Below are 72,089 nucleotides of genomic sequence, written 5' to 3' on the forward strand. Positions count from 1 at the left end.
GAATGTGCAAACCGAAGTTTTTTCTAGGATACAGGCAGCAAAATTTCAGGTAAAAGTAAGTCACTCAAGGACATGCACTGAGGAGCGAAGGCAAGTAGGAGATGGGAAGTGAGAAGCCGAAACGGTGCTGGGTACAGGGAAGACAGACGAGCAGACCAGCAATCTCCTCCAGCAACATAACGAGCATTTTTAAAGAGTCAAAACTCCTGTTTGATGTCTTCACAAATCCTCATTCCTGAGAGTCTATTTGGACTTATGCTTGAAAGGGAAGGGACATATACTCTTCTTCCATAATTCACTTCTTCATTCAAACATAAAATTCACTCCTTCCACCTCCTGGGTGGAAGACAGAGGCCTTTGTTTTAAATTAAAGTCAATCTCAGATGACTGACCACAGTGTCCAGAGGCCACATGATGGCAAAGTAGGGAAGAATGAAGAACTTCAAGGGTCTTCATAACAGTTCTGAGATTGCTCCTCCTGCTGTCAAGGGCTGGCTGAGCTCCGCCTGCACTTTACCCTTCGCTGATCCTTCCAGAGGTAAACCTCTGTCCCCTTTGTAGAGTTTCGGTTTAAATGGAGAATCTTTCTCTTTACCTTTTGATCCTTTAGGCTGGCCTGCTTGCTTCTTCTTGGATTTGCCATCCCCCTTCACACCCAGTAGTGGATGGACTTCATCATTTGGTACTCCTTGCAGTTCAATATTGGTTGTTTTGGGTTTCTTCTTAGGTGGCTGGGACCCGTCTGCTGAAGACTGCCTCTTCTTCTCTGAGCTAGCCCCTTCGTCCATCAGGGAGGTTTGGACTGCATCCGGTGGGGGGCCATAAGGATTTTCTTCTGGGTCTTCTACCTCAGGGGCAATGGGTAAATATAATAGAGCCTTTGAATCTTCCAGTTCTTCATCACTTCATCACTTCATGACATCTACTTCCTCGTCCTCTGCGGCATCAGCCCCTGTCTGTTCAGGCTCACTCTTATCTTCATCTTCAATATCAAACTCTGATTCCCTTTCTTCATATTCTACATTTTCATCCAATTCTTTGAAGTCTGGCGCAAATGCACTCCAGTTTTCTACTTGATTTTGTGCCCAGATAGATACCACTCCACTAGAAATGGACGCTATGATGGGTCGAACAGGATGCCAAGCTACATCCAGGAGGAGCTCTCCTCTGGTCCCATGGAGAATCTTTACCAGGTTGCCAATGCTCTTCTCCCAGATGTACAGGGCATGCTGCCGGGCTGACCCTGCCACTATGTACTCCCCATCCCCAGAGAAACAGCATTTCTTCCACGGGGTCCTATTCACCAAGTCCTGCAATTTCTGCATGGGTTCAGGCTCTCCATCTCTTCTACAGGTTAAGATTTCTCTACCGTCATAAACTCTGATTATTCGATCCGCTGTGTTAATTAAAAAGCAACTCCCCTTCCGGGCAAACTCTATTGACTTAATGGCTGTGGTATTGCTTGTTCCAGTTGTTACTCTGAAGGAAGCAACAAGATCCTGAGAATCGGTTTTTAGGACCAAAATCTTGCCTTTTGCATTTCCTGTATAGATATATTCTCCTCGCCTATCAAAAGATGCAACCACGTTCAAATCGGAGTCATCGTCTACGGGCAGAACGACATGTTTGGAATCTGAAAGGGTCAACATGACAGGAGCAGATTTCATGGGACACACGAGAACCTTGTTCTGATCTCGCGGATGATACTGGACTTTTAAGATGGGTGAAGGGAATCGAAACCTCTGGTCGCAGTCGCCTGACAGGACATCCCACTGTGACACTATGTTATCAGTGGACGCGCTCACGAGCTTATGACCATCTCGACTCCAGCATAAAGAACAGACAGGATGAATGTGTGCACTAATTATTTTAGCAATGCCTCTCGTCAAGAAATCCCAGATGACGATTCGACCGTCATTGCAGCCGACTGCAAGCAGCGTGCCCCACCTGTTAAAGGTGCAAGTCAGGGCCATGCTGATACAATCCAAAGTTCCATCAGCTTCCTCTGGATAATTCTGCCCAAAGGACTCCAGCAACTCGAGGTTCATGCCTGAGGACTCCGGCCGCCCGGCCTCGGCTCAGCGACGACACCCGCGCCCGCACCCGCCCGCGAAGCCCGCGTCCGAGTTGGGGGCGCCGCACAGCGCCGGCGCAGGCCCCGGAGACCTGAATTCTCATAACTTTTGATTGTCTTAAAAGCCTTTGGTTTCACTATTAATTTTGAAAAAGGTCCTTCCAGTTAGAGTAATCTTGGTTGTAGATTTTTCCTTTTCAGTACTTTAAATACATCCTGCCAATCCCTCCTTGTCTGCTGAGTTGATGTTGAAAGATCAGCTGTTAAACAAATGGGGTTTCCTTTGTATGCTACTTGTTGCTTTTCCCTTACTGCTTTTAATATTCTTTCTTTGTGTTTATTCTTTGTTAGTTTGATTAGTCTGGAGACAGAAATCGCAACCCACTCCAGTATTCTTGCCTAGAGAATCCTGTGGACAGAGGAGCCTGGTGGGCTGCTGTGCATAGGGTTGCACAGAGTCAGACACGACTGAAGCGACATAGCATGCATGCATTGGAGAAGGAAATGGCAACCCACTCCAGTTTTCTTGCCTGGAGAATCCCAGGGATGGAGAAGCCTGGTGGGCTGCTGTCTATGGAGTTGCACAGAGTCAGACACAGCTGAATAGACTTAGCAGCAACAGCAGCAGTTTGATTAGTATGTGTCTTGGTGTGTTTCTCCTTGGGTTTATCCTGTATGGGAATCTTTGTGTCTCTTGGACTTGGTTGACTCTTTTCTTTTCCATGTTGTGGAAATTTCAAAAATTTTCTCAAACTCTTTGTTTTTCTCTTCTTCTTCTGGGACCCCTACAATTCAAATATTGGCACCAAGTGTACAGGGACACGGAATGCCTCAGCTGCTGGAATTATGGCACTATCAGAGTCTTTTTCCAAACCTCTGGTAGCTGGCAATCAGAAAGCCTCTTTGGCCAGTCTTTCTCCGTAGTTCCACCCGTTCAGGCCTTAGAGGGCTCCCTTGTCTGGGATCCTTCTCTCTTGTTTGGTGCATCAGTCACATAAAGGGACCCCTCCCCACCCCCCACCGGCTGGAGTCCTACTCTGTAAATTGGCACATCAGGCAGTTAAATGGACTGAGTGGGGTCCTACTCTGTAGTTTGGTGCATCAGGTGCCTGATAGGCCAGACTCTCTATTGTTCAGCTGTCAATGCTGGCATGTGGGGAGAGAGAGGCTATGGTGATGGCTTCACCCACTATGCATGACTCAGCAGTATCACCTTGCTTCCATGGCTGCCTGGCTTCCTTTCATAGGCATTTCCCATCACAATCTCCTTCTTCATGTTCCCTTGGTCCATCTCTCTTCAGTCAATGGCAGCCCTCTCTCCAGGATTGTGCCAAAATCCCCTCCAGCTCCCAGTTGCTGCACCTTCTAGGGTAACTGTGTCCCTGTCCAAGGTACATTTGGCTGTGGCAAGGACTGTCTGATTCTCATTCCATTTAGGCTGCCACAGATCAGTTGTATCATTCTCATCCTTTAATGTTTCTCTTCTGACCCAGATAATTGTCCCTATGTGCAGATCAGACCCCTGCTTCAGTTCCCCAACCCACCGAAGGCTGGTCCAGTCCTACTAACAAACATTCCCGTTTATCCCCCTATTTCCTTCATCCTACTGAGTTTTGCATGGTTTTATATATTATTTTCCTGTGGTCAGGTACTCCAGTCTGCTCTCAGCTGGTTTTCTGCAAGCACTTCTGTGTCTGAAGTTGTATTCCTGATGTATCCGTGGAGAGAGATACACTCCACATCCACCTACCCCTCTGTCATCTGTTCTCCACTATTGGTGTTTTGCCTTTTGTTTTTCTTTAAAAGTGTAGAGTAGTTCACAGAATTGTTACCTGTATGTGAAAGAAACCTCCTGGAAAGCTTCCCCCCACCCTCTTTCTCATATGTTGTAGATCATTATCCATTTAATGATAATTGTTCTTCCATTATAACATGAAGCCATCTGTTCAATTTCTATACAGATCACTAAAAATATCACAATGATAATAAAAGTCAAACACATTTTGGTAATGCAGAGCTACTGCAAATTTCAATTCAAGTGTGTATGTGTGTGCATGTGTGTGTTATCATTTTGTAAGGCTATTAAGGGTGAAGAAATTCTCTTCCTAGTGTACCATGTGACACTGAGTTCTATACTACTGTTAAAAGAACCCACATATGAGGTAAAAGGCCAGAACAAGCATTTAACGAGTTGCCCAAAGATCTAAAACTGCTGTTAAATGGGTGTGAACATTAGCATTTGGTGGCAAAAAAAATTAGAACCTGAATTGTTGAAAGAATATTGAAATAGAAGGCCACAGAAGGACAGATAACATTTGAGGAATATCTCCCAGAGACATGTGTGATCTCTGAAAGTGACAAAGCAATCCATTACATATAGGGACTAGTACAATCACCAGGATTGAATCCAAGAGATAAAATTCCTTAAGAAAGCATCCTGTAAGTCCATGGATTGTAATATTGGCAGAAAAGTGTTCATTTCAATCATAACAAAATGCTGCTGCTTTTATGATAGAGCTGTCTATACCCAACTTTATGGTTTGATGGTTCAGATGATTCTTAGTTCATTTTGAGCAGTCCAGGCTGAATGGTAACTTGGTGGCCCATAGATGAGCAGTTACTTTCCATTAAGGCTCAGTACCCAATATATATATATATATATTTTTTTTTTTATCAAAAAGAAGGTAGTTTTCTGACATGAAGGCATGTATTTGCCTCAGAATCTTAATGTCTTGCACTATGATTCACTTGCAGGATCTACCAAAGCCCACAAACAGAATCTCTACCAGGGACCCTTCAAGCACCATTGAGTCTGTTGGATCAGTTGGTAGTCTAGACCTCTGACAGAGCCTCCTCTTGTTCCAAAATGACCCCATTCAAAGCTAGCAAGTTTTAGATCACCCAGTCAATGGGTGGAGTAGCACATTATTAGAAATTATGCTCTTAATTCATAGTAGGAGGGGCTCAGATGCAAAAACGCATCCTTGATCTCAGAAGGAAAATTTCATGCTCCATACCACTGGATCCCTAGAATGTCACTGAACTCCTCTAAAATGTTTTCAAATCTTTTTCCACCCTCTCATATGCAGATATATTACCAGCAAGTCTAGAGCAATTACCATTTCTTGTTCATGAAGACCATTCAGTATAATGTGATCAATGTAATGGATAGTGTGATTCCATATGGAAGGAAAAGGGAATCAGGTCCCTGCAGACTAAATTAAGGTGAAACAGGCATGACACAAGTTTAAGTTGAAAATCTGAAACCCTGGCATCATTCTTTTTTCCCTCCTTGTTCTAGTGTAGTTAGAAGCAACCAGTCAATTTCATAACACTCATTATTTTGACAGACTTGCCCCAATATGTTTTCAACTAGAACCTTGGTTTTTTAAAAATATTTGCTTAGGACTACATAATGGTGATATTTTTTTTTATCTTTATTGCCACATCATGCCATAGAATTTTAGTGCTTTATTTATGACTGGGAATAGGTTATAAAGACATTTATGTTAAAGAATTGGCTCCCTCGATTGTAGGAGCTGTCAAGTCTAAAATCTGTAAAAAAGTTGATAAGGTAGAGACTCAAGCATACTTTAATCTGTATTTAAAACAAAATCTCTTCAGGAAACTTTTTGAGGCCTTCAACTTATTTAGGAAACCCACTCACATTTTCTGAGGTAACTGCCTTACTTTAAATCAATCTATTATTAATGCTTCCCAGGTGGCACTAATGGTAAAGAACCTGCCTACTAATGCAGGAGACATAAGAGATGTGGGTTTGATCCCTGGTCAGGAAGATCCCCTGGAGGAGGGCATGACAACCCACTCAAGTGTTCTCATCTGGAGGATCCCATGGACAGAGGAGCCTGGCAGGATACAGTCCACAGGGTCACAAAGAGTTGGACACAACTAAATGACTTGTCTCGCACACAGGCACATTATGGATGCTAACTACTAGTGCAAAATACTTTCACAGGAAAAAAATGCCTCAATGTTTGCTTAAATAACTAGATGCTCAGCCTAGCCATGATATATGAAAATAAAAATAAGCCATCACCTGGGCTTTTCCAAATCCTCCTCAATTTTGACAATTCACTAGAAAGATTTCAGAGAACTCACTGAGAGTGATCATACTCATGGTTACAGTTTATCATGGGGAAAAGAGGCATATTAAATCAGTCAGAGAGGAAGCACTGAATGTGTTCCCATGGAGTCAGGATGAATTCCTTGTCTCCAAGGGACACTGCACATGAAGTGCTGCTCTGAGGAGTGCTGAGCCTCACTGTAAGGGTTTTTTTTTTTTTTTTTTTTTCCTGAGGCTGCACTTTGTAGATATAATTGATTGGTTGCACACATGGTTGATCTGTCTCAAGATTGGCTGGAGACCCAGTCCTCTACCTAGGTACTTCCTTATTCTAAATCACACTGTTGCTATATGGGTGTCCATGGCTCCAACACAAAGATTACCACCCAGGAACTGGGGCCAAAGGGCAGACGCTTTGTTAAAATAAAGATGTTTCTAGTCACTGTGAGTTTTTCTGGTGTTAGTTTAGCTTCTGCTTTAGGGTTCAGAATATAGGTACCTATTTCTTTGGAAGGAATGATGCTAAAGCTGAAACTCCAGTACTTTGGCCACCTCATGTGAAGAGTTGACTCATTGGAAAAGATTCTGATGCTGGGAGGGATTGGGGGCAGGAGGAGAAGGGGACAACAGAGGATGAGATGGCTGGATGGCATCACTGAGTCGATGGACGTGAGTTTGAGTGAACTCCGGGAGTTGGTGATGGACAGGGAGGCCTGGCCCTGCTGCGATTCATGGGGTAACAAAGAGTTGGACACGACTGAACTGAACTGAACTGAAGTGATCATCTGCCTTCATGTATAGTATCACAATGTGACTATACCTAGGCCTTTATGTTGCTTCATGTGTGCCTTTACAAGTTATTTGCACTTGTGCTGCTCTGCATTCTTTGTGTGGACCCAGATTTCCCTCTGGCGTGATTGTCTTTCTGCCTAAAAGACCTCAGTTAATAGTTTTGTTTTGGCTGTTTTTGTATTTTATTTTAGTAAGATTCTGCTAGAGTTGAGTTCTTTCAACTTCTGTATATTTGAAAAATAACTATTTTTCATTTTTAGTGAACTATATTTTTGCTTGGTACAAATTTTAGTTTTATTTTGTGTTTTATGTTTTTATTTTATTTTTTTTACATTCAATAGTTTAGTGATGTCTTCTCATTTGCATTGATTCTGAGAAAAAAAATATGCTATTATTATTATTTTTTTAAATCTTGATTACTCCGTATGTAATGTGTCTTTTTTTCTCTTATAGCTTTTAACATCCCCATTAATCCTTTCTTTTAAGCAATTTTACTGTGATATACTTTGGTATAGTTTCTTTCATGTTTTTAATGTTAGTGATTTTTCTGAAGTTCTTTAATATGCCCATTTACAACCTTTGCAACTTGGAAATTTTTCAGCCATTGTATCTTTGAATATTTTTCTGCCTGTCCCTTTCCTTTGGGGAATCTAATTACACAGACATTAGGTTGCCTGATGTCTCATAGCTCACTGATCTTCCTTTAATTTTTTAAACTCTTTTTCTATTTTTAATATGTGTTTTATTCTAGATGGTTCCTATTGCTGTAACTTCAAGTTCATTAATGTTTACATGCAATGTACTAATCTACTCTAATCTTATCCAGTGAATTTTTCATTACAGAATTGAAGTAGTTATATCTATATATACAGTTTGACTATTTTTACTATTTTTCATGTCCTCAAAACACATTTAGATCAAATGAGATCTGTTACAATAACAGCTCCATTGTCTTTATTTTCTAATTTTAGTATCTTTGTCAGTTATTAGACATATTGCTTTTTTTAAATCCTTGTTAAGGGTTATATCCTCCTGCTTCTCTTCATATCTGGTCATCATTAACTGAGTGTCAGGTATTTTATTTTATTTTTATTTTTTTTTCAATGAAGGTATTTTAACTTTCAACTTCTTGGGTGCTATATATTTCTTTAGTCCTATATGTATTCTAGAGCTTTGTTCTAAGATGCAGTTAAGTTGCTTTTTAACATTCACTAGGAGGGATTACGGAGAAGGCAATGGCAATCCACTCCAGTACTCTTGCCTGGAAAACCCCATGGACGGAAGAGCCTGGTAGGCTGCAGTCCATGGGGTCGCGAAGAGTCGGATACTACTGAGCGACTTTACTTTCACTTTTCACTTGCATGCATTGGAGAAGGAAATGGCAACCCATTCCAGTATTCTTGCCTGGAGAATCCCAGGGACGGGGGAGCCTGGCGGGCTGCCGTCTATGGGGTCGCACAGAGTCGGACACGACTGAAGTGACTTAGCAGTAGCAGCAGCAAGAGGAATTAGACAACTCTTTCTCCTCACTATTGAAGCAAGACCTTTCCAACTATTGTGCCAAATACACTGTGAATTTTAAATTTTTCCAAATTGATACAATTTTAGGTTTTGTGTGCTTCCTAAATACTATTCCATCAACATTTTTCTTTCCCTGACTTTTGGATAATGTCTTCACATGCATGAGCTGCATAATATTTTACCTAATGCTTAGAGACAGTCCTCCATAGATCTCATGTTCTAGCTCTGTGCAGTCACTCTCTCTAGTACTCTGCCCTGTTCACAATGAGTTTATTTATGACAACAGAGTGAGAAAAACCATGGAATCCTTTTTGCACTTGCACTGTTTACTAAGTGCAATCACTTACTTAAAATGAAATTCATTGTTTCACGTCCTATTTTTGTGGACTGCTTAACTTTTTTCTCACTCTATCTGACCACTTCTTCAAGAGGGACTGAGTCTGCCAGGGGTTGGTTATCTACTATTAAACCATTCACTTTGTTTGACAAGTTGTTGCACATTATATGAGGAGTAGGGCATGCATCATGACAACCATAAGTATTGCCTTTATAAATTAATCTTAGTGGGACATTTTATACTATTTGGTTAAAGATTATCTGTGTTCTTGAGTATACTCATTCTTGCAACTGTAAGAATGTTAATGTAATGCAGTAGCCACTTCCCCTGTTCTAGCAGGTAACAATGTATATCTTTTGTAAATATATGACTATATTTCTATATACAAAATATAAAGAGTATTTCCAATCTCATACAGATATTATTCATTTTTCCCCAGTAATTCTATCTTAAGTGAAACAATTTCTTTCTAATCAGCACCTCTATTTAGAGAGGTGCAGATATAATTTACTTACACTGTGCTGCTTATTTCACATAGAAAGATAAATTGATAATGGGATTAATAACTGAGTTATGTCCAAAATTTATCACTTTTAAATATCCATATTTCATTATTTAGAACAGCTTAAGAAGATGACCAACAGATAGGTAGTATATTTTCATTTCCTCCATCTTACTAAAGTGGTGCAATGAATTCTTTATATACCAACTTTTGATTGCCTTCTAGATCATTATATTTGAGAAATAATTACAGAAGCGGGATTAATGGACTAGAGTATATAAACATTTTTAATGGTCCAGATAAATATTGTCAAACTGCCTTTCTCAGAGCTTGTAGCAATTAGGCTCCCACAAGCATAACATACATGAGCATTTCCATCTATTTCAGGATTAAAAACAGAACAGATTAGCTAGTTTTATTGATGAAAATGTACTTGATTTTAATTAGATTTAATTTCTATGAAGAAAGATAAGATATTTATATGTATGTAACTCCTTTTCTTTTGTAAATTTTCCATTCATGTCATTTAGTTCCCTTTCTATAAGTGTATCTAAATCCTTGAATTGTAAAATCTCATCATATGTGACAAATATTTACATGCTTATATCAAATTACCTTTATAAATTGGTTCTGTTGCTTTATTTTATGCTTTATACTTAGAATATCAATTTGAAAACACTTGAAATATGTAGAAAAGCAGCTAAAAGTATTCATAAAACTACTCAGTTTCACTAAATTTTAATATTTTGAAATATTTGCTTTATCTTCCTCTATAAATAGATGGGTAGATAAATGGGTAAATACCAGGCAGATGCAGATATAGTATATATTAAATAATAAAAGACAATTATTTCTATTTTTTATTTTAATTTCTTTTTATTTTCACTTTTCTCAAATTTTTATTTAGAGTTTCCTTTAGATGTTCAAATATACTTATTTATTTATTTATGTTTAATTGAAGGATAATTGCTTTACAAGTTCGTGTGGGCTTCTGCCATACATCAACATGAATCAGCTGTAGGTATACCTATTTCCCCTCCCTCTTGAGTCACCATCCCACCTCCCACCCTATCCCACTCCTTCAAGTTGTTTCAGATCACTGGAATTGAGTTCCCTGTGACATAGAGCATTTTTCCACTGGCTATTTAACTTTCAGTTCAGTTCAGTTCAGTCACTCAGGCGTGACTGAGTGCAGTCTCCATGGAGTGCAGCACTCCAGGCCTCCCTGTCCATCACCAATTCCTGAGTTTACTCAAACTATGTCCACTGAGTCGATGATGCCATCCAACCATCTCATTCTCTTTTGTCCCCTTCTCCTCCTGCCTTCAATCTTTCGCAGCATCAGGATCTTTTCCAATGAGTCAGTTCTTTGCATCTGGTGACCAAAGTATTGGAGTTTCAGCTTCAGCATCAGTTCTTCCAATGCATATCCAGGACTGATTTCCTTTCAGATTCACTGGTTTGATCTCCTTGCTGTCCAAGGGACTCTCAAGAGTCTTCTTCAACACCATAGTTCTAAAGCATCAATTCTTTGGCACTCAGCTTTCTTTATAGTTCAACTTTCACATCCATCCATGACTACTGGAAAAACCATAGCTTTGACTAGATGGACCTTTGTTGGCAAAATAATGTCTCTGCTTTTTAACATGCTGTCTGGGTTGACCATAGCTTTTTTTCCAAGGAGCAAGCATCTTTTAATTTCATGGCTGCAGTCACCATCTACAGTGATTTTGGAGCCCCCCAAAATAGTCTCTCACTGTTTCTATTATTTCCCCATCTATTTGCCATGAAGTGATGGGACCAGATGCTATGATCTTAGTTTTCTGAATGTTGAGTTTTAAGCCAACTTTTCACTCTCCTCTATCACTTTCATTAAGAGGCTCTTTAGTTCTTCACTTTCTGACGTAAGTGTGGTGTCATCTGCATATTTGAGGTTATTGATATTTCTCCCACCAATCTTGATTCCAGCTTGTGTCTCATTCAGTCCAGCATTTCTCATGATGTACTCTGCATATAAGTTAAGTAAGCAGGGTGACAATTTACAGCCTTGACGTACTCCTTTCCTTATTTGGAACCAAATTGTTGTTCCATGTCCAGTTCTAAGAGGTAGGTCTGTCCAATTTCTCAGAAAGCAGGTCAGGTGGTCTTGTATTCCCATCTCTTTAAGAATTTTCCACAGTTTGTTAGGATACACACAGTCAAAAGTTTTGGCATAGTCAATAAAGCAGAAGTAAGTGTTTTTCTGAGCAGAAGTGTTTTTCTGGAACTCTCTTGCTTTTTCATTGATCTAACAGATGTTGGCAATTTGATCTCTGGTTCCTCTGCCTTTTATAAATGCAGCTTGAACATCTGGAAGTTCCTAGTTCACATACTGTTGAAGCCAAGCTTGGAGAATTTTGAGTGTTACTTTGCTAACTTTACATATTTAACTTTATACCTGTTAATTTAACTTTACATAGGGTAATGTGTTTGTTTCAAAGCTATTCTCTCGATTTTTCCCACCCTCTCCTTTCCCCAGTGTGCCCACAAGTCTGTTCTCTACATCTGTATCTCTATTGCTACCCTGCAAATATTTTCAACAGTGCCATCTTTCTAGATTTCATATATATGCATTAATATATGATATTTGTATTACTCTTTCTGGTTTACTTCACTCTGAATAATAGGCTCTATGTTCGTCCACCCCAGTAGAACTGACTCAAATCCATTTCTCTATATGGCTGCATAATATTTATCTCTGGGCTTTCTGTTTTGTTCCATTGATCTGTATTTCTGTCTTCAGTATGCCAGGACCATATGGTCTTGATGACTGGAACTTTGTAGTATAGTCTGAAGTCAGGAAGTTTTATTTCTCTAACTTCATTCTCCTTTCTCAATATTGTTTTGGTCATTTAAGATCTTTTGAATTTTATACAAATTGTTAAGAATTTTTTTTTTTTTTAGTTCTTTGTAGAATAGCTTTAGTAGTTTGATAGGGATTGCATTGAATTTATAGATTGTTTTGGGTAGTATAGTCATTTTCACAATATTGATTCTTCCAATCCAGAACAAAGTCCAGTTCAGTTCAGTCGCTCAGTTGTGTCCAACTCTTCACGACCCCATGAATTGTAGCAAGCCAGGCCTCCCTGTCCATCACCAACTCCTGAAGTGCACTCAGACTCACATCCATTGAGTCAGTGATGCCATCCAGCCATCTCATCCTCTGTTGTCGCCTTCTCCTCCTGCCCCCAATCCCTCCCAGCATCAGAGTCTTTTCCAATGAGTCAACTCTTCGCATGAGGTGGCCAAAGTACTGGAGTTTCAGCTTCAGCATCATTCCCTCCAAAGAAATCCCAGGGCTGATTTCCTTCAGAATGGACTGGTTGGATCTTCTTGCAGTCCAAGGGACTCTCAAGAGTCTTCTCCGACACCACAGTTCAAAAGCATCAATTCTTCAGTGCTCAGCTTTCTTCACAGTCCAACTCTCACATCCATACATGACTACTGGAAAAACCATAGCCTTGACTAGATGGACCTTTATTGGCAAAGTAATGTCTCTGCTTGTAAATATGCTATCTAGGTTGGTCATAACTTTCCTTCCAAGGAGTAAGTGTCTTTTAATTTCATGGCTGCAGTTACCATCTGCAGTGATTGGGGAGCCCCTCAAAATAAAGTCTGACACCGTTTCCACTGTTTCCCCATCTATTTCCCATGAAGTGGTGGGATAGGATGCCATGATCATCGTTTTCTGAATGTTGAGCTTTAAGCCAACTTTTTCACCCTCTTCTTTCACTTTCATCAAGAGGCTTTTTAGTTCCTCTTCATTTTCTGCCATAAGGGTGATGTCATCTGCATATCTGAGGTTATTGATATTTCTCCTGGCAATATTGATTCCAGCTTGTGCTTCTTCCAATCCAGTGTTTCTCATGATGTACTCTGCATAGAAGTTAAATAAGCAGGGTGACAATATACAGCCTTGACGTACTCCTTTTCCTATTTGGAACCAGTCTGTTGTTCCATGCCCAGTTCTAACTGTTGCTTCCTGACCTGCATATAGGTTTCTCAAGAGGCAATTCAGGTGGTCTGGTATTCCCATCTCTTTCAGAATTTTCCACAGTTTATTGTGATTCCACACAGCCAAAGGCTTTGGCATAGTCAATAAAGCAGAAATAGATGTATTTCTGCAACTCTCTTGCTTTTTCCATGATCCAGTGGATGTTGGCAATTTGATCTCTGGTTCCTTTGCCTTTTCTAAAACCAGCTTGAACATCAGGAAGTTCACGGTTCACGTATTGCTGAAGCCTGGCTTGGAGAATTTTGAGCATTACTTTGCTAGCATGTGAGATGAGTGCAATTGTGTGGTAGTTTGTGCATTCTTTGGCATTGCCTTTCTTTGGGATTGGAATGAAAACTGACCTTTTCTAGTCCTGTAGCCACTGCTGCGTTTTCCAAATTTGCTGGCATATTGAGAGCAGCACTTTCACAGCATCATCTTTCAGGATTTGGAATAGCTCAACTGGAATTCCATCACCTGCACTAGCTTTGTTGGTAGTGATGCTTTCAAAGGCCCACTTGACTTCACATTCCAGGATGTCTGGCTCTAGGTCCGTGATCACACCATCGTGATTATCTTGATCATGAAGATCTTTTTTAACAGTTCTTCTTCTTCATCTGTTTGTGTCATCTAATAAAAGACACCTATTTTTTAGTTAAGCCACAGATATCATGCTATTTTACCTTTAATACTTCATTGGATTTTACCTAATAAATTATTTTGTGTAATCATAATGCAGTTACCAAGCTCAGACAACTTAACTTTGATATAATACTTTTTGTTTTTCCAAAGATGTTTAATTTTACTTTATTTAAAAAGGCTGAAAGGAGAAATTAGATACCATACAATAATAGTAGGAACTTCACTATCCACCTTTATCAGTAGACAAATTATCCTCACAGAAAAATCAGTAAGGAAATGGCACACTTAATTAATAGTATAAACCAAAAATACTTAACAGATATATACAACAGTCCATTCCATAGCAACAGAACAAATATTATTTTTAAGCATACAGGGAACATTCTCCAGGATAGATCGTATGTTGGGCCTCAAAAGAAGTATTAACATACCTAAAACATTGAAAAAATCAAGTATGTTTTTTTCTCACCATAACAGTATGAAACAGCATATCAGTAACAGGAGGAGCATTGGAAAAGTCATGTAAGTGGAAATTAAGCAAAATACTTCTAAACAACCAATGGATCCAAAAATAAATAAATAAATAAATTCAGGAGGTAAAAAATTAAAAATTCTGACACAAATAAAAATGGGAAAATAATATACCAAAATTTATGGAAGGTAGCAAAAATATTTCTAAGCAGTAAGTTTATTCACATAAATACCTTCATTAATTTAAAAAGAGATTTCAAATAAATGAATTACAAAAAAAAAAAGGAAAATTCTAAATGTGAATTTAGCAGAAGGAAGAAAATAATGAAGATAATAGCAGAAATAAATGAAATAGAAACTATAAAGATAATAAAATAATCAATAAAATTGAGTTTGATTTTGAAAAAAGTAAACAAAACTAACAAACTTTTAACTAGACCGACTAAGAAGGGAAAAAAGGACTCAAACAGATAAAATTATAGCAGAAAAAAAAAGGATACTTTACAATTAATAGCAGAGAAGGAACATTAGAGGCTACCATTAACAATTATACACTAGCAAGTTGACTAACAAAGCAATCAAGATTTTATCAAGAATAGGACTTTCCTGAGAGCTTGGTGGTAAAAAAAAAAAAAAAAAAATCCACCTACCAATGCCAGAGAAACAGGTTTCGTCTTTGATCCTGGAAGATCTCACATGGAATTGTTGTGGAGCAGTTAAATCTGTGCACCACAGCTACTAAGCCTGTACTCTAGAGCCTGGAGCTGCAAGTATTGAAGCCTGTATGCCCTGGAACTCATACTCCACAAGAGAAGCCACCATTATTAGAAGCAGTGTACTCCCATCCAAATACTAACCAGGCCCGACCCTGCTTAGCTTCCGAGATCAGACAAGATGGGGCGCGTTCAGGGTGGTATGGTAACAATAACCCTGTGTACGAGACAGCAAAAGAGACACTAATGTATAGATCAATCTTATGGACTCTGTGGGAGAGGGAGAGGGTGGGGAGATTTGGGAGAATAGCATTGAAACGTGTATAATATCATGTATGAAACGAGTTGCCAGTTCAGGTTCGATGCAAGATACTGGATGCTTGGGGCTGGTGCACTGGGACGACCCAGAGGGAGGGTATGGGGAGGGAGGAGGGAGGAGGGTTCAGGATGGGGAACACAGGTATACCTGTGGCGGATTCATTTCGATATTTGGCAAAACTAATACAATATTGTAAAGTTTAAAAATAAAATAAAATAAAATAAAAAAGATTAGCAACAGAGGAAGAGAGGCCTCATTTGGTATTCTGTGTTGAATGTATGCATGTCTAAATGGGAAAATATAATACAGTGTAAAATACTATCTTAATGTATATTTTATCTGTATAAGTAGTGTAATAGAAAATAATGCCCTATAATGTAAAATCACATAATAAAGTTAGAGATTAAAAAAAAAAAAAAGAAGCCAGTGTACTACAACTAGAGGGCAGCCTCTGCTAGCCACAACTAGAGAAAAACCTGCACAGCAAAATCAATACACTGAAGAAGCAAAACCAATACAATATTGTAATTAGCCTCTAATTAAAATAAATAAATTTAAATAAAAAAAAAGAACCAATGTAGTGAAAATGAGTAGGCTACTCAAAATTTTCTATGGATTTATTGAATAGCCAAAGCAATCTTGAGAAAGAAGAATGGAACTGGAAAAATCATCCTTCCTGACTTCACACTATACTACAAGACTATAGTCATCAAGACAGTATGGTACTAGCACAAAAGCAGAAATATAGATCGATGGAGCAAAATAAAAAGTCCAGAGATAAACCACACATTTATGGACACCTTATCTTTGACAAAGGAGGCAAAATATACAATGGAGGAAAGACAGACTCTCCAAAAAGTGGTGCTTGGAAAACTGGTCAATTATGCATAAAAGAATGAAACTATAATACTTTCTAACACCACACACAAAACTAAACTCAAAATGGGTTAAAGATCTAAATGTAAGACCAGAAACTAAAAGTCTTAGAGGAAAACATAGGCAAAACATTCTCTGACATACCATTCTCTGACATAAATGACCCCCTCCCAGAGTAATGGAAATAAAAACAAAAATAAACTTAAAAGCTTTTTCACAATGAAAGAAAGTATAAGCAAGATGAAAAGACAGTCCTCAGGATGGGAGAAAATAATAAGAAATGAAACAACTCACAACGAATTAATCTCCAAAATATATAAGCAGCACAATACCAGAAAAATGAGCAACATAATCAAGAAGAGGACATAAGACCTAAATAGACATTTCTCCAAAGAAGACATACAGATGGCTAATAAACACATGAAAAGGTGTTCAACATTACTCATTATTAAAGAAATGCAAATTCACTCCACAATGAGGTATCATATCACACTGGTCACAATAGTGATCATCAGAAAGTCTATAAACAATAAATGCTGGAGAGGATGTGGAGAAAAGGAAACCCTCTTACACTGTTGGTGAGACTGCAAGCAGATACAATCACTATGGAGAACAGTGTGGAGATTCCTTAAAAAAAAAACAAAAAAAACTAGGAATAAAGCTACCATTCAGCCCAGCAATACCACTACTGGGCATTTACCCTAGAAAACCAGAAGTGAAAGATCGCATGTACCCCAGTGTTCATTGCAGCACTATTGTTGTCAATAGCTAGGACATGAAATCAACCTAGATATCATCAGCAAATGAGTAGATAAGGAAGATATGGTACATATACACAATAGAATACTACTCAGCTATAAAAAGGAGCACATTTGAGTCAGTTCTAATGTGGTGGATAAAACTAGAGCCTATTATAACAGAGTGAAGTAAGTCAGGAAGAAAAAAGATAAATGCTGTATATTAATAGATGCATATACAATCTAGAAAGATGGTACCAATGATCCTACATATAGGGTGCCAAAGGAGACACAGATGTAAAGAACAGACATTTAGGAAATTTTAAGTGGGAAAAGGAGAGGGTGGGTGGTTTGAGAGAATAGCATTGAAAAATATCCATTACTGTGTAGAAAATAGATAACCAGTGTGAGTCTGATGCATGAAGCAGGGCAACCAAAGTCATTGCTCTATGACAACCTAGAGGGAAAAAGTGGGGAGGGAGATGGGAAGTGGGTTCAGGATGGAAGGGACACACACACACACACACACACACACACATATATATATATATATATATATATATATATATATTTGGCTGATTTATATTTTGGTAATGCAAAAACCATCACAATATTGTAAAGTAATTATCCTCCAATTAAAATAAATGAATGAATTTTTTTTTAAAAAGAACCTTTTAAGAAAAATATTTCTCAAACTTTTCCAAAAACTTGAAAAGGAAGAAACACTTCTAAAATTAATCAATGAAGCCAGTATCATCCATACCAGGCCAGATAAGGACCTCAAAAGAAAAACAAATAAATTATAGGCCAGTACCCTAATTCAAATAGATTCAAAAATCCTCAACAAAATACCAGCAACTAAACTCAGTCTCACCTACAAAGGATCAAATACCATGATCAAGTAGGATCTATCTTTGAGATGCAATCATGATTCAACATATACATAAATAAGCAGAATATATCACCTAAACATATGAAGAATGAAAATTATACTATCATTATAATAGATGAAGGAAAGTATTTGACAAAATACAACATTCTTTCACCATAAGAACCCTCAGCATATAAGGAAGAGAAGTACTATACCACAGATTAATAAAGGCCATCTATGAAAAGCTCTGAAGAAGGCAATGGCACCCCATTCCAGTACTCTTGCCTGGAAAATCCATGGACGGAGGAACCTGGTAGGCTGTAGTCCACGGGGTCGCTAAGAGTCAGACACGACAGAGTGACTTCACTTTCACTTTTCTCTTTCATGCATTGCAGAAGGAAATGGCAACCCACTCCAGTATTCTTGCCTGGAGAATCCCGGGGACAGCAGAGCCTGGTGGGCTTCCGTCTACGGGGTCGCACAGAGTCGGGCATGACTGAATCGACTTACCAGCAGCAGCAGCAGCATGAAAAGCTCACAATCAACATTCTCAACAGTTCAGTTCAGTTCAGTCGCTCAGTCATGTCCAACTCTTTATTATCCCGTAGACTTCAGCAGGGATCTGTGAAGGCCTCCGTGTCCATTACCAACTCCCAGAGTTTACTCAAACTCACGTCCATTGAGTCAGTGATGCCATCCAACCATTTCATGCTCTCCTGTCCCCTTCTCCTCCTGCCTTCAATCTTTCCCAGAATCACATTCTTTTCAAATGAGTCAGTTCTTCGCATCAGGTGGCCAAAGTATTGGAGTTTCAGCTTCAACATCAGTCCTTTCAATGAGTATTCAGGACTGATTTCCTTTAGGAAGGACTGGTTGGATGTTCTTGCAGTCCAAGGGACTCTCAAGAGTCTTCTTCAACACCACAGTTCTAATGCATCAATTCTTTGGCACTCAGCTTTCTTCATATTCCAACTCTCACATCCATTCATGACTACTGGCAAAGCCATAGCTTTGACTAAACGGACGTTCATGGCAAAGTAATGTCTCTGCTTTTTAATATGCTGTGTAGGTTGGTCGTAACTTTTCTTCCAAGGATTAAGCATCTTTTAATTTCATGGCTGAAGTCACCATCTACAGTGATTTTGGAGACCCCCAAAATAATGTCTGTCACTGTTTCAAAAAGAAAAAATCTTTTTCTCCAAGATCAGGAACAAAACAAGGATACCAACTCTTTTCACTTCTATTCAGCATACTACTGAAAATTCTAACCAGAGCAATCGGTCAAGATAAATAAGTGAAAGTTATTTAAATCAGATAAGAAAAAGTCAGTTTTCATTCCAATCCCAAAGAAAGGCAATGCCAAAGAATGTTCAAACTACAGTACAATTGTGCTCATTCCACATACTAGCAAGTTTAAGCTCAAAATCCTTCAAGCTAGACTTCAGCAGTATGTGAACTGAGAATCTCCAGATACACAAACTGGGTTTCAAAGAAGCAGAGTAACTAGAAATCAAATGGCCAACATCTGTTGGACCATAGAGAAAGCAAGAGAGTTCCAGAAAAATGTCTACTTCTGCTTCTTTGACTATGCTAAATCCTTTCACTGTGTGGATCACAACAAACTGTGGAAAACTCTTAAAGAGATGGGAATACCAGACCAACTTACCTCCTAAGAAATCTGTATGTGGGTTATGAAACAACAGTTAGAACCCAATGAACTGGTTCAAAATTGGGAAAGTAGTGTGACAATGCTATATATTTCCACCCAGCTTAATTAACTTCTATGCTGACTACATCCTGCAAAATGCCAGGATGGAAGAAGCACAAGCTGGAATCAAGATTGCCCGGAGAAATACCAACAGCCTCAGACATTCAGATGATATGACTCTAATGGCAGAAAGTGAAGAGGAACTAAAGACATGAAACAGGAGAGTGAAAAAGCTGACTTAAAACTAAACATAAAAAAAAAAAAAAAACTAATGTCATGGTTGCATCACATCATAGCAAATAGAAAATGAAAAAGTGGAAGCTGTGACAGATTTTATTTTCTTGATCTCCAAAATCCCTGAAGACCTTGACTGTAGCCTTGAAATTAAAAGACCTTGATCCTTGGAAGGAAAGGTATAACAAACCTAGATGGCATATTAAAACACAGAAACATTACTTTGCCAATGAAGGTCCATCTAGTCAAAGCTATTTTTTTTTTTTCCATTAGTCATGTATGGATGTGAGAGTTGAACTGTAAAGAAAGCTGAGCACTGAAAATTGATGCTTTTGAAATGTGCTGCTGGAGAAGACTCTTGTCAGTTCTTTAAACTTCAAGGACATCAAAGCAGTCAATCCTAAAAGAAATCAACCTGGAATATTCATTGGAATGACTGTTGTTGATGCTGAAACTCCAATACTTTGGCGACCTATTGCAAAGTACTAACTCATTGGAAAAGACTGGGTACCAGAATGGCTATCATAAAAGAAGATAAGAAATAGTTGGCAAGGATGTGGATAAAAAGGAACTCTTTGCACTGTTGGTGGGAATGTAAATAACTGAGTCACTTTAAAAAACAATATGCAGTTTCCTCAAAAAATTATAAATAGAACTATTATAAGATCCAGTGATTCCACTTTTGGGCAGATACGCCAAGGAAATGAAAGCAAATCTCAAAGAGATATTAGAAATTCAATGTTCACCACAGCATTGCTTACAATATCCTAGATATGAAAGCATTTTAAGTGTGTATCAAAGGAAGAATAAATAAAAATATGGTGCATTTATATAATACAAAATTATTCAACCTTAAAAAGAAGGAAATTATTCCATTTGTGACAACTGTACATTAGGAAGGACATTATGCCAGATATTATGCTAAGTAGCTAGAAACAGAAAGACAAAAACCATATAATCTCACATACCTGTGGATTCAAAGAAGTTTTAACTTATAACCAGAGAGTAGAATGGTGTTTGTCATGGGAATGGGGGAAATGCAGAGATGTTGGTTGAAAGATGCAGTTTTAGTTATAAGATCAATAAATTCTTGTTTGTTATTCTTGTTATTCTTGTTAACAATAAATAAATGTTTGTTATTCTTGTTAACAATAAATAAATGTTTGTTGGGGAATGGGGGAAATGCAGAGATGTTGGTTGAAAGATACAGTTTTAGTTATAAGATCAATAAATTCTGGCATCTAAGAGACCATGGGATCTAATAACATGGTGATTATTGTTAAAAAAATATTATATTGAAATATTGTGCTTGGAATTTGCTAAGAGTACTGATGTGAGTGACAGAGGTATTAAGTAACTTGAATGTAGAAACTCACAATGCATGTGTTTATCAAATTATCATGTTGTATACATTGAAAACTCACATTGCACAACCTAAATATTTAACATTTTAACTTTTCAATCATATCTAAATAACTGACAAAGTAAATATAAAGCAATATCCTAACCTGATATACAGTATTTTATTATAGCTATATTTTAGACAGCTTGCTTTCTATGTTTCTAATTATTTTTCATTCAAGAGTTGTGTAATAATGTTTTTCCTTTATTTCCATGTGGAAGAACTTTTTGAATTTCTCATCACTGAATTTTAAACAGAGAATACTTCTTGTAAGATTTTAGCTCCATATAACACTGATGTTTCTTAGTGATCTAATATATGATTGATTATGTGACTGTTTTACGTTCACCTTAAAGATTTTTTGTTGTTGTTCTAGTCATCTGTCTTAAAATATTTATTAGGTTTCAACTCCCTGCTGATCTCTATTTTGCATTCTTAGGATTCAAAAGAAAACTAAATAAATAAAGTTCATTTACCCCTGGAAATTAACTTTATTAGAAGAATATAGACAATGTATGATAAAAGGAGATAATTCAATGAAAAATCAGGAGAGGTGGGGAGATGAGCATGGACCTGTCAAGTAGTCAAGGAATATCTGTGTTTATTCAAGAAGTATGTGGGCAGTTATGGAATATTTGTGAGGAGGACACCCAAGGTGAGGGAAAGGAAAGGTGTGAAATTCTTTAATTGTGAGAGTTGTTGTTGTTGTTCAATTGCTCAGTCATGTCTGGCGCTTTTTGACCCCAGGGACTGCAGCATGCCAGGTCTCCCTGTCCTTCACTGTTTCGCAGAGTTAGCTCAAACTCATGTCCATTGAGTTGATGATGCCATCCAACCATTGCATCCTCTGTTTCCCCCTTCTCCTCCTGCCCTCAGTCTTTCCCAGCATCAGGATCTTTTTCAACGAGTTGGCTCTTCACAACTGGTGGTCAAAGCACTGGAGCCTCAGCCTCAGCAACAGTCCTTCCAAAGAATATTCAGGGTTGATTTCCTTCAGGATTGACTGGTTTGATCTTCTTGCTGTCCAAAGGACTCTCAAGAGTCTTCTCCAGCACTACAGTTTGAAATCATCAGTTCTTCAGTCCTCAGCCTTCTTTCTTTCTTTATTTTTATTATTACTATTATTTTACTTCACAATATTGTATTGGTTTTGCCATACATCAACATGCATCTGCCACTGGTGTACACATGTTCCCCATCCTGAAACCCCCTTCCTCCTCCCTCCCCATACCATCCCTCTGGGTCATCCCAGTGCACCAGCCCCAAGCTTCCTGTACCCTTCATCGAACCTGTCCAGCTCTCACATGCAAACATGATTACTGGAAAGACCATAGCTTTGACTCTCTGGACCTTTGTTGGCAAAATGATGTTTCTGCTTTTTAATATGTTGTCTAGGTTTATCACAGCTTTCTTTCTAAGGAGCAAGTGTTTTCTTGTTTCTTTTCTTTTTTTTAATTTCATTGCTGCAGTCATCATCCACAGTGATTTTAGAGATCAAGAAAATAAAATCTGTCTCTGCTTTCAGTTTTTCCCCATCTATTTGCTATGAAGTGATGGGACAGGATGCCATGATCTTAGTTTTTATAATGTTGAATTCAAACCACTGTCCCCTAACCTCATCAAGTGGCTCTTTAGTTCCTCTTTCCTTTCTGCCATTTTGATGGTGCCATCGTCATATCTGAGGTTATTGATATTTCTCCCAATAATCTTTATTCCACCTTGAGTTTCATCCAGGCCAGCATTTCCTATGATGTATTCTGTATATAAGGTGACAATATACATCTTTGATGTACTCTTTTTCCAATTTTGAAGCAGCCCATTGTTTCATGTCTAGTTCTAACTGTTGCTTCTTGACCTGCATACAGGCAGGTAAGGTGGTCTGGTATTCCCACCTCTTTATGTATTTTCCACCATTTGTTACGATCCACACAGTGAAACGGTTTACCATAGTCTGTGAAACAGAAGTATACAATTTTCTGGAATTCCCTTGAATTCCTTGAAATATTCTGGAATTTCTATGATCCAGCAGATGTCGGCAATTTGATCTCTGGTTCCTCTGTATTTTCTAAATCCATATTGTACATCTGGAAGTTCTCGGTTCATGTACTGTTCTATTTTTAGTGGAAAACAGGTGACTGTAGCTATTGGATGGACAAAGAGGGAAAGTGGCAAGTGACATAATTGTAGAGATCACAGCTGTTGTTTAGTTGCTAAGTCATTTCCAACTTTTGCAACCCCATGGTTGGTGGCCTGCCAGGCTCCTCTGTCCATGGGATTTCCCAGGCAAAAATATTTGAGTTGATTGCCATTTCCTTCTCCAGGGGATCTTCCAGACCTATTGATCAAACCCATGTCTCCTGAGTCAGCAGATGAATTCTTTACTGCTGGGCCACCAGAGAAGCCCATAGATTGCAGACAGCCTGTATAAATAAGAATATATGTGTACCAAAGAAAACAGTGGTGTTGGAGAAGACTCTTGAGAGTTCCTTGAACTGCAAGGAGATCCAACCAGTCCATTCTGAAGGAGATCAGCCCTGGGATTTCTTTGGAAGGAATGATGCTGGGGCTGAAACTCCAGTACTTTGGCCACCTCATGCAAAGAGTTGACTCATTGGAAAAGACTCTGATGCTGGGAGGGATTGGGAGCAGGAGGAGAGGGGGAGGACAGAGGATGAGATGGCTGGATGGCATCACTGACTCACTGGACGTGAGTTTCAGTGAACTCCAGGAGTTGGTGATGGACAGGGAGGCCTGGCGTGCTGCGATTCATGGGGTCGCGGAGAGTCGGACACGACTGAGCGACTGATCTGATCTGATCTGATCTGATAGTTGATCCACACGGCCAGATTACTTCTTATATCTGGCGTAACAACTTCTCATAATACCACTGAGTACTCTCTGTATTTCCCCTTTTCCAAAAAGCTTTTGTGTTATTATCTGTATTGTGCTTTTCCCACTCCCTAAGTAAAGAAGTCAGGAAGCCATTAGTGCCTTAGCAAGGAAAAAAAAAAATAATTGGTTTACACAGATAAATTTATTTTTCTTTCATATAGCAATATAAACACAGCAGGTGTCTCAGTGAGGAGGCAGAACTTAATCACAGGTTCATTCAAGATCCAACTTCCTTCTGCCTTGTTTCTTTCTCTCATTTCATGATCAAAAGATGATCACTAGCACCAAGTCCATATTCCAAGGTTTCTGCCTACAAGGAATTGAGAAGTGGAAGGCAAAGAACTTCCTTGTAAAGTCCCTAAGCTGACATTTCACACACTGTGTTCTCCTGCACAACATGGCTAAAACTTGACCACATCACAATCCTACCTCATTGCAATTAGCTGCACAGGAGGCTGGGAAAGATAATCCAAGATGGAATGCCCATTGCCCAGGAAACCCTCAAGAGATTTTATTGCTAAAATAGAGCAGTGGAAATGGATCCTGGGAAGAAAACTCCTGGAGTCTGATAGAGGACCAGATGATTTAGATCTTACAAAGACCCTTGTATAATTTTATCTTAAACACTCAGTGAGATCAGAAACCATAAGATGTGAGCAACGAAGTAATAGAATCTCACTTTTATTTAAGAAAATTACTCTGATTAGTTTGTTTTTATGGAGTCTTGCTTCTCATATACATAATGTTATTCTATATAAACAGTTCTGTTTCAGAGGTGCTTTTTCTTGCCCATAACTTGTTATTAATTGTGCAGTTCCCATTTTTAATCACTATAGTTCTCTACAGGAAGGTAATATAATACACTGAGTATAGTACTGAGTTCTGGTGCAGCTTATCTGGATTTATGTTACCTCCAGATAAGCCAATTTCTGGTATGAGACTTTATGCCTCAATTTATTTATCTACCTCAAAGGTTTCTGTGAAGAACAAAAGTATTCATATGTGTTAAGTATTTAAGTAACTCTTGGCACATAACTCACCTTCGGAAACTAGAAGCTAATTTTCTTATTCTAGCATATGTTAACCTCAACAATTAATTTATTTTCTTTTTAAATTGGGTTCTAACATTTTCACATTTATTCTTCTGGTTAACACTTTTATCTTCTTCTTATAAAATTTCACTACATTTTTTAAAATTCTTTTGCGGTGATCAAGCAGTCTAGAATTTTTCATTGTTACAATATTCAGGCAAAGATATAAACATTTAGATACAGGTACAGCATTTACTAGTTTTTATCATGTACTTTACATATTTACTTTGCTAGGTTTTCCAAAAGGCTTTTATTGTTTATTTTATAATTATTTCCTTTGTATGCCCTCTTAAAATTTATGTGAAATTTTGTATTTGTATGTGCTTATGTGAAGTGTATAAGTTTATATACATTTTGAACAAAGGGCTCCATGGTTTATATGGATTTATCAAAAAATATCTCAAGTCTATGAATATTTTATTTCAAATATTTTATGTTATAGCTTTTCATATATAACATCAGAGTGGGTTGTGTTTTACAATAGAAACAGCCTTGTGTTATTTTTTATTCTTTTGCCTTGAATTCAATTTGGCCTGAAAATAAATAAATCAACCAAGTAACAAAGTAACAGAAACTCTGATATGATTTCTGTGTGCCTGATAAAGTGTACTGTGCCAAAGTGCAAAAATGCCATGTTTGTATAAAATTTATGGGCTGAATTTCCCTTTCTTATCTTTTCAATAAAAATGAAGGACAAGCCATAAACTTGAAAATGACAGCATTAGTTAATGCATTATTTTTTATAGATTTAGTATTGAATATCTCTGAAATTATTGTTACATTGCATTTTAGACTTACATTTTAGTCCCATGGGTTCTCTCAGTTTAGTACTGCATATGTATTCTTCAGGATGTGTGTCTTTCTTTATTGCTGCATTTCAGTCTCAGTTGATTGATACTTACTGATCTTTCCTAGGGAATGGAAGGCAACCCAATAGAGAAAAGCACCTCATCATTGAGCCCATAAGTATGTTTCTAGGTTGATTGAATGACCAGCCAAATGAAGCAACAATTGACCCCAACACTTTGTGTAGTTTTCAAGATGTGTTGCCCTTTTCAAGAACAATTTTTCTTTAAAACAAAGTGCTGGTCACACTTTCATGATTACAAAACATCTTTCAAATTATAACAGTATCTTTGTTTTCACCAACTTTATCCTCACAGTATAGGAATATGCACAAAATAAATGGATTCAATAACTGTAGAGATTTCACACTTTTCACCCCATTCCTCCAGCTTCTACACAATAAATATTTGATAAAGTCAAAATGCATATCTGGTCATTTTCGTTCAAGAATGCCAATCTGTACAACCTTAATTGTTTCTTGTTTTTAGCAAATATTTGTGAAAATATTTTAACTGTTTTGGAGGAATATTTGCATTTCAATCTTTCTACACTTTATGTAACCTATTATTTCTAAGGAGCCTAAAATCAAGCAGAGCAGAAGATGGGATTCCAAGATTCCTTGGTTAAACTCCTCCAGTTTGTTTGTTTTTATACAGAAGCGTTGCCAGCTCTCAAAAAATGGTAGATGAATGCGTAGAAGGTGACAATGATCTTCCCTTTCTACTTATTTGATGCTGTAATTGTCCCTGGCAGCTTCAGGGTTGTGGAGTCCTTGGAGAGTCCTACATGGAGACTGATCAGTTCTACAGAGCATGTAGGTGGCAGTTTCACTTTTACCTTTTCCATACCAGCGTGGCGCATACTCACTGAATGTGCTAAGTACAATGCAAGGAATAAGAGATTCAAAATTGGAGAGAAGTTATGTTCTGCACTGGTTATTTATTCATTCAAAGAAACCAGAGTCCCAGTACACCTTGGTGCTTTCTGATGCTATGTTTCCAGATGAGTGCTGTTCTTGGGGAGGGGCTTTTGCCTACCTGCTGTCAGCTGTGAACACTCAAATCTTGGCAGGAAGTATCAGTTGAGGCTACATTTTCCAGGCCTTTCTATAACTAGAGGAAATTTTTTATTCTCCTGGAATTTTATGAATAAAATACAGAAGTGCATAGTTGCAGATAAATAGTCACTTCAGATGACTGAAGGGAGTTCAAACCAATGCATAGTTAACTGCCTTGGATAGGAAAAAATTCCAGTTTTGCCTGCTGATAATTAAGATGATATTGATGTTTAAGCTTAAAAATGAGACAAAATATTTGGACAAGTAATTATAATGTATAATTCCTGTGGGGAATCCACCCTGCAGACACATTTTGGTATACTCTTCAGAAATAAAAATCAATTTGCAAATTATCAGCAATATGCATTCCAATTGAACTCAATATAATTGCAATGTTACTGTGTGGTTAGCTTCCAAATTTACTTCATCAAGTAGTTGGAAACAACTTCAGAATAATACTTAAAGAAAATTTCCCCCCAGTTTGCACGCTGATCACCCTTGCTGTGTAATTATATAGGCCATCAACCACACCACTCTGCACCAAGGCCAAGGAAGATTATTTCACATTATTATACTTTCTATAATAATTTATAGCAAGTATGAGTTTTTCTGTTATTTGAAAAAATATCTTTTGTTAGTCCATTGAAAATTGTTGAAAGAGAATATTACTTGAAATATTTAGCTCCATAAGCATTAGCATTAGGTTAGGGCATATTCTAAACTATAAATTTTCAATTAATTCAGTTAAAATATTTCCTATTTCATAGCATGTATTTCATAGTGAAATTGGACATGATAGGTGTCTTCTTTCTTTAACATCAGGGATGAAACAAGACATGTCAATCTTGCTTCTTCAAGGAAAGTGGTTTTTCAATATGCACATATTAAAACTTCCTCAATTTAGAATTACTTTTAGAAAAATCATGATATCTATTAAAACAATCAGTTCAGTTCAGTTCAGTTGCTCAGTTGTGTCCAAATCTTTGTGACTCATGTACTGCAGAATGCCAGGCCTCCCTGTCCATACCAACTCTTGGAGTATACTCAGACTCATGTCCATTGACTTGGTGATGCCATCCATCCATTTCGTCCTCTGCCGTCCCCTTCTCTTCCTGCCTTCAATCTTTCCCAGCATCAGGGTCTTTTCAAAAGAGTCAGCTCTTCACATCAGATGCCCAAAGTGTTGGAGTTTTAGCTTCAACCTCAGACCTCCCAATGAGTATTCAGGACTGATTTCCTTTAGGATGGATTGGTTGGATCTCCTTGAAGTCCAAGGGACTCTAAAGAGTCTTCTCAAATGCTACAGTCCAAAAGCATCAACTCTTCGGCACTCAGCTTTTTTTATAGCCCAACTCTCACATCCATACATGACTACTGGAAAAACCATAGCCTTGACTAGACAGACATTTGTTGGCAAAGTAATGTCTCTGATTTTTAATATGCTGTGTAGGTTAGTCATAACTTTTCTTCCAAGAAGTAAGAGTCTTTTAATTGCATGGCTGAAGTCACCATCTGCAGTGATTTTGGAGGCCCCAAAACAAAGTATTTCACTGTTTCCACTGTTTACCTTTCTATTTGCCATGAAGTTGTGGGACCAGATGACATGATCTTATTTTTCTGAGTGTTGAATTTTAAGTCAACAGTTTCACTCTCTTTTTGTAATTTTATCAAGAGGCTCTTTAGTTCTTCTTCACTTTCTGCCATAAGGGTAGTGTCATCTGCATATCTGAGGTTACTGATATTTCTCCCAGAAATCTTGATTTCAGCTTGTGCTTCTTCCAGCCCAGCATTTCTCATGATGTACTCTGCATATAAGTTAAATAAGCAGGGTGACTATTTACAGCTTTGATATACTCCCTCCCCAACTTGGAACCAGTCTGTTGTTCCATGTCCAGTTCTAACTGTTGCTTCCTGACCTGCATACAGATTTCTTAAGAGGCAGGTAAGGTAGTCTGGTATTCCCATCTTTTGAAGAATTTTCCACAGTTTGTTGTGATCCACACAGTCAAAGGCTTTGGTATAGTCAATAAAGCAGAAATAGATGTTTCTCTGGAACTCTCTTGCTTTTTCGATGATCCAGCAGATGTTGGCAATTTGGTCTCTGGTTCCTCTGCCTTTTCTAAAACCAGCTTGAACATCTGGAAGTTCACGGTTCACATATTGCTGCTTATAAAATATGGTAAGGGGTGATCATTAAAAAAAAACTGAGAAAATATTTGATTTATTTTAAAAATAAAAATTAGAAATAAATGAATAGTGTTAAATTTTAGAAAAATAATCATTATTAAAATTTGAAGAAAACAGGACTTAAGATATTCTATCTTTAAATATAAACTACTTGCTTGAGAAATGTCTCAAAAATGAAGATATAAAGAAATATTTAGTTAAGAAAATGAAAGATGATACCGTAGAGGAAGAAAATGTTCTTTTTTGATTTTTTTTAATGGAACTTATATGATAATACATGTTAATCATTTTGGAATAATCAACAAAACTGAATTGCTGTAAAATATTTTGAATGATCAAAACTACCTGAAAACTATTTTTAAAATAAAAATTGAACAATATGACAATGAAATAAATTAAAATTGCTCCCAGACTGCCTTAATAGGACATCTAATCCTAAATTATTTTATTTTTCAATTCTTTATAACATACAGATAACTAAGTTTCTCAGAAGAAAATAAAGGTTGCTAGATATAGAAAATGCCACTTTATAAATCCAAAAGACACTTTGGTACTAAAACAAATATAGAACAATTATGAGTAGAGATTGATTTTATACAAGGCCAAAAGTATAATTTTTCTCTAAAAGTTAGGCATCCTGTTCCAGAAATATATTGCCAAGGCAGATGTTCTCTGCCAGCTTATCAAACCATATGACTAATGAAGAAAAGATTAAAATGAACACACTGATACTGGGAAAAATCACTTGATAAAATTCAGAATCTGCTTATGATTTTATGCAAGTATTCTTAAGAAGTGAAGAAAGAAGTGCTGATTTATAAATGTAATAAAAAGCCAATCAAAGTATCAATCTTATATGTGATGAAATTTAAGAAACTCATTCTAAAATGTATTTGTAAGAATAAAAAATGCCCTCTGTATTGTGCTATATGGGAAAGAATTGAAAAAAAAAAAAGTGGACATATGTATAACTGATTCACTTTGCTGTACACCTGAAACTAACACAGTGTTATAGATCAAATATACTCCAATAAACATTTTGTAAATAAAATTTTTACTTGTTTGTCGTCCAGGTGAAATATCTTGATGTTGATATCACATTGTCTGCTTTTCCTTTTCTGTATAGGGCTCTACGCATAGTAGTGAAAGCCACTTAGTCCTGTCTGACTCTTGGTGACCTTATGAACTATACAGTCCATAGAATTCTGCAGGCCAGAATACTGGAGTGAGTAGCCTTTGCCTTCTCCAGGGGATCATCCCAATAAAGGCTGGAACCCAGGTCTCCCTCATTGCAGTGGATTCTTTACCAGCTGAGCCACCAAGAAAGCCCAATAATACTGGAGTGGGTAATCTATCCTGTCTCTAGCGGATCTTCCTGACCCAGGAATCAAACCAGGCTCTCCTGAATTGCAGGCGGATTTTTTACCGGCTAATCTGTCAATTATTTCTTAATTTGATCGTGAATTATTGGGAAAGGAGGACTGAAATAATTGTAATATAGCTCTCAGGCTTAACATTTATATATACTAAAATACAAATTGTGATTCTGAGTACATAGTATCCTTATAGCTTAAATATACAACTTATATTTCACTGTTAAAACAAAGAGGATATTATTACAAATGCATTCAATGTGTCTTACTTATATTTCATGCATGTTACAGAAAGAATACATGTAGAATTAAATGTATTTTAGCATATTAAGCTATAAAGGAGAAACATTTTTAAATTCTTAAGGATATCTGTACCTTTATTATGTGTTTATTTAAATTATTATCTAAGATCTTGTGTTTTAACAAGAAAGCATGGATATAAAATTTTTATCTAGCAGCCTTTGCCTAGCTATAAGACTTAAATGTAAAATTCCCATGTTATTATTTTTTAGATTCTCTACGTGCATCAATAATAATTTAACTTCAAGTTTACCCTATGTTTCTCTTCAAATTTGAGACTAGTAGTTGGGTGTTCTTATAAATTAATGGCCTTCAATCTCATTTGAGCAATCAACATGCCTGACAAAATTTGTATATGTAGCTAGAGCAATCCCCATTCCTCTCCCACTATTATTACCAATTTTACTTCCATGATATGTCTACTCCATATTTCATCATTTTAATATTTAAAGGGATGTGGCATCTGTGTGATAGATTACTGGCCACAGGGTTGGAACACTTGGACCTGCCTAATGTATACATATATTTCAATAGCAACATGCCTAAAGTAGCTTCTTTAAACCACTCTGAATTTCACTCACTTTACCTAAAAATTGGATTTAAAATAGATGACACATGCCTTTCACACTAAGTAAACTACCAGTTAAGACGGGTTGCTTGCTGTTCCAGGATCAGAAGTTGCTGCTGCTGCTGCTAAGTCATTTCAGTCGTGTCCAACTCTGTGAGACCCCATAGACGGCAGCCCACCAGGCTCCCCCATCCCTGGGATTCTCCAGGCAAGAACACTGGAGTGGGTTGCCATTTCCTCCTCCAATGCATGACAGTGAAAAGTGAAAGGTAAGTCACTCCGTCGTGTCTGACTCTTAGCGACCCCATAGACTGCAGCCTACCAGGCTCTTCTGTCCATGGGATTTTCCAGGCAAGAGTACTGGAGTGCTTTTTGCCCTTTCCGTCAGAAGTTGCGGGTATTTTAAAACTTCTCTTACATACATGGATCATATGGTTCTTAACTTGGCTTAGATATAAGCAGTCAAAACCATCCATCATAGAAAATCACTCAGAGTCAAAAGATTTGACAGTTTCCAATCTCTGCAAAGAGACAAAAGAGCTTTCTCTTAATGCCTTACTAATTTCTACTTTCCTAACACAGAACATCAGTTACTGAGTCAGGCAACCAAATCTTTGGCTGATTTTTCTCTTGTATTTATTTCTCTTTGAGTCATGAATATGGGATCTTCATACTTTCAGATTTCAGTCAAATACAGATGATGACTATATTAGTTTTATAGGCTTTTGTAATAAGTCACCACTTTGTGGTTTAAAACAGTAGAAATTCATTTTTTCACAGTTCTGTAGACCACAAGTCTGAAAACAAAAATTTGCAAGCCAAACTACCTTCCAAAGTCTCTAAGAGAGAAACATTCCTTACCTCTACACAAAGTTATAACATAGTAAAAAAACTAGAATATTATTAATTTTGCATTTGTAATCTCTCACCTTATGCCTAGGTAAGAGTAGGCTCCCCTCTTCAATACAAGACTTGCACATCATGTTCTACAGGATGTATACTAAAGCAATACTAAAGATGATGACACAGAAATGTCTCACATAGCTCTTGCTGTCCAGTTATTAGATTTTCACACAAAGATATTAACACATACACAACAGGTAAGTTTTTTAACTGTAGAGTGTGATGATGGTTTATTATTCATTAAGTGGAAGTTGATCACAATAAAGATCTTTATCCTTGCCATCTTCAGATTGAGTAGGTCGATGAGGAGGAGGAGGAAGAAGAGGACGGTTGGCCTTGTGTCTCAGGGTAGTGGGGGTAGAAGAGGTAGAGGAGGTGGAGGGGGAAGAAGGAGAGGCAGCTGTAGCTTCATGGAAATACATTGTAGTTTCTGTCTGACCTTTTGCTATTTTTTTTCCTCTGACAATGTTTCTATATAGTATAAATCATTCTTCCACTGTTTGCTTTAGTTTCAATGTCCAAATCATAGTGGATCCAGGTCATAAAAGAATTTAAAAGAAATTCTGAGTAATCAGAGCCCTTCAGTCAGGGTTGTGCAATATCTATTTTTTACCTAGTGATGCTTCTTCCATGTCTTCTTCCTCATCTGGCTCTTATTGGGAAGTACTTGTCTCTGTCACATGGTCTTCTGTCAACTCTTCTCATGTGGTGTCTTTTAGCTCTTCACTTCTCTAGGATTCATATCTTGAAACCCTTCAACTTAAATCTTTTACTTTTTTTTCAACATTCACAATCTCTTTCATAATTTTCTTGATGGACTCTGTAGTAAATCTTGTGAAATCATGCACAATATCGGGATGTGTTTTCCTCTAGCAGGAATTTGCTATTTTAGGCTTGATGGATTTTTCTATTAATATAACAACTATGACATATTCCTGACTTTCATGATGTTCTCTCTATCAGGATTTTCTTCCATAGCATTAACAATGCTTACCCTAGAGTACCTATCATGTGTAATAAAACTTAAAGTAAATTATGACCCCTGATCTGGAAGCTGAGTTAGAGGCGCATTTGGGGGCAAGCTTTATTGACTATGCCAAAGACTTTGATTGTGTGGATCACAACAAACTGTGGAAAATTCTGAAAGAGATGGGAATACCAGATCTCCTGAGAAATCTGTAAGCAGGTTGAGAAGCAACAGTTTGAACTGGACATGGAACAACAGACTGGTTCCAAATCAGGAAAGGAGTACATCAAGGCTATATATTGACACCCTGCTTATTTAACTTCTATGCAGAGTATATCATGAGAAACACCATAGGGTCGCAAAGAGTCCGACACGACTGAGCAACTGAACTGAACAGAACTGAACTTGGTGCAATCTGATCACTTTGATACCTTCAGTGTTGAACTCAGTGTTCTGAGTGGCCAGGGCCATTGTCCAGTATGAAAAGAACTTTAAAACTCAGTCCCTCACTGGCATGGTAATTTTTGACTTTCAGACGTAGCTTCAATGGAATCAATCCAAAAAAAAAAAAAAGATTTCTTCTTTTTCCAAACCTTTTTGTTGTGCAGTGAATAAACAACTGTTTTTATCTTTCCCTTCAAGGCTCAGAGGTTAGCAGATATATGGAAAGCTCCGTCTTTCCATATAGGAAAAGCCTATCTTTTCCTGCCTTAAACCCTGGTTCTGGCTTCTCGTCCTTGCTAATAAATTTTATTTGTGGCATTTTTTTTTTTTTTTTTTTTTTACAAAATAGGGCACTTTCAATTTGCATAAAACCTGTACAGGCAGATACCCTTTATTTATTTATTTATATTTTTAATATAAATTTATTTATTTTAATTGGAGGTTAGACTGTTCTATACATCTGTGTCTCTTTTGCTGTCTTGCATGCAGGGTTATTGTTACCATCTTTCTAAATTCCATATATATGCATTCAGTTCAGTTCAGTTCGGTTGCTCAGTCGTGTCCAGCTCTTTGCAACTCTGTGAATTGCAGCACGCCAGGCCTCCCTGTCCATCACCAACTCCTGGAGTTCACTCAAACTCATGTCCATGGAGTTGGTGATGCCGTCCAGCCATCTCATCCTCTCTCGTCCCCTTCTCCTCCTGCCCCCAATCCCTCCCAGCTTCAGAGTCTTTTCCAGTGTGTCAACTCTTTGCATGAGGTGGCCAAAGTACTGGAGTTTCAGCTTTAGCATCATTCCTTCTAAAGAATACCCAGGGCGGATCTCCTTTAGAATGGACTGGTTGGATCTCCTTCCAGTCCAAGGGTCTCTCAGGAGTCTTCTCCAGCACCACAGTTCAAAAGCATCAGTTCTTTGGGGCTCAGCTTTCTTCACAATCCAACTCTCACATCTATGCATGACCACAGGAAAAACCATAGCCTTGACTAGACGGACCTTTGTTGGCAAAGTAATGTCTCTGCTTTTCAATATGCTATCTAGGTTGGTCATAACTTTTCTTCCAAGGAGCAAGCGTTATATAGGTGTTAGTAAACTGTATTGCTGTTTTTCTTTCTGGCTTACTTCACTCTGTATAATAGGCTCCATTTCACCCACCTCATTAGAACTGATTCAAATGTATTCTTTTTAAAGGCTGAGTAAGACTCCATTGTGTATATGTACCACAACTTTATTATTCATTCATCTGCTGATGGACATCTAGGTTGCTTCCATGTCCTGGCTATTATAAACAGTGTTGCGATGAACATTGGGGTACACATGTCTCTTTCAATTCTGGTTTCCTCAGTGTGTATGCCCAGCAGTGGGATTGCTAAGTCATATGACAGTTCTATTTCCAGTTTTTTTAAGGAATCTCCACACTGTTCTCCATAGTGGCTGTACTAGTTTGCATTCCCACCAACAGTGTAAGAGGGTTCCCTTTTCTCCACACCCTCTCCAGCATTTATTGCTTGTAGACTTTTGGATAGCAGCTATTCTGACTTGCATGAAATAGTACCTCATTGTGGTTTTGATTTGCATTTCTCTGATAATGAGTGATGTTGAGCATCTTTTCATGTGTTTGTTAGCCATCTGTATGTCTTCTTTGGAGAAAGGTCTGTTTAGTTCTTTGGCCCATTTTTTGATTGGGTCATTTATTTTTCTGGTATCAAGCTGCAGGAGTTGCTTGTATATTTTTAAGATTAATCCTTTGTCATTTGCTTTATTTCTTCTTGATCATTTTCTTAATAGTGTCTGAGAGATCCTCTGCTGCCTCTCCTGTTACCTTGACATTTTTTAAGCCAAATCTCTTTCTAAAATTATCAAACAATCCTTTGTTAGCATGACATTCTCCAGCTTTAGATCTATCATTTTGAAGTGAAGTGAAAGTTCCTCAGTCATGTCTTACTCTTTGTTACCCCATAGACTATACAGTATGTTGAATTCTCCAGTCCAGAATACTGGAGTTGTAGCCTTTCCCTCCTCCAGGGGATCTTCCCAACCCAGGGATGGACCCCAGGCGTCTTGCATTGTAAGCAATTTCTTTACCAGTTGAGCCACAAGCAAAGCCAAATCCATCACCTTAATTTTATTTAAGTTTTATACAGTGACCTTGCTTTTTCTCAAATCATGGTAAAGTCCATTTTGTTGTGCCTTTCTTTTAGCAATCCTGCATCCACATAAAAGTAGCATTTTCAACACAAGATAAAAATATATTTCACAAAAAGTGCAAGTTTTTCATGCTTGCAGGAGTAACAGTAGCAATGGCTTCACAAATTTTCTTTTCTTTTTTACTATCGTCCTTTAACTGGATTCACATATCTTGCAATCATGGGTAACTGCAGACCTCAAAATATGGTGATCCAACTCTTTTTTTAAATGTCAAAACTTAATTATTGGGAGCTCTTCCAGCACCACTGGTGGCACTGCTCCCAGGTCCCGTGATGTTGCTCAGTGTTTATGTTATTGCACTAAATACGATGAAAGGTGAATGAGAACTGTGAAAGACCACATTCTATTGTAATATGCAATTTACTGGAAGGATCAACTCTTCCTATGAAGGTGATTCTTTAATATGACATCTTAAGCAGATACTCACAACACTTGAGCTCACCAAAATGACAACAGGCAATGGCCACAAAATTATTAGAGTAGTTCAGTATGTACTACAGTTAGTTCTGTGCAGTTTTGATTTAATACTGAATTTTTATGTTTGTTTACATTCTCACAACTGACAGTGGGATATATAGAGATTGTATGTGTTTGTGTGCATAAGATTTGTTAAATTTTAACTTTTTAATAATGTTTTCCTGTATATTTTATGGTAATAAATTATAAAATAAACTAGTATCTCCACATATTTTATGCACTCATGGCATACTTAATGTTTTCTTTCTTTCTTGTCTTTTTTTTTTTTTTAAGCCTATGTCATCCATCTGTGAGGTGTTTTTGTTTTGTTTTGTTTTCAGATATTTACAAATATACTAATTTTTTTTTCAACGTTCATTGGAAAAAACTTGCATATAAGCAGATCAATGCAGTTTTTTTTTTAATTATTTCATTTTTATTTGCTTTTCTTTCTTTTTTTTAAATTTTATTTTATTTTTAAACTTTACAATATTGTATTAGTCTTGCCAAATATCAAAATGAATCCACCACAGGTATACCTGTGTTCCCCATCCTGAACCCTCCTCCCTCCTCCCTCCCCATATCCTCCCTCTGGGTCGTCCCAGTGCACCAGCCCCAAGCATCCAGTATCGTGCATCACAGTTTAAACCCATATTGTTCAAGGGTCAACTGTATATAATAATAGAAAGGGCAGGACCACCTTTTCCTATAATATTTTTCTTTGCTCACCCCTAAGAGGCTCTTGTTTTTGCAAGAGATCATGTTCTTTCAAAGAATGGAATCAATTGTGAATTTAAGGCCAAATTAAAAAAGGTAATTTAAGGGCTCACATATGAATATAGTCACAGACTTTTGTCCATATACATTTTAAAAAGTCCTAATAATAGAATTTATAAATGATCTTTGGAGATTAATCAACAAAGAAAAGGAGAGCTTGAAGATAACAAACTGGCAGTGATGTTTTCCAGTTATCAAAGTAGAATGATTATTAATTTTCACTATGCAAAAATTATACTTGAAATTGGGACTGGAAATGCAATTTAGTGCACAAGGATTTTTATGTCTGTCCTAAAACAGGTTTTTGTTCACTAAGAATAAATTACATCACACTAATCTTACTTTCTGGCAATGCTGCTTGCCTGCTAAGTAATGGAAACATGTAATACTATGTTTGGAATACAGTATGAAATTTAATGATATTTTTGTGGAAATTATGAAAAAAATATGAGTTTGCTGCCTGTTCAGTTATGGGAGTTAGTAACAGTTTGAAACACTTACATTAAAAGTTACTCAACAATTTTGTCATAGAAGAGAACTATGTCTTCTATCTGGCTTCTTAGGCATTTTTTTTTTTTTTCCAATAAAGCTACCAGAAGACATAGAACATATGTTTAACAAATATGTTCATTATTTGAAGATATGTAGAAGAGTCCAAGTACAACGTTAGATTAAATCCAGGAAAAAAATGTTAATGCTATTGCAGATGAACATCAAAAAGTGCACAAGAATAGGATGAGGAGGCTATGGGGATGAAAACAGAAAGTATAAAGAAATTATGGAGGAGGCAATTGGCAGTAAGAAATTTATGACATAATAAAATAATATGGCTATTATAAACAGCTACTGCCATTGACAAAAATGTAAAATTTAAGTTCAGCTTTATATGGGTAATCCTCTTTAACTGGAGTTTAGTTTTCAGTTTTTAATATAACTCTTTAAAGAGAATATTAATCCTAGAATATATTTTAAAATAACCATAAAAATGATCTGAGTGTATACGGTTTGGAAAAGAGAAGAATATGGGCAGAAAATTAGAACTATAGATGATTAGAAAGGCTGGCACGTAGGAAAATTCCTGTTTGGCTCCAAAGTGTTGCATCAGATCAATAAGCAGTCTCTATAGAAAATAGGCTTCAAGAATTAATCAAGCAAGATCTAATCCAATATTGATGAAACTCCAGAAACAATGATTTTCTTGTAATGGAATTGTACAAAAGAAGTCATGTTCAAGGCTAGAGACAGGAGGTACTTTAATGTGATTATTATAAAAGGGGAGTACAAATATCACCTATCACCGTTAAGGTCTTTTTAGCCTTGACATAATTGGAAAATACATGTTTAATTATGTATTTGTATAGACTGAATTTGGGAGACCTAGGAATTCCTTGTCCTTCCAAAACAGGAAGAATATCTTTCCCTTGATATATCTATATGAAACACAAGTACATATTATTCAGAGTGAAGATCTTCTAACATGTGTGTGTGTATTCTTATATATTCTTATATTCTGTGGCTATGAGTCTCTTAATTAAGTATTAAGATAGTCCAAAATATTTTTAGATAGTAGTACTTTTGATTATAGGATTCATTATACTGAATTTGAGGTATATCTATATACAAAGACCTAAATAATAGCTTCCATTTAATAGAACTCATTAAAAATCTAAGAATGATTCATAATGGTTATCTCATTTTTTGTTTTGTTTTTACCCTTTGAAGAGTTTTAACTATTAAAGACTTGACATGATAAGATATTACAGAAACAGAAAAGTTGTTTTTGATTTCCCAGAAATTAGAAATGCATTTTTCCCCTTTTTTCTTTTATTTCTTTTTTCTCAAAGCTCACTTGATTGAAAATTTTATATTCAAAGTTTAGTGCTATTTTGTCTGAACTAAATCCAGTTTCATATCAAAATAGAGTGCTTTATTTTAAAACAAACAAAAAAAAAGACAATATAAATTGCTATTTCGTTAGCATACGCTCTTCTCTCTACCTCCCTCTGTAAGTCTTCTAGAGCATGTAATTGTTATGAGTATTCTAAACTTTGCACAGATATATTTCTTGAATGTAAGCTTTCTTTGTTATTAGCAATTGTACTGGGTTGAATGATGGCTCTAAAAAGACATGTTGATGCACAACCTCTGAATAGCAGCTTATTTGGAAAATGGGTTTTTGCAAATATAATTAATTTAAGAATATCAAGATAAGTTTGTCCTAGATTAGTGAAGTGGACCCTAATTCCATTAATACATGCCCCTTTAATAAAATAACACATTTTTTAAAGTTCATGGGGATCTCGATAGTAGAGTTGTTGATGTTGCTAAGTCATTTCAGTCATATCCAACTGTTTGACCCCATAGATGGCAGCCCACCAGGCTCCCCCATCCCTGGGATTCTCCAGGCAAGAACACTGGGAGGGGGTTGCCATTTCCTTCTCCAATGCATGAAAGTGAAAAGTGAAAGGGAAGTCACTCAGTCGTGTCCAACTCTTCACGTCCCCATGGACTGCAGCCTACCAGGCTCCTCCGTCCATGGGATTTTCCAGGCAAGAGTACTGGAGTAGGGTGCCATCGCTTTCTCTGTAGTAGAGTAGGGTGATGCTATTCTTAACTTCCCAGTGAACAGTTCAAAACTACAACTGTACATGGAGTTATTCTCACTGAAAACAATCTGAAGACTGTCAGAGAGGTTCTTCTACAACCAAGGCTGTAAAGAGATAGAAACATGGCCTGATTGGAAAGGAAGAGAAGCAATCTCACACCCCAGCAGGGGCCATAGAATAGGAGAGGGATAGCATGGGCTTGGGGATACTCCCTGGGGAGCGAGAGGTTCAAGCAACGTATTGGGCACACCAGAAAAATGAGCTCCTTTAGCTAATTTTAAAACTGATAGGACTTACCATAAGACTATAAGAAACTGAGACTCTGCCCTTGAAGTGCTCACTCCAGGTTGCAACATGGAAGCACCACCTTGAAACTTCTGGGACTCTGGGTGGCTTGCTGGGACTGATTCAGTGCACACTCCAGCACACACTAGACATCTACTCCAGCCCCTCTTGCTTCAGCACTGCTTTCCACTAGAGTAGAGGCTATTGTGATCAAAGGAGGTGCACATTTACAGGAAATGGAGCTGGCTTGTACTTGACCCTTCCAGTGAACAGGTGAAGGCAGAAAGCAGCAATTACCAGTGCATGAGTCCCTGAGTTCATGCACACACTTTTTTTACTCACAATCACTATGTGCAGGCAGCAAATTGACCTAGAGCTCTGGTCAACTTCCTGGGACAACCCCAGCACTCATCCCAGCCTTCAATGGATGCCTGCTCAAGCACTTCCTGTTCTTGTACCAATCCCCTAAGAGTTGAGGCTGCTGTTGACAAGGGCAGTATGCAAACATAAAGGGAATGTAACCATGTGGGATCCAACCCTTCCTCTGGCAAAGGTGGAGGCAGCCTTCGTGAGCACACAAGCTTCTACCCTTATTTAGGAGAAGTGAAACTAAGTTCAGGGGAGATACTGGTATTACCTGGGATTCCCTAGTAGCTCGGTCGGTTAAGAATCTGCCTGCAATGCAGGAGACCTGGGTTCAGTTTCTGGTTGGGGAGATCCCCTAGAGAAGGAAATGGCAACCCACTCCAATGTCCTTGCCTGGGAAATCCCACCAACAGAAGATCCTGGTAGGCTACAGGTCACAAAATTCAGACACGACTTAGCGACTAAACCACCACAATTGATATTACCAGCAAAAGCAAAACCAACTCAGTAGTGAGGCCCCAACCCCTCTGTTTCCAGTCCAGATGTTACCAGACAACGACATCCATTTAAGCCTGGGATATGTAACTGTTTTACCTAATTTCATAGAGACAGAAAAAGTTAAACTAAAGACAAAGAAATGTGGTTCAAATTAAAAGAAACAAAGGAAAAATTAGTAATGAACCAGAAATAAGTAATTTACCAAATAAAGAGTTAGGAGCAATAATGATAAGAATGGTAACTGAGCATGGTAAAAGAGAGAGGAACATAATGAGAATTTCAACAAAGAATTAGAATGTATATAAAAACCACCAGTCAGAGTGGAATAATGCAATAACTGAAATGAAAATATACTATTAAAAAAAGCAATTTGTTAATATGGTGTATCATATTGACTGATTTGTGTATACTGAAGAATTCTTGCACTGCTGGGATAAGCACAACTTGATCATGGGGTATGATCTTTTTGATGTGTTGTTGAATTCTGTTGCTAGAATTTTGCTGAGGATTTTTACATCTATGTTCATCAGTGATGTGTTGTGCTGTGCTTAGTCTCTTCAGTCATGTACAACTCTTTGCCACCCTATGGTCTGTAGCCCACCAGGCTCCTCTTGTCCATGGGATTATCCAGGCAAGCATACTGGAGTAGGTAGTTATGCCTTCCTCCAGGGAACCTTCCCCACCCAGGGATGGAAACTCAATCTGTTTGTCTTCTTCTTTGGCAAGCAGGTTATTTACCACTAGTGTCACCTGGGGACCCCTTCATCAGTGATACTGGCCTGCAATTTTTTTGTGTGATGTCTTTATCTGGCTTTGGTATTGGGGATGATGGTGGCCTCATAGAATGAGTTTGGAAGGTGTTTCTTCCTCTGCATTTTTTTTTTTAAAGAGTTTCAGAAGGATTGGCATTAGCTGTTCTCTAAAAGTTTGCTAGAATTTACCTGTGAAGCCACCTGGCCTTGGGCTTTTTGATCACAGATTCAATTTCAGTGCTTGTGATTGGCTTGTTCAAGATTTCTGTTTCTTCCTGGTTCAGTTTTGGAAGGTTGAACTTGAAAGATAAAATCCATATGATAATCTCAGAAGATGCAGAAAAATATTTTGACAAAATTAAACACCCATTTATGACAATAACTCCTCAAAAATGGACATAGAAGGAAACTACCTCAACATAATGAAGGTCATATATGGTAAATCCATAGCAAACATGATTCTCAATGGTGAAAAAACTTAAAGCATTTTCTCTGAGATCAGGAACAAGACAAAGGTGCCCACTACTATTCAACATAGTTTTGAAAGTCCTACCTACGATAATCAGAGAAGAAAAAGAAATAATAGGAATCCAGACTGGAAAAGAAGTAAAACTCTCACTGTTTGCAGAAGATATGGTACTGTACTTAGGACACCCTATAGATACTACCAGGAAATTACTAGAGCTAATCAGTGAATTTAGTAAAGCTTCAGAATACAAAATCAATACATAGAAATCACTAGCATTCCTATACACTAAAAATGAAAATTCAGAACAGAAATGAAGGAATCAATTTTATTTACCATTGCAACAAAATAATAAAATACTTAGGAATAAACCTATCTAAGGAAACCAAAAAGATATATACAGAAAACTATAAGACACTGATGAAAGTAATCAAAGATGCCATAAACAGATGGAGAGATATTCCATGTCCTTGGGTTGGAATAGTCAATATTGTGAAAATGACTATACTTCCAAATGCAATCTACAAATTCAATGCAATCCCTATCAAATTACCAATGGCATTTCTCACAGAACTAGAAAAAAAAAATCACAATTGGTATGGAAACACAAAAGACCCTGAATAGCCAAAGTAATATTGAGAAGGAAGATTAGAACTGAAGGAATCGACATTTCTGACTTCAGAATATACTACAAAGTTACGGTCATCAAGACTGCATGGTTCTAGCACAAAAAGATAAATATAGACCAATGGAACAAGATAGAAAGCCCAGAGATAAGCCCATGCACCTATGGGCACCTTATATTTGACAAAGGAGGAACGAACATACAATGGAGAAAAGATTGTCTCTTCAACAAGAGGTGCTGGGGAAACTTGACAGCTACACATAAAAGAATGAAACTAGAACACTTCCAAACACCATACACAAAGATAAACTCAAAATAAATTAAAGGCCTAACTCTAAGACCAATAAAATAAAAAACTCTTAGAGGAAAACATAGGCAGAACACTATGAGATAAATCATAGCAAGATCCTCTATGGACCACCTTCTACAGTAATGGAAATAAAAACAAAAATAAACAAGTGGGACCTAATTAAACTTGAAAACTTTTGCACAGCAAATAAAACCATAAAGAAAATGAAAAGACAGCCCTCAGAATGGGAGAGAATAATTGCAAACAGAACAACTGACAAAGGATTAATCTCCAAAATATATAAGCAGCTGATGTAGCTCAATATCAGAAAAGCAACACTATTAGACAATGGGCAGATACTTCTCAAGAGAAGGCATATGGATGGCCAATAAACACATGGAATGATGCTCAACATTCCTCATTATTAGAAAAATGCACTCAAAACTACAATGAGGTACCACCTCACACCAGTGAAAATGGCCATCATCAAAAAATCTGCAAACAATACATGCTGGAAAGGATGTGGAGAAAAAGAAACCCTCTTGCACTGTTGGTAGGAATTTAAATTGATACAGCCACTAAGGAGAACTGTATGGAGATTCCTTTAAAAACTAGGAATAAAATTACTATATTACCCAACAATCCCACTACTGGGCATATACTCTGAGAAAACCTTAATTGAAAAAGACACATGCACCCCAATGTTCATTGCAGTATTATTTACAGTAGCTAGGACATGGACACAACCTAGATGTCCATTGGCAGATGAATGGAAAAAGAATCTGTGGTACATTATCTAATGGAATGTTAGTCATAAAAATGAACACATTTGAGTCAGGTCTAATAAGGTGGATGAACCTAAACCATATTATACAGAGAAAAGTAAGTCAGAGTAAAACAAATATTATATATTAACACATGCATGTGGAATCTAGAAATATGATATTGAAGCACCTATAAGCAGGGCAGCAATGGAGACACAGACAGAGAACAGACTTGTGGACACGTGGACATAGCAGTGGGGAGGAGAAGATGGGAAGAATGGAGAAAGTAACATGGAAACATATACACTACCATACTTAAAATAGTTAACCAGAGGGAATTTGCTGTGTAACTCAAGGAACTCAAATGGGGATCTGTGACAACCTAGAGGGGTGGGATGAGTTGCAAGGTGGTAGGGAGTGTCAAGAGGGACAGGACATATGTATATCTATGGCTGATTCATGTTGATGTATGGAAGAAACCAACACAATATTGTAAAGCAATTATCCTTCAATTAAAAATTATTTTAAAAACAAGAGATTAGATGATACAGAAGAATGCATAACTGACCTGGAGGGAAGAATAGTGGAAATTACTCAATTGTAACAGCAAAAATAAAACAAAATAAAATTTAAAAATATGAGGAGAGTTAAGGGACCTTTGGGACAACATCAAGCCTACTAATCTGCACATCATCAGGGTCACAGAATGAGAAGAGAGAGGAAAAGAGGACAAAAATATATTTTATAAAATTAAGACTGGAAACTTCCTAAAGCTGAAAAAACATATCCAAGAACAGGATGTACAGAAAGTTCCAACTAAGATGAACCCAAAGAGACCCACACCAAGACACATCATAGTTAGAATGGTGAAAGTTAAAGAGAGAATTTTAAAGTCAGCAGGAGAAAAACAGAGTCACGTACAAAGGAAACCCCCACAAGTATCCATTGGTTTTTCAACAGAAATTTTGCAGGGCTGAAGGGAGTGGCACAATTTGTTTAAACTACTAAAAGGAAAAAACTTACAACCTAGGATATTCTGCTCAGCAAAACTATCATTCAGAATTAAAAGAGAGATGAAAAGCTTCTCAGACAATCAAAAATTAAAGGATTCATAAAAAGTAAACCAATCTTACAAGAAATGTTAAAGGGCCTGATTTAAATAAAAAAGAAAAGACTACCAAAAAAAAAAAAGAAAAAAGAATTTATGAGAAATGAAAAATCTCACAAGATAAATATATAGTATATTCTGTGGATCAATAAACAAGCAGTACAAAATTTAAAAAATAAAACTGTAAAAATCAACTATAGCTATTGTTAAACAAGAAAAGAATAGATGTGAAACTGTAAAATATGACATCAAAAACACAGCATGTTGTGAAGGGGAGTAAAAATTATAGGTCTTTTAAAGCATATTTAAATTACCACTAGTTTAAAACAAGTAGGTATAGCTACAGGTTAATATATGTGAACTCCATGGTAACCACAAATCAAATCCTACAAGATGTACAGAAAAAGAGAGAAAGAAAAACAAGCATAACACTAAATCAAATCATCAAACTACAAAGGAAGAAACAAAAAGAAGAAAAGAAAAGAGCTATTGAAACAAATGTAAAACAAGTAATAAAATGGCAATAAGTGTATACATCTCAATACTTACTTTAATTGTCAATTGACCAAATGCTTTAATTGAAAGACATAGGCTAGCTGGTTGGATTTAAAAAAGAAAAGAAGACATGTCTATGCTGTCTCTTCATTTGTATCTTAATTTTGTACACACGAGTTTTCACCTTTTGCAAAATGTGAACTGAGCTCTGTCAAGGCCTAGGATTTATTGTCGGGTACTGGCTTCCCTGGTGGCTCAGACGGTAAAGCATCTGCCTACAATGCAGGAGACCTGGGTTCAAACCCTGGGTTGGGATGATCCCCCAGAGAGGGAAATGGCAACCCACTCCAGTGTTCTTGCCTGGAGAATCCCAAGGACTGGGGAGCTTGGTGGGCTACTTTCTATGGGGTCACACAGAGTCGGACACGACTGAAGCAACTTAGCATCAGCAACAAATGTCAGAAATGAAAGGATGGCAAAAGATATTTCAGGCAAATAGAAATGAAAAGACAGTGTGAATAGCAATAATCATGACAGAAAAGACTTTTTAAAAAAGTGTATAACAAAAGACAAATAAGGGAATGATATTAATATGATAAAAAGATTGCTAAAAAAAGTATGTAACATTTGTGAAGATAAATTCACCTAATATAACAGCACTTAGATATATAAAGGAAATATTAACAGACACAAAGGGAGAAACTGACAATCATACAAATAGGGCACTTCAACACTCCAATTTTATCAGTTGACAGATCATTCAGAAAGAAAATCAATAAGGAAACAGTGGCTTTAGGTAATACTTTTGAGTTGGACTTAATAGGTATCTATAGAACATTACACCCCAAAACAGAAGAATATGCTTTTCTTTTTTAATTGGAGTTTAGTTGCTTTATAATGTTATGTTAGTTTCTGCTATACAACAAAATGAATGAGCAATACAATACACGTATCTCCTCTTTGTCACCACAGAGTATTGAGTAATGTGGCCTGTGCTATATAGGAAGTTCACATTAGTTATCTATTTTAAACATAGCAACATATATATATTCCAATCTCCCAATTCATCCCAACCTCCCTTTCCTCCCTTGACGTTCATACATTTTTTTCTCGAAATCTAGAATACATGTTCTTATTTATTTATTTTTTTACTTTACAATATTGTATTGGTTTTGCCATACATCAACATGCATCTGCCACGGGTGTATATGTGTTCCCCATCCTGAACCCCTATCCCACCTCCCTCTCCATACCATCCCTCTGGGTCATCCCAGTGCACCAGCCCCAAGCTTCCTGTATCCTGCATCAAACCTGGACTGGCGATTTGTTTCTTATATGATATTGTTCATGTGTTAATGCCATTCTCCCAAATCATCCCCCCCTCCCTCTCCCACAGAGTTCAAAAGACTGTTCTATACATCTATGTCTCTTTTGCTGTCTCGCATAAAGGGTTGTCGTTACCATCTTTCAAATTCCATATATATGCATTAGTATACTGTATTGGTGTTTTTCTTTCTGGCTTACTTCACTCTGTATAATAGGCTCCATTTCATCCACCTCATTAGAACTGATTCAAATGTATTCTTTTTAATGGCTGAGTAATACTCCAATGCGTGTATGTACTATATACAGCTTTATTATCCATTCATCTGATGATGGACATCTAGGTTGCTTCCATGTCCTGGCTCTTATAAAAAGTGGTGCGATGAACATTGGGTACACATGTCTCTTTCAATTCTGGTTTTCTCAGTGTGTATAACCAGCAGTGGGATTGCTGGGTCGTATGGCAGTTCTATTTCTAGTTTTTTTTTAAGGAATCTCTACACTGTTCTCCATAGTGGCTGTACTAGTTTGCATTCCCACCAACAGTGTAAGAGGGTTCCCTTTTCTCCACACCCTGTCCAGCATTTATTGCTTGTAGACTTTTGGATCGCAGCCATTCTGACTGGTGTGAAATGATACCTCATTATGGTTTTGATTTGCATTTCTCTGATAATGAGTGATGTTGAGCATCTTTTCATGTGTTTGTTAGCCATCTGTATGTCTTCTTTGGAGAAATGTCTATTTAGTTCTTTGGCCCATTTTTTGATTCGGTCGTTTATTTTTCTGGAATTGACCTGTAGGAGTTGCTTGTATATTTTTGAGATTACTTGTTTGTCAGTTGCTTCATTTGATATTATTTTCTCCCATTCTGAAGGCTGTTTTTTCACCTTGCTTATAGTTTCTTTTGTTATGCAGAAGCTTTTAATTTTAATTAGATCCCATTTATTTTTGCTTTTACTTCCAATATTCTGGGACGTGGATCATAGAGGATCTTGATGTGATGTATGTCGGAAAGTGTTTTGCCTATGTTCTCCTCTAGGAGTTTTATAGTTTCTGGTCTTAAGTTTAGATCTTTAATCCATTTTGAGTTCATTTTTGTGTATGATGTTAGAAAGTGTTCTAGTTTCATTCTTTTACAAGTGGTTGACCGGTTTTCCCAGCACCACTTGTTAAAGAGATTGTCTTTTCTCCATTGTATATCCTTGCCTCCTTTGTCAAAGATAAGGTGTCCATAGGTGCATGGGTTTATCTCTGGGCTTTCTATTTTGTTCCATTGATCTATATTTCTGTCTTTGTGCCAGTACCATACTGTCCTGATGACTGTGGCTTTGTAGTAGAGCCTGAAGTCAGGCAGGTTGATTCCTCCAGCTCCATTCTTCTTTCTCAAGATTGCTCTGGCTATTCGAGGTTTTTTGTATTTCCATACAAGCTGTGAAATTATTTGTTCTAGCTCTGTGAAAAATACCATTGGTAGCTTGATAGGGATTGCACTGAATCTATAGATTGCTTTGGGTAGTATACTCATTTTCACTATATTGATTCTTCTGATCCATGAACATGGTATATTTCTCCATCCATTAGTGTCCTCTTTGATTTCTTTCACCAGTGTTTTATAGTTTTCTATATATAGGTCTTTAGTTTCTTTAGGTAGATATATTCCTAAGTATTTTATTCTTTCGGTTGCAATGGTGAATGGAATTGTTTCCTTAATTTCTATTTTCTCATTATTTGTGTATAGGAATGCAAGGGATTTCTGTGTGTTGATTTTGTATCCTGCAACTTTACTATATTCATTGATTAGCTCTAGTAATTTTCTGGTGGAGTCTTTAGGGTTTTCTATGTAGAGGATCATGTCATCTGCAAACAGTGAGAGTTTTACTTCTTCTTTTCCAATCTGGATTCCTTTTATTTCTTTTTCTGCTCTGATTGCTGTGGCAAAAACTTCCAAAATTATGATGAATGGCAGTGGTGAGAGTGGGCACCCTTGTCTTGTTCCTGACTTTAGGGGAAATGCTTTCAATTTTTCACCATTGAGGATAATGTTTGCTGTGGGTTTGTCATATACAGCTTTTATTATGCTGATGTATGTTCCTTCTATTCCTGCTTTCTGGAGAGTTTTTATCATAAATGGATGTTGAATTTTGTCAAAGGCTTTCTCTGCATCTATTGAGATAATCATATGGCTTTTATTTTTTCAATTTGTTAATGTCATGTATTACATTGATTGATTTGTGGATATTGAGGAATACTTGCATCCCTGGATAAAGCCCACTTGGTCATGGTGTATGATCTTTTTAATGTGTTGTTGGATTCTGATTGCTAAAAGTTTGTTAAGGATTTTTGCATCTATGTTCATCAGCGATATTGGCCTGTAGTTTTCTTTTTTTGTGGCATCTTTGTCAGGCTTTGGTATTAGGGTGATGGTGGCCTCATAGAATGAGTTTGGAAGTTTACCTTCCTCTGCAATTTTCTGGAAGAGTTTGAGTAAGATAGGTGTCAGCTCTTCTCTAAATTTTTGGTAGAATTCAGCTGTGAAGCCGTCTGGACCTGGGCTTTTATTTGCTGGAAGATTTCTGATTACAGTTTCAATTTCCGTGCTTGTGATGGGTCTGTTAAGATTTTCTATTTCTTCTTGGTTCCGTTTTGGAAAGTTGTACTTTTCTAAGAATTTGTCCATTTCCTCCACGTTGTCCATTTTATTGGCATATAATTGCTGATAGTAGTCTCCTATGATTCTTTGTATTTGTGTGTTGCCTGTTGTGATCTCTCCATTTTCATTTCTAATTTTATTGATTTGATTTTTCTCCCTTTGTTTCTTGATGAGTCTGGCTAATGGTTTGTCAATTTTATTTATCCTTTCAAAGAACCAGCTTTTGGCTGTATTGATTTTTCCTATGGTCTCCTTTGTTTCTTTTGCATTTATTTCTGCCCGAATTTTTAAGATTTCTTTTCTTCTACTAACCCTGGGGTTCTTCATTTCTTCCTTTTCTAGTTGCTTTAGGTGTAGAGTTAGGTTATTTATTTGACTTTTTTCTTGTTTCTTGAGGTATGCTTGTATTGCTATGAACTTTCCCCTTAGCACTGCTTTTACAGTGTCCCATAGATTTTGTACAGGAGAAGGCAATGGTAACCCATTCCAGTACTCTTGCCTGGAAAATCCCATGGACAGAGGAACCTGGTAGGCTGCAGTCCATGGGGGTCACACAGAGTCGGACATGACTGAAGCGACTTAGCAGCATAGGTTTTGGGTTGTTGTGTTTTCATTTTCACTCATTTCTATGCATATTTTGATTTCTTTTTTTATTTCTTCTGTGATTTGTTGGTTATTCAGCAGCGTGTTGCTCTTTTCAAGTGCCCATATGATATATCTCTAGAATATATGATATATTTCTAGAATATATCACATGCTTGTCCACAAATCAAGTCTAAGTAAATTTAGCAGGATAGAAATTATGTCAAGTACCTTTTCCTACAACAAATTTACAAAACTAGAAAGAAATTATAGGAAGAAAAATGGGGGGAAAAAAAACTCAAACACATGGAGAGTAAACAACATGATATTTAAAAAAAAAAAAGTGGGTCAATAAAGAAATCAAAGAGGAAATTGTAAAATATTCTCAAGACAAAAAAAAAAAAAAAAAACTAACATGCAACTCTCCATAATCTATGAGACATAACAAAAGCAGTTTCAAGAGGGAAGTTTATAGTGATACAAGCCTATATAGATAAATGAGAAAAATCTCAAAGAAACAACACAACCTACTATCTAAATTTTTTTTAAAAAAGCAAAGCACTATGTGAGGGAGGAAATAATATAAATCACAGTGGAAATAAAATAAAGATAAAATAATATAAAAGATCAATGAAATCAAGCTGTTTTTTGTTTTACTTTGCATTTTTTTAATGGTCATTTTCTGTATGCTGCTGCTGCTGCTAAGTCGCTTCAGTTGTGTCCGACTCTGTGCGACCCCATAGATGGCAGCCCACCAGGCTCCCCCATCCCTGGGATTCTCCAGGCAAGAACACTGGAGTGGGTTGCCATTTCCTTCTCCAATGCATGAAAGTGAAAAGTGAAAGTGAAGTCACTCAGTTGTGTTCGAGTCTTAGCGACCCCATGGACTGCAGCCTACCAGACTCCTCTGTCCATGGGATTTTCCAAGCAAGAGTACTGGAGTGGGGTGCCATTGCCTTCTCCCATTTTCTGTATACAGTCTCCTTTATCATAAACATCCATATAACTTGTGGAACTTAATTTTACACACTGATTAGAAGAAAATACTTATTTCTAGAGATGAAAATTACTATTGTTTAATTTATATTTGCTAAAATTTTGAATCATGAGAAAAAATAGAGCAATAATTGATCATACTATAATTTTATAAAGAGAACACCATTGTGCTCTGAGGACACCACTGCACAGTCATTGATCCATGAAGACAGAACAGACCAGACATCTTTTCCAATATCAGTTTGACAGTGTTACAACTTATGGAAAACATTCCCATTTTACTTTCCTAAATGAAATTAGGTTTTCCAAATTGCTCTTCATTCTTTCTGAATATATGCTAAATTCAGCTTTTTAATTTTGAAGACATTTTGCCATACAGATGCAGGAAAAATTGCTAAAAGTTTTTAAAGCTCAAAAATAAGCTAGTATTTTTACATAAAACTATAAAAATATGATTTGAGACATATATCATTATATACTATTATCAAGTAAAAACATTTACATTAAAATTTTGAGTGATATAATAGATTATAAAACAGAATGAAAGATAAGTGTGTGGGATTCAGTGTTAAGTATTGAGGGAAGATGTGCTTAAAGGCTCAGAAATTTCATTTTCAAATGTCTTATTAATAATAATACTTGAAACAAATCACTGTTTCTTATTTTACACAGAAGTATTATTTTATGATAATAAATGTGTATATTTTATGTCTGTAAGAGTAATTGATGAACATTACAGAAAATTCAGGAAATTCAACACATTGAAAATATCATTAGTAAGTGTAGTTTCCTTTATTCCACTTCATTACCTTATTTTAAAAAAGAAGACATTTTCTCCCTCTTATCATTACAAAAAAAAAGGCAATAAGCAGAACTTGTCTTTAATCTCCCTTTTATGAAGTAAACTGTTTGAAAAATATGAAGTATATCTAATCATTTATCCTATGTTTGGGGGAGTACTCAAATGATATTCTCGGTGTCAAAGAGAAAAAAAATCTGGAAACATTTGAAAACCTTGCAGTGCTGATCATGTGTGTAGCTCGGTGGGCTATGCATTCTTACAATGCTCCCACTTCTTTCCAAGGTATTGAAATAGATCAAAATTTCTAAATGATATAAATGTATAGCTCCCATATACTCATTCATAAAATTATTATTTTGCTTTCATGAAAATAAAGTAAAATTAGTTATTTTTTGTCCTCACAAGTACAGACTTATGGAATCACTACCATGTCAAAACATAGAGTAGTTCTATGACTCCCAGAAAAGCACCCTCCCACTAAGCCTTTGTAGCTTACACCCCATTTCCTCAACCCTAGCAACTTCTGTCTCTATATTTTAGCCTTTTTTCATAATATCATACAATGGAATCACAAAGTACACAGATTTTAGAGTCTAGTATTCTTTCACTAATATATTATTCTCAAGATTAGTCCATGTTGTTGTATCTATCAGCGGTTTGTTCCTTGTTACTGCTCAACAGTATTCTATGGCATGAATGTACCAGTTTGTCCATTTACTCATTAAAAAAACATTTATGTTGTTTCTGACAATTATATGTTAGCTCTTACAAGTACTTATTATAGGATTTTGTGTGAATATATGTTCACATTTCTCTGGAGAAATGGCACTGATTGATCGTATGAATAGTGTGTATTTAACTTTATTTAAAAATAACAGAAATAGTTTCCAAAGTGGCTATAACATTTTCTATGGCAACTTGAGATTTCCAGATCTTGGCATCCTTATCCACACGCAACACTGTCAACAATTTTCATTTTAGCCATCTTAAAAAGTGTGTACAGATATCACTTTGTGGTTGTAATTTGCACATTCTTGGTATCTAATGCTGTCAGGCACCATTGCACATGCTTAGTTTTCATCTGTGTATCGTTTTTGGTCTGTTCAAGATGCCAATTTTTTTTTAAATTTTGTTTATCTCCTTGTTAAATTTTAGAAGTTCTTTAAATACTTTGGTTATAAGCTTTTTATCTAATGTGAGCTACTCTGTGGATTTTTGTTTCATTCTTTCAATGGTGTCTTTCACAAATCAAAGTTCTTTTAGTTTAATTTTATAAAATTTAATTGTTTTTTCCTTCTTTAATTTTGCCTTAGTGTAGCAGCTTACAACTGTTGCCTAACCTAAGGACACAATTTTATCACATAGGTTATGATTTGTGTTAATTTTATATAAATTGTAAGATGTGGATTTAAATTTACCATCTTGGGTATCAATACATGGTTGCTTTATCACCATTTGTTTAGAGATTATTCTTTTTCCCTTAAGTTGTCTTTGTTCTTTTGTTAAAAATTGATTAATCCTTTCTGTACAGGTCTATTTTTAGACTTTCTACTTTTTCATTTAGCTATGTATCTATCTGTTCACCAATATCACGGTGCCTTGATCATTAAAGTTCTATACCTAGTATTGAAATCAGGTAGTATGAGTCCAGCTATGTACTTTAGTGAGTAAATATCATGAAAAATCATGTATTTTGTTGTTTTTAAATTGCTAAGTCATGTCTGACTCTCTAAGACCCAGTGGACTACATCTCATCAGGATTTCTTGTCCTTCACAATCTCCCAAGATTTGCTCAAACTCATGTCCTTTGAGTCAGTGATGTCATCCAACCGTCTCATTCTCTGTCATCCCCTTCTTCTCCTGCCCTCAGTCTTTCCCAGCATCAGGGTCTTTTGCAAAAATTCAGCTCTTCCCATCACCTGGCCAAAGTATTGGAGCTTCAGCTTAGCATCAGTCCTTCCAACGAATATTCAGGGTTGGTTTCCTTTAGAACTGACTGGTTTGATCTCCTTGCAGTCTAAGGAACTCTCAAGCATCTTCTACAGCACCACAATTTGAAAGCATCGTTTCTTCAGTGCTCAGCCTTCTTTATGGTCCAACTCTCACATCCATATATAGGGCTTTTATCTGTAGGGCTTCTTTGGTGATTCAAACGGTAAAGAATCTGCCAGCAATGTGGGAAATCTGGGTTCAGTCTCTGGGTTGGGAAGATGCCCTGGAGAAGGGAATGGCTACGCACTCCAGTATTTTGTCCATGGACAGAGGAGCCTAACAGGCTGTAGTCCATGGGGTTGCAAAGAGTCAGACATGACTGAGTGACTCTCACTTCACTTTACTCACGTCCATACACAAGTACTGGAAAAACCATAGCTTTGACTATATGGATTTTTGTCAGCAAACTAATGTCTTTTCTCTTTAATACATTGTCTATGTTTGTCATGGCTTTCTTTCCAGGGAGCAACCATCTTTTACTTTCATGGCTCTGATCAACATCTACAGTGATTTTGGAGCCCAAGGGGGAAAAAAAAAATCTCTCACTGATTCCCATTTTTCCCCTTCTATTTGCCATTAGGTGATGGAACAAGATGCTATTATCTTAGTTTTATGAATATTGAGTTTTAAGCCAGGTTTTTTCACTCTCCTCTTCACCCTCATCAAGAGGCTCTACAGTTCCTCTTCATTTTCTGCCATTAGAGTGGTATTATCTGCATATTTGAGGTTGTCGATATTTCTCCCGGCAATCTTTTCTTTTAATTTCCCTCCCAGCAATCTTGATTCCAGCTTGTGATTCTTCCAGCCTGACATTTCATATGATGTAGTCTTCATAGAACGTAAATTAACAGGGTGACAGTTTACAGCCTTGTACTCCTTCCCCAAATTTGAACCAGTCCATTGTTCCATGTAAGATTCTAAATGTTGCTTCTTGATCTGCATATAAGTTTCTCAGGAGACAGGTAAAGTGGTTGTTATTCCCACCTCTTTTAGAGTTTTCCACAGTTTGTTGTGATCCACACAGTCAAAGGCTTTCACATAGTCAATGATGCTTAATTATTGAAAATGGAAATAGGAAATCATGTAGGTAATGCCAAATTACCTTCTAAAAATATTGTACCAATATACACTAGCCACAGTGGTTTGTCAATCTATGTGGAGGGATTTAAAACAGTGTAAAGATTACGTCAAACTGAAGACACTTGAGATTCAGCAGAGGAAGAAATAAGCCTTTTAAGAGATTCCCTTCCCTAAATGAGGCAGACCCTTTGGAGAGTTAACCTGCTGTATCCCTTCTGGGGAAGCTTCCAGCCAGAACAGAGGCTGACCTAAACATTACCACAGACTACAGCTCTTTATTTGTTCCCTTATAAACCCAATTGTGTCCTTAAAAATCTTATTTTTATGTCATAGTAGTCCAGCCTTGCCCCTTCCTCTGTTAAATTGTCATATAAATCCTCATTGCTGGCTGTTCAAAAAGTCTTTTCAGCCAAATGTTGTCACACCCTTAATATACTTCTGTTTGTCTATTTTGAAATCCACATAAGTAGAGAAAGGGCATATGTATTTGAAGGTAAGTTTGCAAGACTTAATAAATAAACATAAGCACACAAAGTTTTGTTTTGTTTTTTAGGACAAACAAGACAGGTACAATATATGAAATATACTAAAAATTTAGAAAGAGTTGTTAATGTGAAATTCAAATTTAACTAGCATTCTGTATTTGAAATGCTAGATGGTAAAGCATCTGCCTGCAATGCAGGAGACCCGGGTTCGATCCCTGGGTTTCGAAGATCCTCTGGAGAAGGAAATGGCAACCCACTCCAGTACTCTTGCCTGGAAAGTTCCATAGATTGAGGAACCAGGTAGGCCACAGTCCATGGGGTCACAAAAAGTCCAACAGGACTGAGTGATTTCACTTTTCACTGTATTTGGATCCTAATTTTAAGACATCAGAAATCCAATCTTCTAGGAGGAAGTATTAGTAAATAGTAAAAAGCCAAAGCTTTCCATATTAGTGTATTAAATATTTGGAAAATATAAGATCATAATGAAAGTATACATTTTAATTATCTTACAACTGTTAATTTCAAGGAGCAGCTAAGGATTAGGACAATAGAGTCAGACTCAACATCTGATGCACATTAATGAGTTGTTTTACAGATATGATAGCTAATACCAGAGAGGGGAAAAAAAAAAAAAAAAAAAGCTAACTGCAAGATGACCATACTGAAGTCATGACATTAGGTGCTCCATCTTGAGAAGCACTAAATCTATGGCTAACACAATTCCAAGAATTGACTTCAAGAGAAGAGGGTTAACATTATAAATTATAACAATGTATATTTCTATAAGAATAAAAATAATCATAGCTTCCTCTAAAATTGCCAGCAAAGACATGCTACAGACCCATATTTATGTCTTCTGCAGTGAAAATATGGCTCCCTGTATCAGCATGAAGAAGTTACAGAAGATGGACCCTCACCCAAATCTCATAGAAATGAAATGGTATTTATCAGTGGGGAATCAAAAGCAACTCTTTTGCCCCTTTCCTATTTGTCCATTTCTGTTCCCCTCTTACCTTAAAGAGATCATTAGGCAGTTTAACCTAACTCCTAAACTATGTGGTCCTAAATATATGCTATGCCTTGTCTAACCTGCTAATTCTTTACTTAAGCAAGAAGTAAGAATAAATAATTAAGCAGTTAAATAATGACTAGTTCTCTCCCTTGACAGCCTCCTTAGCAAACCTACAGATCACTCAGGCAAAATACCACCTGAAGAACAAGTAAGTCAGTTTGTACACAATGGAGAAGGATGCAGAACCCAGCTTTTTGCCTCAATAATTCACTGAGATTCCCTTCCCACCTTTTCCCTTTGAAAACTGTCATGGCTGAGCAATATCTTTGAAGTTGGTCACAGAACACGAGTCCTCCTTCTCCCATGATTGCCCACTTTTCTGATTAAAGTATCTTTCCTCTCTACTGACATTTGCCTCTTGAATCATGGGCTTTTGAGCAGAAAGAAGCTGAGCCTGAGTTTGGCAACAGGTTCTCAATGATTTAACAAGCAAGTTTTAAAACAATAAATATTTTTTTATAATATTTAAAACTAAGATGACCTAATTTGCTTTACACACTGATTTTGCATTTTTCTTTCCTTTCAGAATGTGGATATTACCAAATTTTACAAGAGAACAACAATATGAATAAAATAATTTAAATGTTATATATAAAAAGAACTATCCTAGATGGTAGGCAATTGTGTCAAGGATATTGAAATTAAATCCATAAAAATGGCAAAAAACAAATTTTGTCATTTTTTAACATATAAAATTTCACAAAGCTATATGAGTACCACTTAAAAAATCTTGGAAACATGAATCTAATGTGTTAAAAGGTAAATTGAGGCAAATTAAAATTGTTGAGTTTAAGCAAAAATTGATTCTAACTTGGCAGCATCTAATCTTACAGATAGAAAGGAGGCCCAAAGAGTTGTACAAAATGAAAAATTTTTATAGGCAGAAGGGAGCATTAAAAAGCAAGTTATTCTAGATGAAAAAGAGTTGGTCCTTGTAGAGTTACTTTCCTTCTGGTAGTGACAGGGATCTATCAGGCAAATGGCTTCGCTTATCCTGACCAGGTGATTCCTGATTTACTGGCTTAAGTTTCTTTCTGCTATGGGAAACCAAACTGCAGTTACATTAAATCTGGGTTTGGTGACCAATGGCTTAGCATAAATGACTTCATTTGAGTCCTGCTGTCTTGTTTTTTAACAGTTATCATGGCAAAAGTTAGTGTTTAATCTGTAATAATTGTCCAGTTCACCAAGAATTATCCTCCACATAAAGATCCGACAAATGGGGATCTCTAAATGCTGAGGAACCTAAAGCTTTCTATATGGGTAATTATACAACCAGTTCTACCTACCTTATTATGAAAAAGCATGTTGCCATTTTTCCCCCCATTGAGTGTCTGTTTTGTATTATTAAACAGGCAAAAAGGACTGGATTTCATATACAGAAAAGTCTTCTAATAACACTTCATTCCTTGTAAAGGCCCAGATTTCCTTCCACAAATCTTGATTCATTTGAAACTTCAAACAAATCAGAAATGGATAAGATCAATGCACCATTTGACAAATAAATGCTGCTGCTGCTGCTGCTGCTGCCAAGTCGCTTCAGTCCGACTCTGTGCGACACCAGAGACAGCAGCCCACCAGGCTTCCCTGTCCCTGGGATTCTCCAGGCAAGAACACTGGAGTGGGTTGCCATTTCCTTCTCCAATGCATAAAAGTGGAAAGTGAAAGTGAAGTCACTCAGTCGTGTCTGACTCTTAGGGACCCCATGGACTGCAGCCTACCAGGCTCCTCTGTCCATGGATTTTCCAGACAAGAGTACTGGAGTGGGATGCCATTGCCTTCTCCGAAATAAATGCTAGTTTTATAATAAACTAATTCAGCCTTAAAAATACATTTTATCTCTTACAAAGACTATTATGCCTGATGCCTGTTATTTTTTGAAAACCACTTCAGTATATGTATATATATATATATATATATTTTTTTTTAATTTCCATATTCAAAAATTAGTTTTATTGAATATTACAATATACATTTTTCACTATTGAAAACAATTGACCCAAACTTACATTGATAATTAAAACAGTAAAAGGTATGATTTTTTATAATTTTTGTAAAACAATAAATGCGTATACATTAAAACAATGCTCATGTTACATTTTAGAGAATATTGCTAAGATATTTAAAGGATTTGTGTATGTGTGTGTGTGTGTGTGTGTAATTAATGTAATTGCCAGCATTTTATTAAATCATATGCTAAAAAAGTAATGTAACTGAAGGAATGGGGCCTTCCTGGAACAGACTCCTCTATATGTTTGCTTTAGCTTCTCTCTGAAGCATAGATAACAGTAGCTGATTGTTTCCTGAGTTGTTTTAGAGATGTCAAAACCCCACCAAATGGAAAAAATTAACTACTAGTTTACCTTAAGCACATAGCTCCCAGTCCTATTGGCACTGGAAGATTGATAATGTAAACCCCATTACACCCCTGTTATGTCATTATCAACCAACCAGATAATTGTTCATGAACTGATCACAAACCCTGGGATGCCCTGCCCTCACTTTGTCTTGAAAATGCTTCCATAGACCCATCAGAGGGTTCTGGTATTTTGAGCACTAGCTGCTTGGACTTCTTGCCAACAAAAGCTGTACTTTTCTTCTCACCACAGTGCAATGTCAGTAGATTGACTTCACTATGTGCAGGTTCAGTTCAGTTGCTCAGTGGTGTCTGACTCTTTTCGACCCCATGAATCACAGCATGCCAGGCCTCCCTGTCCATCACCAACTCCCGGAGTTCACTCAAACTCACGTCCATTGAGTCAGTGATGCCATCCAGCCATCTCATCCTCTGTCGTCGCCTTCTCCTCCTGCCCCCGATCCCTCCCAGCATCAGAGTCTTTTCCAATGAGTCAACTCTTTGCATGAGGTGGCCAAAGTACTGGAGTTTCAGCTTTAGCATCATTCCTTCCAAAGAAATCCCAGGGCTGATCTCCTTCAGAATGGACTGGTTGGATCTCCTTGCAGTCCAAGGGATTCTCAAGAGTCTTCTCCAACACCACAGTTCAAAAGCATCAATTCTTTGGCACTCAGCCTTCTTCACAGTCCAACTCTCACATCCATACATGACCACAGGAAAAACCATAGCCTGGACTAGACATCAGGTAGCCAAAATATCGGAGTTTCAGCTTCAGCATTAGTCCTTCCAATGAGTATTCAGGACTGATCTCCTTTAGGATGGACTTGTTGGATCTCCTTGCTGTCCAAGGGACTCTTAAGAGTCTTCTTCAACACCACAGTTCAAAAGCATCAGTTCTTCGGAGCTCAACTTTCTTTATAGTCCAACCCTCACATCCACACATGACTACTGGAAAAACCATAGCTTTGACTAGATGGACCTTTGTTGGCAAACTCATGTCTCTCCTTTTTAATATACTGTCTAGGATGGTCATAACTTTTCTTCCAAGGAGCAAGAATCTTTTAATTTCATGGCTGCAGTCACCATCTGCAGTAATTTTGGAGCCCCCCAAAATAAAGTCTCTCACTGTTCCCACTGTTTCCCATCTATTTGCCATGAAGTGATGGGACCAGATGCCATGATCTTAGTTTTCTGAATGTTGAGTTTTAAGCCAACATTTTCAATCTCATCTTTCAGTTTCATCAAGAGACTCTTTAGTTATTCTTCACTTTCTGCCATCAGAGTGGTGTCATCTGCATATCTGAGGTGATTGATATTTCTCCTGGCAATCTTGATTTCAGCTGTGCTTCATCCAATCCAGCATGTCTCATGATGTACTTTGAATATTGTTAAAAAAGCAAGTTGACAATATTCAGCCTTGACGTACTCCTTTCCAGATTTGAAAACAGTCTGTTGTTCCATGTCCAGTTCTAACTTTTGCTTCTTGACCTGCACACAGATTTCCCAGGAGGCAGATCAGGTGGTCTGTGAGGGTGAGTGGGCCCAAGTTTAGTTTGGTAACCAGAATAGGGAGCACTGTGTTTTTAAAATCTGATCAAAGTCCCCTGAAATACCAATACAAATGCTCATGATCAGCTGAAGCTCAAAATCCATCTGGGAAGCACAGTCCTATTTAAAATTTTAAATTCTAAGACAAAGTAATTCAAGATCAATTAAGAAAAAGATTTATAAGGTGGCACCGTGCCACACATATAACATAGCAAATGACTGATTTAAACATTTATTTTTAAGTGCTCATGATAAACTTATCACAAAATCTCTGGGAAAAATATTTTATAATTGGTGCTGTGTGACCTGGACTTTTGGTCTCTAAGGATGTGCTATAGCTTATGTGTTCTCAGCTTCCCTGGAATTTGTATGTGAGATTAGAGGAAAGCTGAGTAGTGACATACTCTAGACATTAGTATTGATGGTAAATAAGTTTGTTACCTTTAGATTTTGCTGTGGATGGGAAAAAAAAAATCATTTTCTGTGGAATTTTAAGAAACAGTTTGAAGGCATATTTGTATGTAAAATTAGGACATGGAATTGCTTTTACTAGTTTTATTTTAAAATTATTTTTCTATAAATTATTCAAAAGAATGGAAAATGTATTTACAATATGTATGTGTGTGTGTGTGTATATATATATATATATATATATATAATTTAAAAATGTACTTGGTTTCTAGCAAATTTTCAAAAGGTCAGAAACTAGGTTAAAAGGGAAATATGTTTTCAGTCCTTCTGTGTTTGTCTTGGGAGAAGGCAATGGCACCCCACTCCAGTACTGTTGCCAGGAAAATCCCATGGACGGAGGAGCCTGGTAGGCTGCAATCCATGGGGTCGTGAAGAGTCAGACACGACTGAGTGACTTCACTTTCACTTTCCACTTTTATGCATTGGAGAAGGAAATGGCAACCCACTCCAGTGTTCTTGCCTGGAGAATCCCAGGGATGGAGAAGCCTGGTGGGCTGCAGTCCATGGGGTCCGCACAAAGACACGACTGAATTGACTTGGCAGGCAGGCAGCAGCAGTTTGTCTTACATTGAAACTGAATTTTTTTTCCTATAGGTTTTCTTTTCCTCTTCTCTACCACTTTTGAAATTTGAAAAGGAATTTAATTTTTCCTGTTATACATTTTTTGAAAAAAAAAAGGTTTTATCATGACTCAAACATAATTCTAGGAAATTGTTAACTATATTAATATCTTTTTATATATAACTCTGGTGCATGCTCAGTCACTCAGTCATTTCTAACTCTTTGTAACCCCAGGGACTGTAGCCCACCAGGCTCCTCTGTCCATGGAATTTTCCAGCCAAGAATACTGAGTGGGTTGCCATTTTCTCCTGCAGGGCATCTACCAGACCCAGGGGTTGAACCTGTGTGTCTTGCATCTCCTGTATTGGCAGGCGAATTCTTTACCACTGCTCCACCTGAGAAGCCTATATATATGTATATATGCTTGGTCTTAGTGGCAGACTGTGAGAGCTGGTTCCCCAACCAAAGACCAAACCTGGGCCCGCTGCATTGGAAGCACAAAGTCTAAGCCACTGGACCACTGGGGAATAAGTGTTACCTTTTCATTAATTTAAGAATTTTAATTGCATTAAATATATTAGGGAAATATTAAAAACACAATGATAAATAGAAAGATGTCTCCATGCTTTTAAAATAAGTATTACAACAAAAGCTATGATTATCAGAGTTAAAACACCCAATTAGATATATATTTTAAAGACATATTGGAAATTTTGGAATAAGCTTAGGAAAAAAAAATCCAAAACAAAGCATAGCTTAAATTTCATATTTTAAAGCTCATTTTGGACTAGTAATTTTTAAAAATAATTGTATATTGTTTTCTAAAAGCTTATATTATAAAAATGTGCTCACAATAGATGTTGAACTGTGACATAAATATGACTTAACTCTCAGGAATCTGGAAGAGAGATGTAGAATGACTGTCCTAAGGCCAACAAATTGTTGTTAGAGTGACTATATCATGTTCTTTTGTACAAATAAGTTGATCATAAATATGATAACTTGAATAGTCCTATCAGTTAAGGAGACTGATGCAATCAAAAGTCGACAGTGGGAAGGTTTTGCTTTATATTTCATCTGTTTCTCCAAATGTACAATGTCAATGCCCTTCTAATATATGTAAGCCTTGCTCTCACATTTGTCCTTGATGTGCCTGTGTTTAATCCTGGCACTGTAAGGAATGTAGTTTGGAAAGCAACAAATTATGGTGAGAATTGCCTTGAATTTTGAAGGCTAAAATGCCATAATGCTGCTGAGCTTTATCGAGAGTCTGCTAAAAAATATTTTCTTACTTTTTGTTTCCTACAGTATGCAAGAGTCAATTCTGTTATATCTCAGGCTTGTTTAGTCTGACAGCTGCCTATCCGCCTCCATTATGGTACACAGTCCCATCACTGTCTTATTCATAGCCTTTGCTGTCTTTAAAAACTATTTCATACCAAACTGCATTCTATGACACTTCCTCATCCTGCTATCTCCTGGCTGCCTTGTTTCTTGTATTCTTCCTTGGCATCCTTGTTTTCTTATATCATGTTTCCAGCTTTGTAATTGTCTCAGGCATCTGATACCTGATATTACATTTCTAGCACTGACTTGAGGTCTCTAACTTCTTCTGTGAAACATTCTTAGAAATAACTTGTACCATCCATAGAAGCACAAGGTGATATCTAGTCCCCTTGGTGTAACTCATACCACTTTGGTCTGAACTCTCATAATAATATGTTCTTTTACTTATTTTTTGTGTCACTTGCTGGGCAAACCACTTATATGTATAATATTATTTAACCTTCATAAATGCTATCATTATGTTAATCTTATTTAAATTCAGGAAAGCTCAGGCTGGACAACCTAAGTAACTTTCATGGGGTCATAAACTGATGGGTAGCATAGCAAAGACTCAAGCCTCAGTTACTCTGACTCTAAAACTCTGATCATTAGATCATTGTTTGCCATCTAGAACTCACATCCTTATATAGGGGGTAGACTCTGTGAAAGGAAAACAGAAGATAGGTTGTAAAGTGGAACACAGAGGATCTTCAGCAAAGCAAAAGAAATCACAGGAATGAATCAGTCTACCAAGCTTCTTTCTCTTTGTTTTTTTTTGATCCTGGAGTAAACTTTAAGATAAAAGAGAATGATGAGGACAAGCCAAGGAGTTTAGCTTGAAGTAGAATACAGCTAGCAAAAAATTTCTTTGGGGTTGCATGTTCTGAAAAGTATTTATGCATTTCAGTCACCTTGACATCACATGGAGAGACCTTGATTTGTAAAGATATAGAAATAGACATACTTTCCCAAGTAACCAAGTGGATAGGCCATGTTTATACATTTTTTTTAATACCACATTTGAGTGCATCTCAAAAGCTCTTAGGTGATTGTCAGAATTGTTGGGATTTTGGACCTCTAGATTTCTGAGTGCACGTTCATCCACAATTTAAGGCTCATTTGTTTTTTTCTGTGCAATGAGGTATTAGGATCAGATTATTACAAAGAAAATTAGCTCTCAATTCTGGACTGTGTGATTATGTAGTCAATCGTTTATTGTCATATAAGTCTATCAATTAGTAGATATTATTTATTAGCTCCCAGATTTTCTTAAACTACCTAGTGAAGTATTATACACTAGAGCTAGAAAAGAGCATAAACTCAGAACTTACTCTAGACTCCAAGGCTTCTTAGCAGTTCTCACCAAATACTTGTTCCCCTGGGCCCGTCCAGACACTGATGTGTTTTAAATGTAAAATGGCTTCATGAACTAGAGTTGAGCTAGAAGGAACTATGGAGAAGCTCTAAACAGTCAGCAAAAACAAGACCAGGAGCTGACTGTGGCTCAGATCATGAACTCCTCATTGCCAAATTCAAACTTAAATTGAAGAAAGTAGGGAAAACCACTAGACCATTCAGGTATGACCTAAATCAAATCCCTTACGATTATACAGTGGGAGTGACAAACAGATTCAAGGGATTAGATCTGATAGGGTGCCTGAAAAACTATGGACAGAGGTTCATAACACTGTACTGGAGGTGGTGATCAAAACCATCTCCAAGAAAAAGAAATGCAAAAAGGCAAAGTGGTTGTCTAAGAAGGCCTTGCAAATAGCTGAAAAAAAGAAGAAAACTGAAAGGCAAAGGAAAGATATATTTACCAAAATGAAGAGTTCCAAAGAATAACAAGGAGAGAGAAGAAAAACTTTCTAAGTTATCAACAGGGAAAACAATAGAATGCGAAGGACTAGCTGTGTCCTCAAGAAAATTGGAGATACCAAGGAAACATTTCATGCAAAGATGGGCTCAATAAAAGACAGAAATTCTTTGGACCTAACAGAAGCAGAAGATATTAAGACACAGTGGCAAGAATACATAGAAGAACTATACTAAAAAGATCTTCATGATCAAGATAATCACGATGGTGTGATCACGGACCTAGAGCCAGACATCCTGGAATGTGAAGGCAAGTGGACCTTAGGAATCATCACTACAAACAAAGCTAGTGGAGGTAATGGAATTCCAGTTGAGCTATTTCAAATCCTACAAGATGAGTGAAAGTGCTGCACTCAATATGCCAGCAAATTTGGAAAACTCAGCAGTGGCCACTGGACAGTAAAAGGTCAGTTTTCATCCCAATCCCAGAGAAAGGCAATGGAAAAGAATGTTCAAACTACCACACAATTGCACTCATCTCACACACTAGCAAAGTAATGCCCCAAATTCTCCCAACTAGGCTTCAACAGTACATGAACCAAGAACTTCCAGATGTTCAAGCTGGATTTAGAAAAGTCAGAGGAACCAGAGATCAAATACCAACATCTCCTGGATCAAAGAAAAAGCAACAGAGTGCCAGAAGAACATCTACTTCTGCTTCATTGACTACGCTAAAGCCTTTGACTGTGTGGATAATAACTAACTGTGGCAAATTCTTCAAGACATAGGATACCAGACTAGCTCTCCTGCCTCCTGAGAATCTATGTGCTGGTCAAGAAGCAACAGCTAGAACTGGACATAGTACAATAGACTGATTCCAAATTGGAAGAGGAGTACAGCAAGACTGTATATAGTCCCCCTGCTTATTTAACTTATATGCAGAATACATCATGAAAAATGCTGGGCTGGATGAAGCACAGATTGGAATCAAGATTGCCAGGAGAAATATCAATAAGCTCAGATAAGCAGATCACTCCACCCTTATGGCAGAAAGTAAAGAGGATCTGAAAAACCTCTTGATGGATGTGATAGAGGAGAGTGAAAACGTTGGCTTAAAACTCAATATTCAAAAAACTAAGATCATGGCATCTGGTTCCATCACTTTATGGAAAATAGGTGGGGAAACAATAGAAACAGTGAGAGATTTGTTTTCTTGGGCTCCAAAATCACTGATGATGTTGAATTCAGAAATGAAATTAAAAGACCCTGGCTCCTTGGAAGGAAAACTATAACAAACCTAGACAACATATTAAAAACAGAGACATTACTTAGCGGAAAAAGATCTGTATAGTCAAAGCTATGGCTTTTTCAGTAGTCATGTATGGATGTGAGAGTTGGACTATAAAGAAAGCTGAGCACCTTAGAATTGATGCTTTTGAACTGTGGTGCTAGAGAAGGCTGTTGAGAGTCCCTTGGACTGCAAGGAGATGCAACCAGTCCATCCTAAAGGAAATCAGTCCAGAATACTCATTGGAAGGACTGATGCTGAAACTCCAATACTTTGGCCACCTGATGTGAAGAACTGACACATTGGAAAAGACCCTGATGCTGGGAAAAATTGAAGGCAGGAGGATAAGGGGATGACAGAGGATGGGCTGTTTGAATGGCATCACTGACTCAATGGACATGAGTTTGAGTAAACTCCAAGTGTTGGCCATGGACAGGGAAGCCTGGGATACTGCAATCCATGAAGTAGCAAAGAGTCATACATGACTGAGCAACTGAACTGAACTGAACTGGACTGTAGCCTGCCAGGGATTTCCCAGACAAGAATAATGGAGTGGATTGCCATTTCCTTCTCAGAGGATCTTCCTGACCTAGGGATTGAACCTGAGTTTCCTGCTTGGCACATGGATTCTTTACCACTGAGCCACCAGAAAAGTCCAGTGTTTAGTTAAACAGTCACTTATGGCCTGCCTCGTGCTTCAAGAAAGGCATTATCTGTTTTCCAAGGCTCTTCACTCTCTACCTACACACATCCTTGTGAAATTAGGCGGGAAAAAAGACAATAACAGGTTCTGCTGAAAATTTGTGCAGAAATGCACGGCCCCGTGGAAAATTCTCTGTCAGTACTGTTAATAGATTTTAATCAAATTACTGCACAAATACAGACTTTCAGTTTTGTAATAAGTAGTAGGAAACTATAAGAAGGGTACTGTTCACAGATGTACCTGGTACAAGACTGGGAAACACTGTTAGGTGACTTAACTATACGCAAAATTAAAGTTCACTGTTAAGTCCCTCTAATGAGCCCATAGTTCATTATTAATTCAAATCTCACATCAATACCTCTCATAATCATTTGTGAAAGTATTATTCCTATTATGTTACTGCAAGAATGACATTCGTTTAACTGTATCTTTCCCAGCAGTATATGTTTAAAATCTTATACAAATCATTTTTCCTCTTTACAAATTTTGATTGATTTTTTTCATTTGATTATACTATTGTACTAGTCTTTCCTCTAAAGGACTGATTTCCTTGAGGGGAATCATGTCTTTATTATAGTTAGAGCTGAGAACTTGATTACTGATTTCAGCTTTCACAATTCAAGTTGGGAGCTAAAGATTAACCAGAAATTTTGTGCATAAGTGGCCTATTCTTTTCTTTTTTGATCCATGGGCTTTAAAAGTTATCAACTGTAGAATTTTGAGTTGATTTGCTAAAAACTTTCTTGTTTTGAAAAATCTGCTTTTACTATATGGTTATATTTTGAATATCTGCCAAAATATTTTATGTAAGCACATTAACTATAAAACAATGAGGTTTAGGGTTCTGCTTGATTTATTCATTATATCAATTTCTATGAATTTTTAACTTTTCAAGTGCCAGTTATCTGTAGGCACAAGAGATGTGGGTTCAGTCCCTGGGTAGGGAAGATTCCCTGGAGGAGCAAATGGCAAGCCAGTTCATTATTCTTGCCAGGATAATCCCATGGACAGAGGAGCCTGACAGTCCTTGGGGTTGCAAAGAGTCAGACACAACTGAGCATGCAAGAATATACCTGTATGTTTAATAGATATGATCAGACCATACTTTCTGATGCTGTGGACCATGAATCACAAAAGGGAGACACTCAGGTCAAGGAAGCTAAAATGGAGTTGGGGCAGAAATCAGGAAACTTTCTCATGCTCACCCAGGATGCAGTATAAGCTTGACCCAGACATCCTGGGACCACTTGGAACTTGTTTTTTTGTTTTTTGGTTTTTTTGTTTATGCCCCAGAGACCACAGCTTAGCAACAGCCACTGACAAACCTGGTTGAATGCCTACAGGTGTATATCATAGATCTGTAAAAAGTAACCGGTGCAACTTCTCTGAACTGTCTTCCTCCACTGCTTTTCCAACTCCTCATCTTTTGTTTTGCTCACAGCATCTTTGAGTTTCTATTCAATTCAGTGCTTCCTGAATCACAGTCCTTAAGACTCCAAACAGACTCTTTTCCTTATTTGTTGCCTTCTGCATTTGTTGGTCAAAAATATTGACAGAGATGGTGTGTTAATTTTCTTTGTCATGAAGCCACTGCTTTTGTACTCTCTGCCCAGAAGTTGCAGGCAGTAATGATTCCTGTAGAAGGAAAAGACTTGTTCATCCCAGTGGTGTCATATAGGAGACTTCTCTTCTAAATATATAAAAGTTACGTATTCCTATTTTATTAGCAAACATACACGTTTTACTGATTTTTGATACTGGATTTTCACATACATTTTTAGTATGTAAACTTCTCATAATTTACAATAAGACAATCAGGTTTAATTGGAATATTTTCCATGGAGTGAGAGTTGAACACTTCCCTCTTACTTTCTGCCTGCAGTGTAGGAGACCCAGGTTTGATTCCTAGGTTGGAAAGATCCTCTAGAGAAGGGAATGGCAACCCACTCCAGTATTCTTGCCTGGAGAATCCCATGGTCAGAGGAGCCTTGTGGGCTACAGTCTGTGGAGTCGCAAAGAGTCAGACACAACTTAGCGACTAACACTTTGTCGCTTGGTTGCCCATTTTCATTCTACTCTTTTATAGTTTTATTCAATTAGACTAATCAAGCTTGCTTCAGAAGAATCCATGGCTCTTCACTTTCTTTTTGTCTTCTCTGCAGTTTGCCTGGTGCATGAACCCCACCACTGACAATGCTACTATTAAATGATTCCACAGTCTCTGTCCATATGATATCTCTCTGTCATCTGTTAGTGGCTGATTCCCCCACTAATCCACCTCCCTCCACACAAATGTTTATTCATTATCTTAAGGTACCTGTTGCCTTCCCAGACACAAGAAGTGAGAATTGTTATTATTCATTCCTCTTGACTCCTGTGACCCCATCTTCTTATCTTTCTTTATTATAACCACTCTCAGATTCCTTAGGTGGTGCCCCTCCCCACATTAAATGTTGCTGTTATTATAGATACATCCTCCGCCTCAGCCTGAAAGCTGCCTTTGTCTCCTTTCTTATTTGCCTATTTCTTTTCTAACCTGAAAACTATCTAATCACAGGAATGAGATCACTAGGCAATTTAACCTAACTCCTGACTCTTCTGAATGTACACCATGCCTTGCCTAAACTTTTTCTTAGACAAAAACAATTAAGCATGAATAAATAAGTGGTTAAAGAATAAATGGGCTTCCCTGGTGGCTCAGATGGTAAAGCTTCTGCCTGCAATGTGGGAGACCTGGGTTTGATTCCTGGGTCAGGAAGATCCCCTGGAGAAGGAAATGGCAATCCACTCCAGTACCCTTGCCTGGAAAATCCCATGGACAGAGGAGCCTGATAGGCTACAGTCCATGGGGTCGCAAAGAGTCGGACACGACTGAGCGACTTCACTTTCACTTTCACTTTCATTTTAAAGAATAAATAAGTGATTAAAGAATGATAATCTCCCATTACCCCCAACAGCCTCCTAAAGAATCCTGCAGGCAGATCATGCAGATTAGAAAACATCTCAAGAGAGAATCAGTTAGTCTGCACTCAGTGAAGAATGATGTAGAACACACTCTCCTGCCTTGATGATTCCCTGATATTATTCCCACTTTTTCCCTTTAAAAATTGTCATGGCTGACAAGAACTGGTATGGGGACATCAGTCCACCTTTTCCTCAGATTACTGGATTTTCTGATTAAAGCATCTTTCCTCTCTACTGACATGTTCCTTTCAACTATTGGCTTTTGAGCAGTGAGCAGCCAAACCTGAGTTTTGTCGTATGCCTTTAACCTATATATTCTCCCCAAAGATTTTATTCATTCTGCAATACTCATTCATTCATTTCATTTGTAATCTAGTCACAAAAGACTTCTTCATTTGTGTTATCAAAGGAAATGTTCTGCTAATCTACTGATATTAATTTTCAAAATTTCTACTCAGTTCAGAGGTTTACAATTTTTCTAATCCATTTAATAAATTTCCCAAATTAACTCCTTCTTAGCTTCTTCTTAATTTTCTATCTTTATTAATTATTTTGCCAAATTCTAGTTGCTGTAATTGGAAATTAGCAACATTCAATGCCATATTTTCCCCTCATCATCATATGAGTACAAATGTGTTCAGTTGCTTAGTAGTATCCAATTTTTTGTGACCACATGGACTGTAGCCTGGCAGGATTCTCTATCCATGTGATTTTCCATGCAAAAATACTGGAGTAGGTTACCATCTCCTTCTCCAGGGGATCTTCCCAATCCAGAGATCAAACCCATGTCTCCTGCATTGGCAGGCAGGTTCTTTACCACTGAACTGCCGGGGATGCCCCATCATTGTTGTGTAGGGAAGCAAACTTTGCTGCCCTCAAACGTCTCTTTGGCATGAGGATTCATTTAAGCTGATTATTTTTTAAGAAACAGAAGGTTTGGGAAGTTTGTCTAGTTACTGTCCCCTTAACTGCCTAAAAGAATTTAGATAATGGCCTTATTTCTAGAATTAGAGCTACCTGCAAAAAAAAAAAAAAAAAAAAATGTGAGCTGGGTGTTGTGGAGGAGGCTTGGCAGGGCCTAGGGATCAGAGTCCCTTCTAGTTTGCCCTGCCTCTGAGGGAATAGAAAATGTTTGTTCACCAATTATTTGCTGTCAATCTCCATGTGAATTGCCTTTCTCCCCTTCAAAGTCCCAAACCACTTCCCCCAACATTCTGTTTTGTCTTTAGCTGAATATGGTATTCAAAGTGAGGGCCTTGGCCATTTTGGCAAGTTACTCAGTCTTCCTTGGTTTCCTCCTTGCAGATGTTTCGGAGAAAGTCAAACTTTCGCTTGACTTTCCTCTGTTAATATGCCTCATGTCAATTAAACTCTTAGGCCATCCAGAAGAACCTAGACAGGCATTGGAAAATCCTTCTCTGGACAGACCCAGAGGAACCAGTGTCTTGCACTCTCACACTTCCTCCAAAGTTCTCTGCCTGCCTGTGGTTCCTGGAAGTCTCCCCCAAGCTACAGGCCATGTCCTGGCTCCACAGCCACTGTCTTCTGCTAGGTCCTCCACTGCCCAGCTCCAAGGACACATGGAATGGTACTATCCATGTAGGGGGACCCCTTCTCCATGGCTTTCTTATTTGGTATGCTTTCCCTAAATTCCAGCTGCCTCCATTTCACTGAATTTGGATTTGTGTGCCCTTTACTCCATGGTCAGGCTCTACATCCTGCCGACTAAAAAAAGTGTACAACTTGAGAGTTGTGAGTTAAGTTTTATTTGGGGTAAAATGAGGACTGCAGTCCAAGAGGCAGCATCTCATGTAGCTCTGAGAGATTGTTCCAAAGCAGCAGTGGAGGAAAGTCAATATATATAAGGTTTTGGTGAAGGGGAAGTTCAATGCCATGAAGCACTCATTTTACAAAAGGTTTTTGTTAGTCATGAGGATCTGATGTCACCATGCAGGGATTTAGTACTTCTCTAGATATGAGGGGATGCAAGGATTGAGATAATAAAATCTGTTTCTAAAAATATCTAACTATCTAAAGACCTGCCCCACCAGACTCCCTGGAGCACAGAGTGCTTCACTCCACCCTGAACTCCCTCAGGGGTTATTGAAGGTCAACAGCTATAGCAGCATTGTGTTCAGTCTCCATAAAGGCAGATGGCAAATGTCTTTGTTTTTCAGTTGTTGACAATGCTGTTAGTAAGTGCCAATTTGTAGTTGACACCTGGCTGCCAAGGAGAAAGCTGGGGTAGCAAGCAAGGGGCTCACCTGCAGGCATCATGGCCTTGCACGTTTTGTCATTTAATGCCCAAAATAATTGTTTGATATATTTTTCTAGCTTCTATAACTAATTATGGCAGGAGGAAAAGTCTGATTTCAGCTCTTCTGTTATTGAAACAGGAGGGAAGGGAACAGGGCACAACCTTTAAAAGAATTACA

The 72,089-nt window shown here is 37.3% G+C and overlaps 1 protein-coding gene across 1 annotated transcript in view; it reads right to left on the reverse strand.

Annotated features, from left to right (window-relative positions):
- LOC113891772 (retinoblastoma-binding protein 5-like) overlaps positions 1-2,122 on the reverse strand; it is a 3,413-nt gene extending 1,291 nt beyond the window's left edge. The window contains 2 exon segments of the mRNA XM_027540265.1: positions 1-481; positions 596-2,122. The exon segment at positions 1-481 is cut by the window's left edge and continues 1,291 nt beyond it. Coding sequence (XP_027396066.1) covers positions 453-481; positions 596-2,048 — 1,482 coding nt within the window. The 5' untranslated portion in view covers positions 2,049-2,122 and the 3' untranslated portion in view covers positions 1-452.
- Between the last annotated feature and the right edge of the window lie 69,967 nt (positions 2,123-72,089).

Source organism: Bos indicus x Bos taurus, chromosome 4 (genome assembly GCF_003369695.1).
Source record: "Bos indicus x Bos taurus breed Angus x Brahman F1 hybrid chromosome 4, Bos_hybrid_MaternalHap_v2.0, whole genome shotgun sequence".
NCBI lineage: Eukaryota > Metazoa > Chordata > Mammalia > Artiodactyla > Bovidae > Bos > Bos indicus x Bos taurus.